The 72,089-nt window shown below is 40.6% G+C and overlaps 1 non-coding gene across 1 annotated transcript; it reads left to right on the forward strand.

The window, feature by feature from the left end:
- Positions 1-26,980: 26,980 nt before the first annotated feature.
- Positions 26,981-27,086, forward strand: LOC141411206 (U6 spliceosomal RNA). The gene has a single exon (XR_012436030.1). It is a non-coding gene; the product is annotated as a U6 spliceosomal RNA (small nuclear RNA).
- The last annotated feature ends 45,003 nt before the right edge of the window (positions 27,087-72,089 follow it).

The following is a 72,089-nucleotide window of genomic DNA, read 5'->3' on the forward strand; positions in this document are numbered from 1 at the left end:
TTCCTCTAATACCAGCACTTCAGCATTCCTTTGGGAGCCTTTCTCAAGCAGTGGGGCTGTAGAGCCCTTAGTGTGCTGGGCAGGTGCAAACTCAAGGCCTGCACCTTGAGTTTGCTCACAAGGTGAGTGATTGTTACCAAAAGAGAGAAAGCCACTGCTTCAGTGGGTGATGGGGCCCCAGCTGGTGAGTCACGATCTAGAACTCTTGTGGCCACTTCTGCCATCATTATACACCCTCTCCCAAAGAAACCAGCATATTCACACCAAGGCAAATATGTCCCACCAAATTCTTCCCTTCCTTTAATCTACAAAGGTGCAAATTCCCTACTCCATGGTATACAGAACTCCTCCTTCGTGGAACTGCTGTGAGGCTTCAAAGTCTGATAGCACTGGGTCTGGCAAGACAGAGCATCCCAAGCCTTAGTTTTAGCATCTGTCTCATGGGGTATGAGCCCATCCTCATTGCACTGCACACAGTAGGAGCAACACACAAATGAGTCTCACTTTCTCTCTGTTCCTTCATTTCTCCCCCATAGTGCTGTGACAAATTGACCAAGATACTGAGGGTCCAAGAAGGGAACAAACTGACGGTCCCCAAACAAGGTCACCCTGGCTGAAAGTCCTTACAAAGGATTTGTATTTGGCTCAGTTCCCTTCCTGAGAATCTGCACCAGCCTCTACTCCCTACAGCCCTAAAATCTATGCACAAAAGGTGATCACAAAGTGAAGTGTTTCTCCTTCCAGCAATAGTGACATTTTAGCCTGGAACAGTCTCTTACTGTAGGTCAATGGTTCCGAATTATAGGCATTAAATTCTACTCATTGGGCCAAAGTTTGCAAGTATTGAGGGGTTGGTCCACCACCTCAGCACCCACCTATCCTCTCGGTGGGCAAAGCCAGCTCTGGTGGGTGAACCCCTGCCACAATCTGCTTAACAGTCACCTTTTTCCTCCATGAAATAAAAATGTGTGTTTTGGGCTACAGTGTCTGACTCATCTGGCTTCTTTTCAGAAGCAAAATCCCTTCCTGCCATCAAGGTTCTGATATTCCTTTCTTGGCTTTTGGTGCATAGTGTGGTAATGACCTTGGTTCTGTCCTTAGCCTAGGACACCCACACAAAAGTCAAGAGCAGTGCTGGACTTCTTGGTGGTAGAGAGAATAACAGTTCCAATCTGTCCTCAGGGACAGCACACTGGAGGTGCAAGTGGAGGTGCCCAATGTCTGCAATCCACAGGGATTAGCAATCCTAGTGATGTCACCAGGATTTAGCAGCTGGGGCAGGTCTCCTTGCTGGCATATTCTGGGAGGCACATTTGACTGGGGCTCTGGTTGCATCTTCACACAGTATACTAAACTCCCCAAGACTGTGTGAGTTAGGAACTGTCCTTTTGGTGAATTTATTGCCATCTATGTCTATGTCAGCTAAAGTACATGGCTGTTGCTTGCAAGTAAGAATCCTAAGTGATCCTACTGGTCCACAAAAGATTTCCAAATCTGCATCCTACTTCCAACTTCTCTTATCTCCTGGAGCTCACTTCTTGCTCCAAATAAACCCAAGATAATGAATTGCTTTGCTGACTGTCAACTCATCTTTGGTTTCACATCATCACCCATGGTACCTCAGGTGTCCTGGTCCTCCAGTAGTAATTAGTGCTCTATGAGTCCAATCTTTGACTCCTTTTTCTTTCACATCCTGTATACATTCTGTCCTCAACAAACCCAGTTAACACACACCTACTGTGTATGCTATGAAGCGCTAGGCACTGGGAGCTCTGGGATAAGCCCCGCAGACACACAGGACCTTCCAGAGGCCTGGCTCCCATAGGGCAGTCCTCCCTCCTAACAGTTCCCCAAGACACCATGGATTCTTCCTCTCCAAAAGTATGTCCATCTTTTCCCCGAACTATTTGCACAAACTCCTTGCCTTGGCCTTGGGCTGTTTTCTTCACAGCCCGTCTGATCCATTTCCTTTGATGTATTTTGAATCATATCACATCCCCTGTCAGACACCAAAGGGGCTCATTATAGTGTTGCAAATCCAATTAGGGCCTTAGTAATACAGCCTCCTCATCCCTGGCAAGTGCCTCTCTCGTCCTCTGTTGTCTCCTAGGACTTTTGAGTCCCTTAGCCCAGGCCACCTGTATTCTCAATTCCCACCTCAGGTGCCCCTGAAACGTAACTGGAAGTCCCCCACCTGAAATATTTCTACCACCCTCATAGTCAGATGGCAGAATAGTTCTGTGAGGTCTTCCCACACCAGTGTCACTGGGCTCTGCAGTCTAGGGACTCTGACATGCCCTGGGCATGGGTATTGCTCTCTACTGTTTCAGTTGATTATGTGCTGTACACAGTTGGAAAATTTTGGTAGATAAGTGATAGATACACAGACAGATAGGTAGATAGATAGATACACAGATAGACAGATGATAGACTGAGTATATGTATAGACATATAAAATTTGTGCCACCTGCACAATTTTTGTGTTTATTTACTTATTTTTGATGTTGCGGATTAAACACACAAATACTAGGCAAACCCCCCACCACTGATCTACAGATACATCCCCCAGTTTGTGTTTTTGTGTGTTTTCCCCCTGACCTAATCCTCTGGATTATAAGAGATTGTGTCTCTTATCTTTAACGCTCCTTTGATGTAGTTAGGATAATAAGAATAATGGTATTGATGTTTTGATTTTGCTATTTTGTTTACAAAGTGCTGTCACAAACATTACAGCAACATTTTGAAGTGGGAAAAGAAGTGTGGACATCAGCATTCAGGCTCTAGATTAAGCAAACCAATTAAAGTCCCGAGTCTACAATTTATCACAACAAGTGGCTCAGTTTATAAATCTGTAAAAAGGAGACATCAGCAGTTCTCAGCCCATAGGATCATTCTAAGAATTAAATTGAGTTCTGGTACTAAAAGTACCCAACACTGTGCCTCGCACATAAAATGAGCTTCATTAATACTGTTGGGGTTGGGGATGTAGCTCAGTGGTAGAGCACTTGCCTAGCACATGCCACCCTCCAAAACACTGTTGTTACTCTTGATGGTAATCATATTCATCTTACAAATGAAGAACGTGAGCCTTGGAGGAGTGAAGTAATTTACTCGAGCACTCAAGAGTCCCAAGAGGTAGAAAAGGATGTAGGCAGGCTCTCAGATGCCAGAATCACAGGGCATATGGAACACGCCATGTGCCCGGGTCCCTGACAATGGAAGCATCCCTTTCACTTCCTGGGGGGTTCAATGCGTGTCATCGAAGTTTTTGCAGGACTCCAAAACCTCAAAAGGTGTCTGGTAAAGGACTACCTCAAGTGCCCTATGCAGACTTTGGGAGGAATGTGTGAGTTTTTCCCTTGTCACTGCTGACTTTAAGCAGTGAAAGCTCCCTTGTGGGAGGTCAGAGACACCGAGTGGACTGCCTGCCAGCCACTGCAGAGACCAGGAAGGAAGCCACTAAGGTTGGTAGAAAATCTTCCCCCTTGGGCACTAAAGTAGAGCCTAATCTTTATTCCATTTTTCCTTGTGGGTGAGGAGAAAGAATACCAAGTCTACCGAGCAAGGTTTTTCAGGGAACCTATTCAGTCAGTCAGTGTCATGTTTCTGTTGTTACAATATGGAGTAAAGACTGAAGCACCCTACTTACAAAGAAAGTCACGTTTTGAGGGGAAAAAAGAGAACTGTCCGCAAAGATATTCAAATTAAGAGACCAAGGCAGCAGAATTATAGAAGGACACAGGCTGCCACATCACCAACCTTGTGACCCTGGACCACCACCCAGCCTCAGGGGCTCAGGTCCCTTGTCTTCAAGGTAGAACTAATGATTCCCCACCACTGCATCATTGTAGGGATTAAATGAGCTAATGCACTGAAAATGCCTAGCATGGCATCCAGCATAGACTAGCACTCAAGAGAGACTCCAAAATGTCTAGGTTTTGCTCAGGGCTGGTCCTGGCTCAGTCCACCCTGCAGTTTCCATGGAGTTCAGCAAGGCTGGTTAGGAGCCATGTCAATTTGAAGGTAAACAAGTGTCTGCACTGCAGCTGGCAGCTCCACATGACCTTGGCATCCTAGTCTGGGCGCCTTAGCAGCTTCTGAACACCAAACCCTGAAGAATACCTCTTACTGTGTTGTTACTTTCCCTTTAAGTTTCGACATACAATTTCATTCTATAAAATACTCAAATCAAGTACTCACTCAAAGAATCTTTATATATGTGTACAACTGTGTTATCCGTTATTATTTTTTATGGTACTGGGGTTTGAACTCAGGCCTCATGCTTGCTAGGCAGGCGCTCTTACTATCTGAGCCACTCCACCAGCCCTACCCATGTTATCACTGCCCAGATTAAGTTACAGAACATTTCTATTCCCCTAGAAGGTTTCTCTTCTGCCCAGTGTGGACAGTACTCTGTCATCCCCTGGGTGATAATATTCTGGTCTCCAACCTCTCAGATTTCGCTTCCTTACTCTCTATTTTTGTTGGTTTACTTATTTATTTATTGCAGTGCCCTTGTGCTTTACCACTTAGCACTCAGCCCTAAAATTGAAAAGGAAAAGGCATTTCAAACTTTTAAATCACCTGCTACTATCACCAAGAACCATTTCATTTTAGCCTAAGGCTCTTCTGAGGTTAGAGGATGAAGTGGAAAGGAAAACAGTCCAAGTGGTGAGGGTTGGGGGTGAAGAGGTGGGGCCTGGAGCAGGGGACCTGCAATGTGAGGAAGTGTCCTATGGCCAGAGGGAGCACAAGTCATTAACAAAGGAGGCCTTTCCAGAGGCATCCAGGTCCCGAGGAGTCCTGAATATGCAATCTCTCCATTCACTTACTGCACAGACATCTTAAATATCATTGAAACAGATTTGTGGAGTGGACAGTGCTGTAGTCTGATCTGGAAGATCCCCCAAAGGCTCATGGATTAAAGGTTTGGTCCTCAGCTTGGTATTATTGAGACGTGGTGAAACCTTTGGGAGGCAAGGCCTAGGGGGAGGTTTTAGGTCATTGGAAGCACTGCCTCAAAGTTAATTGTGGGACCACAGTCTCTTCCTCCTTCATTCTCACCCCAGCCATGAGGCTAACAGTTTCATTATGTACTTTTGCCATGAAGTACTGCTTCACTACAGGCCCAAAGTGTCAGCGCCAATCAATCAAGACCAAAACCTCCAAAACTGTGAGTCAAATAAACTTTTCCTCTATTTAAATTGATTTCTCAGGTATTTTGTTACAGTAATGGAAAACTAACACACCTTTCATGTCCTAAGAGCAGTGTACAATCCTTGAGTTTCCAAATAAATTTTTCCTTAGTTTATAAAGTTTTGGGGGATTATACTACTTATTCATGATTCTTCTACTGACACTTTTGAATTATCTGAACAGAAGAGAAGAACAAGCCAGTTGCAGGAAGAGGACATGGCCAGACACTATGCTGAGCTAGGCTGGGACAACAGAGGGTTAAGGTCACTTTAGTCAGCTCAAGGAACCATTCAGAGTCCATCAGGAAGTGGGGCTTTCCTTAAGTCTGGTCCTTCTGGGGTGTCAAAGACTTCTAATCTGGTGGCTAAGTACAACTAAATTCAGTTTATGAGTGGGCACCAGTTGCTCACGCCTGTAATCCTAGCTACTCAGGAGGCTAAGAACAGGATGATTGTGGTTCAAAGCCAGCCCAGGCAAATAGTTCATGAGGCCCTATCTCAAAAATACCCAACACAAAACAGGACTGGCAGAATGGTTCAAGTGGTAGAGCACCTGCCTGGCAAGCGTGAGGCCCTGAGTTCAAAGCCCAGTACTGCCAAAAAAAAAATGCAATTAGCTCTAATACATGTAAAAATATAAGGAATGTGGATTGACTGATGCTCTTTAGTGCTTTAACTTCCTTAACTTCAGTTCTCAACGATGTCAGGAGTAGGGCAGCATGCCACAAATTTGGGCATTTTGGGCTAATATATTTAATGAAAGAAATTTTAAGCATGCTTGAAATATACATATTAGTTTATAAATTACTTGCATGGACTACTCTGCTGATATATTCTGTATACTAAAAGCAACAACAAAAAAGAAAATTGAAAATTGAGGTAAAACACAAAATGAAATTCTTAATGTGATTATAATTATGTTTTCTACCAATGTAAAAGTAGTCTGGTTTCACCAAAAAGAATTAACATGTTTTAGCAAGAGGAATGATTCAGCAAATCTTTGTTGACCCCATTATGACAAAAACAACTTGACAAGCTGGTTCTAGCTGGTTGGAAGCAAAGGCAGAATTGTTCAAATTTAGTTTTAAGACTGTCAGCAGTGAAAAGTCTCCCTCGAAAGGCACTCGGAGATGAAAGAAAATATGCATCACTGGCTACAATTACTAAAGTCATAATAGTTTATTTCTCAGTCTTATTTGCAAACTATGCAAAGTTTGTTGACATTTGGCTAGGGTTTTTTTGTCACCCTTGATGTCTATCAGTTGTTCTTTGCATGTAATTTTGCATTTTTGGTATTTTTAACAAATGGTTTTCAAACCCACTGAAATTCTTTGGAAAATCTTTAAACAGGTTAGAAAATTATGTTTTCAACTTTTTTTAAAAGAGAACTGACATATGTCACATTTGTATTGTTTTTACCAACAGATGAAAAATTCAAACCATTCCTAAAATGTTCTTTCTATAGACAAGTTGCTTCAGAAAGACTTTCTTACATGTCAAAATGTCACCTTTACCTTGAGCGGACAGACAAAGTGTGTTTATTTGTTCAAAAATATCTGCTTGGTAACATTTGTCATCATAGTAAAGGTCTGAAAATACAAAACACTCCTTTCCTGTAGAAGAAAAATGTGGAACTTCCCTTTAACAGATCTATCCAGACCTTTTTCATAAGGCAAACTCTGATTAATTCAAGATATTCCGAGGATCACTCCCCATCTCAATAGAAAGTCTGGATTATTCTGCTCTCTGAGATGGCAGAGTCCTCAAATCCACATAACTAGGCAGTGTGATGTCTGAAGAGAATGGAAGAGAGAGGCCCCATTGCCAATGCTCTGCTGAGGGGCAGAGGGACTGCCCTCTTCTGCAGGGTGTCTCCCCAACTGTGTGTGACAAGGACCATCTGACATTTAGATTGAGGGTACAAGTGATACCCAGTGATAATACACAAGATACATTTTTTTGTTTTGTTCTGATGAAAAATAAATGTGGTGAATCTTGAAACGTCCCAATGGCTTGTACTCCACTTTAGAAACATGTATTGGTGAGTAGACCTTACCTCCTAAGTGTTCCACAACTTCTTACCATAGACTGGCCACCAATTCTTTAACATATGGGCCACTGGAGAATGTTTTAGATCCAAATGATACATTGAAAGCTATAAAATATTGCTGAAAGAAATTAAAGAGGAACTGAGTAAATGAAGAGGCATTTCACGTCCATGGATTGAAAGACTTAACATTGTCATGATGAAGATGTTCCTGAAATTGATGTATAGATTCAATATGATTCATCTCAAAATCCCTATTGGCTATTTTGCTGAAATAGATAAGAAAATTCATATGGAAACACAAATAGCCAAAATCATCTTGAGAAAGATAAAAGATAGACAACTTATACTTTCTAGAATAAAATTAGAGTCTACAAATAAAGTCCAACATTTATTCTAAAAAAGAAAAAGAAACATGTTGGCGTTAACTTGACCTTGAACCCACATCTTTCATCATCACTAATATGGGACGTTAGACAATACATAATCCTGCTGTGCATGTTTCCTTTCCCTCAATCTCAAGAAAACATCAGTACTGGTGCAGCAGAACTTTCATGAGGATTGCGTGAGATACGGAGTGAAATCACTTAGCATTGTGCCCGGTATGATAAAGGTAGTCTAATAACCTTCCCACTTCAGGTTCCATTAATCAGCTTACTTTATCCAAAATTCACCAAAAAGAGTCTATCTAGGATACTCATCATCCCCCCCAACTCCATTTCCACTCCCTATTTCGGCTGGAATGTGGCAAGCATATATCATCTCATGTGTTGGATCCAACCCACTGAGAGTATCTGCTTAGAGCATTGGGTTGAAATGAACTGGGATGCTGAGTCTATGTTCCAGAAGGGGAAAATGCTATGATTGATTATCAATGTCTGCCATGAGCACGGAAGGAGAAGCAGTAGCAAGGCTCCCAGATATTACTGATCCTTATCTATTTTCTAAGCTCTCTGTTAGAGCCAGGAGAGTACCTCAGTCACCCTCATATGACCCATCCTTAGCATAGTTTCTGTGACGAATCAGGGAGTCAAACAAGGTCTGCTGAAAAACTGAACCCATAAACAAATGACTGTCATTTGGTACTGCCATTACTTACATTGGCTTGAAGGAAATTATTGCTTTCTAGAAAGAGTTTGATCAGAGAGAGCTGTCCAGAAGGTTTTGAAGCTAGAATAGTAATTGGAACCAAGTATCACAGGTTGAAGAAAGGGATGCTGAAGTACTCTAAGGTTATAAAGAAAGGTGAGCCTGGGAGGAAATAAGTGAGGAGGACATAGAGAGAGGAAAATGGAGGTAATGTTAATGAGAAAACTTGTTGCTGACATTACAGATGTGTGCCATTATAGCCAGCTTTAATTAAAAAATCTTACAATTTGTCACTCATATGAAAGCTGCCTCACTACAATGTACCACCCCTATCAGTTTTTCAGATGGTTGTGAGAACTGAGTTAATAGACATAATTCATTTAAAACAGTACTTGGCTTACCATTGGCTTAAATTCAAGTCATTCATAGATTTTTTTATTCTGTTATTACTTTATTAAATGTTTACACACAAAAATAATGAGAAAACTTGTGACACACGAACTGAAGTCTGGCAGCCTATAAGTCACATTATAACCTAGGAGACTGTGCCTGAATCTTTGAGTCAAGAAAGGAGTATTTTAATGCTGTTAAGCCAGTATTTTTTTTAGAAAAAATTATTGGGTAAATCCAAATAGGAAAAATATTTCAACACCTGTAAAACACTTAAGCACTATATGGTCAAAGCTGGGCCCGGTGGCAGTACCTATAGACTCAGATGCCCAGGAGACTGAGGTAGGAGGATGGCTGAGATCAGTACTTCAGAGACAGCCTGGGCAACAAAGTGAGACTCCATCTCTTTAAAACAAAAATTATATGGGTAACTGTTTAGTATTCAGTTTTCCTACTTATGAAGGTGTGTTTGTAAGCTTAATGGAAGCAGTGGATTGTAAGGAGAAGTTGCCTTGTCTGGTTTGGCTAAAAAGACAAATGTGGAGCTTAGGGTTTGTGTAAATATGGGTAAACTGAGATCTTGACCAGATGAAGTAGTCAAGCCTTCTAACTTTACAGATTAGAAAACTTGTCCCTTTAATTTTTGGACATAATCTCCATTTTTCTAGACTACTGCACTACCACACCACCAATGTGCCATGTAGAATATCTCATCTTTTTTTATTTAACTGAATTAACATTCATTGAGTCTGGGAGAGTAAAAAATGGTGCCATTTGAACTCACCAAGCATCTACAGGGTATTACAAAACTTGAACTGAGAATGACTGCAAGCTGTGTTTTCACATACAAAATGGATATGTATTTATACATGTACGTTATAATTAATGCATAATTACAATTTGATGTCCACCATTAACTGTTGAGTAACACTCATCATTCAGTGTAAACAGGCAAGAGAAACACCCACTCAAGTTGTTAAACAGGCCTTTGATTTCCACACTCTAACTTCTCTGCCTGGCTCAGTAAATTAAGTTGTTTAGTGTTCTCTAGAGGAGGGAGATTTTCTTGTCATTTGTTTTATAATGAACATTAGTCAACCCTTGACTGATGTTGAATATAAAGTTACACATTAATCAATGTATTAAATATTGTCTGCACAAAACAAGTTTCTTTAGGCATTTAAGAGGCCCAATAAATAGCACTCCTCATCCACAACCAAGTTCTAAGCCAAATAGTAAGTCAGACAAAAGAAAAAGCTAGGAAACAAAATCACCTCTTTTTCATTAATGAGTTAATAGTAGAGAATATGACTTATCTATGAGACAGCTTGGTTTCTTGACATTGAACTCCAGAATTAGGCAAGCCAGCCTACCCAGGCACAGACAGCACCACGAATGTGGTCTCCTAAAAGTCCATAGCATGGAGGAGCAAGGAAAGTGCACAGCTGCAGAAGAGGAGATGTCTTATCTACTCAGGCTGTGAGAAAGTATCATAGACAGAGAGCTAATAAACCACAGAAACGTATTTCTCGTAGCTCCGGAAGCTGGGAAGTCCAAAATGAAAATGAGTTCTCTGCTTGGTAAGGGCCCATTTTCTGGCTCATTGGGGGCACCTTCTCACTGTGTCCTCACATGGTAGCAGAAGGGAGAGGACCTTCTTTACCCTTCAATAAGGCCACTAATCCCTTTCAGGAGGGTTTTCCCTACAAGACCTAATCACCTCTCTAAGACCTGACTGAGTTCCGTCATCTCCAGGGTGAAGGTATCATCATACAAAATGCAGGGGGGCAGGGATAGACACACACGTCCTGCTCATAGCTGCAAGTTGAGCCCCAAGTCCCAGCATCACCTTTAAGAGCAAGGCAGTCCTCACCGTTCTTCCCCTCGTAGCCCTGATGGGCGTGAAATTGTAACAAGGGGACAGTGCCTGGGTCTAGATTTAGGGAAGGGACAGAAGAAGGTCAGCAAAATGCTGAATGAGATCAAAGCATGCAGAAAATATGATGGCATTCCTTTGAACACAGGCTCCACAAGGGCAAGATTTTTTTCTATTTGCTCCCTGCTATAGTTCCAGTGTTTCAGCAATCATTTGATGTAGGGCCACAGTTGGAACATTTCATAGGCATAAAAAAAGGGCCACGCCAAGAGCGCAAGCCCAGCAAGCATGAGGCCCTGAGTTCAATTCCCAGTACCACCGCCTATCCAAACCCAAAACATGCCAGGTGTAACACATTCAAATCCAAACAGGTTAGTTCCTGAGTTTATACTGTGAACCCTTATGTTGCATTTTACTGCTGAATTAAACCTCCTCCCCTTCTCTCTTCCTCTCTCTCAGCCAAATTTTCTTCGTTGCTGTATGTTCTAGTTTCTACATCTATAAAATGGTCATAATAGCACTTAGCTGATGTACTGAAGCTAAAGAAGATAATGAGTGTAGCATTTAACACAATGTCTGGCACAGAGTCAACGGTTAATAAATGATAGCAATTGCCTCGTCTTTGATATGATATTGCACATGTGTCAGGATCCACATAGACTATTGACTGATCTGATCAGCAAGGATGATGGGCTTTCAGGTCCATTTTCTGGACTTGGGTTTGATGGGCTCTGGGATAAGCTTCTTCCTAAATACCAGGTTTGGACTTTCTTCTCATGATTAATACTGGTGATTGGTGTGCCTGACTTTCCATTTCACATGGGAAGCATCTACTCTCAGAAGGATCACAAAGGTCTAGTGCATTCTGGGATGAAGAAGAAGATACTATAAAACCCCAGGGCCAGGCAGAGGTGAGAATATGTCTGTCCAGTGTATGAGGGAGTGCAACAACCAGCACTGTTCTTCCCTGGGCAAGTTTTGAACCAAATCACATATTCAATAAAAGAACAGGGACAGGAGCAGACTCAGGCGGTAGAGCACCTGCATAGCAAGTGTGAGACTCCGAGTTCAAATCCCAGTACTGCCAGAGAGAGAGAAGAACAAGGCAACGTGGAGCAAAAATATCTCCTTATCTGCTGAGACTGCAGATATTAGGATGAGGCTATAAGCTGGCTTCTTGATACTGAGTTCTAGAATGAGGTAAACCCATCCACCCAGCCACAGTCACGGCTGGAGTGCTGAGTCCCCAGTGGTGAGCTTATGTAAGCTACAAGATGCTGCTCACGCAGGCACAGATCTCTGCCTCAACTGCTAAGAGTCACAACTGTCATGATTAAAAATCTTCACCTGAAAAATTAAAGTGAGGTGACGAAGCATCGAGAATACAATGTATATGGCCTGCCATTATTTTCTAGGCCAAAGAATATTGTCTATATCTCTGACGTAAAGGACCATAAACCCCTTGAACCTTGATTTCCATTAACCCTGGAAGAAGTGGAAGAAAAGTGCATGCTATTACAGAGAAGAAAACTGAGACCCCTTCCCTAGTGCACGAGTGTACCCAAGCACTTCCCTCAGATCTCCATGACAAGCAGAAGTGCCAGGAGATATAATGGATGCCTTTGGGCACATGCAGTCTGAGAACTCACTCCTCATCAGTGGTCCTTCAGGTGGGTTTCTGTTTGTTTTGTAGCAGGTATTTAAGGTAGCTTCTTCCATCCCTCCCTCCCTCCCTGCTTGCTTTTCTGGTCAAAGATGTGTGAGCGAGACTAGATGGCTTGGTGCCAGAAAGGCGCCAAGGTGAATTAACAGTGATTCCCTTAAGGGAAAATGTAAAACTGCTAATAGCTTGTTTGCAAAGGTAGGTGGGGTGCAAAGTGTGAGCTAGTGCCTACTGCAAGCTTCGGCTTGCTTTTCTGGGAGGAGGGTGTTCTCAGCGTTCCAAGATGCATTGTACACCTGCTGAGGCACCAGGGCCGTGGGCGGAGTTCACCTGGTCTCACTCTCAATTTCAACTCCTCTAGAGAGGCCCCAAGGCTGTGTCTCACCTCCTTTATGGGGTGGTTGGGACTTGTTAGCTACTGAGTGTTTTCCTTTGCTATGAGGAACACATGGCCTGATAGGGAAGAACCTATCTGGAATAGACACACCAACTGGTGGGTGGTGGGATCTGGAGGGCAAAGCATTAGGACCCCTGGTCAGCCCATGAGAAGAACTGCATTCCAGCCATAGTTGTTTCATGTACTCAATTCATGTCAGAGCTCTTGGGCCCATCCAAGATGATCTAATTTATCCATTCATTTATTTATTGTCTGTCTTTCCCACAAGAATATGAGGTCCCAAGAGGACAGGGGCCTCATCTGTCACAGTCACCTCTGTAACATTTATGTCAGAAGCAGTGCCTGCCTCATAGTAATTAGAAAGTGAAATGGACGCTGTCTGCTTGACAAAAGAGAACACAGAATTCCAAGCCACACAGTGACTTGCCTATATTGCACAGGTAGAGGTTCAACTTGGACTTGAACCAGCAGCATTCTCCCTCCTCACTAACTTTAGGTCTTTCACGAAAAGTCACTGTCAGGGTGAAGCCTACCCTGGCCAATTGTGGAAAACTCCACACCCTCCACCAGCCATCATCCCTCATTCTCCTCCTCACATTACTGTTCTCTCCCTCTACTCTTGAGTCCTCCTCATGACTAATACACTCTGCATATTTCATCCATGGCCCCTCTCTACATGAGGGCAGGATTTTTGTCTGTTACACTCACTGTTGTAACCCCAACACCAAGCACAATGACCAACCTAATAATAGCACTAGTAACAATATTTGCTCTTGAAAAAGAATGAGCAGGACTGTGGCCCTCAGGCTTTAGGGAAATAGTTTCCACAGATTGGATTCAACTCCTGTGAGTGGCAAAAAGAGAAGAACCATAACACTGAACTTGTGCTTTCAGTACCTTAGCCATTTTGCTGCCTCAATTTCAGTCCTTCCATCTGAATAATGGGACAGGAGGAAATGATGTCCTTTCTGTAGACCCTCCAGCATGCATGTGATCATTTAGGTAGATAAATATTATTTCTCCCTAGTTCTTAATCTATCCCTGTGAGTATCCACAATAGGGTCCTTGGATCTGAGAAGCCAAGGAAAACAGGAAGCCCCAGACAAGTGCCAAGAATGTAGAAGTGAAGAGAAATGGGAAGCAGACTGGGGACCTGTGAGAAAGCACCTTGTCTCCTTCATGCCTCACCTGGCCTGGACATCAGTGTGATGTGCATTTGATTCCAGGTGAAAGGCAATTTGCTAGCCATGTGGAAGGAGAGGTGAGGACACAATGGGCCCCTCCCACTCACTCCCCCTCTCTTCCTGGGAGCTCTGCAGACAGGGTGGAGGGCAGGAGGTGGGAGACTTGTAAGAGGGAGGGAGAGAGCTCTGGACACTTACTCCAGTTAACAACAGGTTGCCCCTGCTCAGAGGCCCATGCTGTTATATGAGCAGGTGATGCCAGCCCAAGTGGGTCATGAGCATCAAGGGCTTTGTGAGCAGTTTTCTAGCCCATACTTCTAGCCACCAGCTCTGATTTGCAGCCTCCTGTAGATTCCTCTGTAAGTAGAGCTGAGTCACAGGAAAGGGCAGCTGCCTGTGGCTGCAGTTTCTGGATTATTGGTTAAAAACATGACCTTGGTGTCAGATCTGGCTTCTTGTCCCATGTCTGTTCCCCGTAATGGTTAGGACAAGTCACTTAATGCCTGTAAGCTCAGTTTTCCCACCTATAAGATGGGCATACTAACAATAGCCACTTCATGGGATTACTGGGGATTTTAAATGAAATATCCCATGTGAAGTCTCTGAGACATAAGTGTTTAATAAATACTAGCTGTGCTCATTGTACTTGGTTGTTGGGGGTGGGACAGAACAGAGATCTGAACTTGCTAGGCAGGCAATCTACCACATAAGCCATACCCCCAACCTTTTCTTGCTTCAGGTTATTTGTCAGGTAGGATCTCTTGCTTTTTTGTACTTGTGATCCTCCTACCTATGGCCTCCCTTGTAGCTAGGATCCCAGCTACATACCAAAATGCCTGGCTCATTTGTTGAGATGGGATCTTGCTAACTTTTTGCCTGAGATGACCTCCAAATCCTCCCGATCTCTGCCTCCCAAGTAGCTGGGGTTATAGATGTAAGCCACTGCACCCAGCCTGTTGTTGTTGCCGGGAACAGTGAACACAATGGACAAAAATTCCTGTCCTCAGGCAGCCTACATTCTACAGAATGAGTAGGATAGATGTATATAGTGTATATGAGCCACAGTGAGTGCTCAGGAAGGAAATAGAGCCAGGAAGGATGAGTGAGATGTTGGCAAGAGAAGGTCTCATTGAGAAGGGACTTCTGGTGAAAGACCTACAAAAGGTAGTTTCTGACCCAAGCTCAACCTCCACCTGTGTGACATAGGCCAGTCACCATGCTGCATTGTGACTCTGTGTCCTCTTCTTCAAGTGAGCCCCTATAACAGCATCCATTTCTTCAAATTTCTTCCAGCAAATACTTATTTTCTAAATACTAGGAGCCAGGCACTGCTCTTGACATAGATGTTGCAAGGTGAAATGTGACAGATGAGGTTCCTGTGGAACTTCTTATTCTTGTAGAAAAGACAATAAATAAATGAATAGGTCAACATGGTCGTCTTTGATAGATCCAACAGTTCTGAATTGAACACATAATGACAACAGGTGGAAAGTATGGAGTTTTGTTTTGTTTTCTTGTGGGGTGTGTGTGTGTGTGTGTGTGTGTGCACATGCTGGGGATGGCAGGAGCTATGCTACTGAACAAAACCCCTGCCCCAGAAGGTAATTTTCAGAATGGATGGTCACATCTTACTGTCACCTGCCTGTGACATTGCCCCATGTTGATCAGGACCCTGAAGGAGTTGCAGCAAGCTGGGGCTCGGGCAATCTTGAACTAAAAGCCACCAGTGCTGGGGAGGTGTGGGAACCATGACAAGGAACAGAACATTCCCAGGGGCTTGAGGGTGCCCCCTGGTCCTCTCAAATCCCAACGACATTTACAGTCTGTAAATCAGAAAAGGTGGAAGTCATTATTCTGAAAAATCATACCTCAACTACCATTGTCATTTCCTTCTTTGAGCCTTACTTCCTTAGGTTCTCTCCAGGCGTGTTTCTTTTCATGTTTTCTCTTCTCCCTGCCATGAGAGCACTGTACTTTGATTAGTCTTTTGGAGGTTGCATATTCCTTCCCTGCTGAATCTCATCCCTTTGATTTTTCTGCCCAACGTCCTAACCTTGTTACGTTAGCTTGGTTTGCATTCTCCTCTTTCCAGTCACAGTGGCTCCCACTGCAGGCCTGGCTGCTGCTTCATTAGCAAGCTGTTTACACCACTTTCAGGTCATTAATAAAGATAGTAAATGAGAGAAGATCCCGCACCAGCCCTGCACCCTTGCAGACACCTCCCTAGTGGGTAATTGCTATCTATTGTGTCGCTCTGTTTATCATCTTTTAGCCAATTGTGACTGTTAGTTTCTCAACTGAATTTAACAGATTCTTCAAGGGATTTCTCAGGAAGAAGATATCTAATCAGATTGAACGCCAAAGTTTAGGAAAACTTTCTTAGGAGGTACCCAAGGTTAGCATTGAGGAAATTTACATTTCAGGGCAAGTTAAAAATCTCCGAGGCTGGGTACCCGCCTCGTGGCTCACACCTGTAATCCTAGCTACTTGGGAGGCTGAGATCAGGAAGATTGTAGTTCAAGGCCAGCCCAGGTAAATAGGTCACAGAACCCTATCTCCAAAATAACCAGAGCAAAGTGGTCTGGAGGTGTGGCTCAAGCTGTATAGCACCTACTTGGCAAGTGTGAAGTAAAGTTCAAACCCCAGTCCCACAAAAAAAAAAAAACATCTCTTCAGTGATGGCTTGGATGCTCAGAGCTTACTGCTCAGTGGCCTCTGACCTCCTGCGGACTCTGACCATCCCCTCTGAGCAAGGGGAGCTTGCTGGTTTTATTCTGAAGTTCTCTTGACCATGATTTTAATGCCTCTTAAAGTGTTTTTATGAACAAAAAATTTTAAAAACCCTATGAACAAGCTTTCTTATTTCTTTCCCTTTAATGTATTTGTTCATTTTAGCAATGCCCTCTATTTAATGCCACCAAACACACAATGTTTCCTGAGTGCTCACGCAACGTGTCAGGCATGCTTGGATGCAGGAGGACAAAGATAAAGAGATGCTTCTGCTTTAGGAAGAATGTAGAAGCTCCTAGCAGAGAAGTCCTCTCACAGAAAACAAGTGCACACTCTGGGTAAAATTGAGAAGCAAAAATACCGAGTAGTTGAGAAACTGGAGTGCTATCATCTGAATTTTGTGTCTTTCCAAAATTTATATGTGGAAACTGAATCTCCACTATGATGATGTTAGGAGTGGGGTTTTGGGGGAGTGCTTAGATCATGAGGTAGAACCCTCATGAATAGGCTTAGTGTTCTTATGCAAAAGGTCCAAGAGGGCTGCCTTCTCTCCTTCACCATGTGAGGATAAAGCAAAGAGGGCCATGTGTAAACCAGGAGACAGCTCTCACCAGACACTGAATCTGTGTCTGCCTGGACCTTCTTAGACTTCCAGACTCTAGAATTGTAAGGGATTTATTTCTATTGTTTATAAGTTATCCAGTTATAGCAGTTGAACAGACTAAGGCAACGAGTGAAGGAGAGCAGGAAGATTCTATAGCACTAGGCAAGTGTCCTATTTTTATGGTTTTTAGACTTGAACGTCATGAGGAATGGAGAAACTAAAATCCTATAAAATATTCACTGGTGAGTGAGAGCAAAGAATCAAAAGAGAGAACAAAATTCTGTGTGAACCTCTGACCCTTTAACAATGTATATGTGGGGGCATATTGCAGGCAGTCTAACTAAGGGTGAATAAAATGGACTGAGATGTGAATTACTGCCCCAACCACAGTTTGCTAATCCAGCTAAGTAAATCACCTGTTAAGTCAAATAACATAAATATTCTTTGGAGGAAGATAGCATAGTTCAGAGTCACTAAATTGTAACATTTGCGACGTCCAGAATATGATTCAACGCAATTGGGCAACATATGAGGAAACAGGAAAACTGACCCACTTTCAGAAGAAAAGGAGACCATCCCCAAAGGGACCAAAGACAAGTGTGTAATAAATCATTAGAGTACAATACAAATGATGCCTAAAGTACGCTTGCAGCTATGTACTCAGCACAAAGGGCATCCAGGCCAGAAAAATCTGCACCTCTGCCTAGGACAGGAAAGCTCCTCAGAGGAGTTGATTAAGCTGGAGTCTTAGGACTTGGAAAATGAATAAAAAGTTTATTAATGAGAGAGAGAGAGCTGTGCTCTAGGGAGGGAGGTAGGGAGGGAGGGAATTTTAAAGAGAAGGAATAGCAGTGATTGTCTTCACAAATCACAAAAAGAGACTTGACGGTCTCTTATCATATGGTAATTGGTTTATTAAAAATACTGGTGAAGGTGAAAATTGTAGAAAATTATCTATATATGCTTTAAACATTTGATTTGAATTTAAAATATAAATGGGCATTCTTTCACCAACCTTTTGATTTAAGGACCAGAACTGTTCTTGGAGCATGACCTTCTGATTAGCGTTCCATGCTGAATTTCTTACATAAATGAATCCACATTGCATTGGACACTATCTCCAGATCTGAATTTTTAAGTACAGTGAGATACTAAAAACACGAAGCCACTTGAAACAGAAAGTATACTTTTGTAATATCTTCCCTCCCAGTCTTCACAGTTGCCTTGTTCACACCTAATCCAACAGCATTTGGAGGTGATTCATCTTACAGAGTCTCCAGATCACTCAATCTCGTTTTCACAGAAGTGTCGTTTTCTCTCTGCTTTGGTATATCCTTATATAATATTTATATATAAATTAAATGCATAATGACAATGAGTGACAGAAGCCAAGAGAAGACTCTTGGTAAAAATGGTAACCTTGACTTGTGGAAACAGAAGTGAATGGACCCATGAGAGAGCCACCAACCATCTCAAGTGTTTGGTGTGCATTAGTCAGCAGTTTATACAGAGAATGAAAAGTCTTGGTCAGTAGGAGTTTAGAGCAAATATACATCATACAAATAACTTTGTATGATGGCTAGATAGCTCGTAATATTGCTCAATGTTATCTAACCCAAAACAATTATCCTAGTATCATGAATTAATTTCCAGCTAGGAAATAAAGTGTCAGTAGAGATGACATAGTAGTCAGATCTAACAGAAGAGCACAAACACATTGATCCTTATCTAATTCGGTTCAGAATGGGTCATGCGTGTCTTCATCAACTTCCTTCTTCAGAGACACTTCCAACAATTGTAGCTCTGCACTAGGTCCTGAATTTCTTGTTTTTAAGAATAACATTGGGTTGTTATAACTACAAGATGAGTTCAGGAAGCTCAGTAGATATCAGACAGCCCGAGTTAAGCATTTTCTAAAAACCAATTTGGAAAAGTCACTTAAATTTAGTTGAAATGTTTCATTAAAAAGTTGGGCTGGCAGTCGCATGTCAGTAGCTGTCTATAGCTACCTAGATTTAGAAAGGTGGTTAAAAAACAACCTTGATTCATGTTTTCTTGAGTGCAGTGACCTAATCTAAAAATCAGAATATCTACTGACTAGCACAGGCATGCATGATAAAAAATTATTTTTCAGACTAATAGTCCAAATAAAAGATGATCCATGAAGTAAGACAAAATTTATATAAAAATAAATTCCAAAAGATGATTAAGCTATAAGAATGACTTATTTATATGCAGATTTGTGACTAACTATGCTGAACTGGTTTGGATAATTAAGTGGACAGTGAGTGAGAACTAAGAATGAGTAGACTCTGAAAGGATAAAGCTTTTAAGGTACCCAACTAGAGTCGGTCTTTTCTTTTGATCTATATTGTACTCTGCTGATCTTTGCTATGGTGGCAATTTGTGTTGCAGATCTAAGTAATGATTGATGATCACTTTCAGTTTTCTAACTTCTGACTTCTGTCATCAACCAATATTTATTGAATGAACACTTACCATGAGCTATTGCTAGATGGAATAGTGATCACATTTATGAAGATAATTATTTAACACATAATTCCTTTGTAACCATTAACTCATTTAAACAAAATCAACAGTTTTGCAATTGAGCGTCTCAGACTTGTAGAGTAGATAACACCGTTTGATCTCATGTGGGAGCTGATTCTTACCTACACATAAATGAGACTTCCGGTTGTAGAATTGCTTTGCTATGATCCATTCCTCGGCTGCGTGTCACACAGAGTACATGACAAACACCTCTATTCAGGCTCTTTATTTGAAAGCAAGGAGGGGCCAAGTCATTTGCATCTTCTTACAACTATGAAAATATTTTAAAATATAGGCCAGTGTTTTTACAGCCTTACATCACCCAATATATAGCTCATTGTTTTGCATTAAAATCCTCAATTTGTTAGTGACTATATCTTACATATCAACACCCAAGACACATGACCATTCCTGCCCTCTTGAAAGATTCCACTCTTTCTGTTCTTTCATTCACATCTCAGGGGGTTTTGCTTAATGGCATGATTGAGGTATGCTTTATATAACATAAAACTTACCTAGTTCAAGTGTCCAATTCAGTGGTTTTCGGTGACAGTACCATGTGGTATAACCATCATTATAAATTTGTTTTAGGATATTTTCAGCCTCCCAATAAGACCCTACAGGCCCATTTACAGGAACTCCGTTCTCACTCTTGGTCCCACGTCTCTCGGTTTTCTTCCTACTTCTCTGGCTACTCCCTCACTCCTTCAAAGGCTCATTCTCCTCTACCGAGCCTTAACTATTTAAACTTCTCAAGGTACTACTTGGATGCTCTCCTCTTTTCACTCCATGTTCTTCCCTTGCAGGGGCTCCTTGTGAACACGCTTTGGTTAACACCTAGAAACACAGGGCTCTCCTTGTGACTCCAGATATGTAGACACACAAAAAGTCTCTTAGCCAGGTGTGGTGGTGCACACCTGTAATCCCAGCACTCAGGAGGCAGAGGCAGCAGAATTGTGAGTTTGAGGCCAGTCTGGGGCTATATAGAGAGACCTGTCTGAAAAAAAGAAAGAAAGAAAAAGAACTGATATTTCTGATCAATTCATACTTTCTCATGGAAAGCTCCTCTCCTACCCTCATACCTACAGAGTAGGCCAAGTTGTCAGATGATATGTTATCTTACCATTCTTTACTTTCCCTTTATAAAGCTTACTGCAGTCTATAATTATACATTTATTGATGACTATTTATTTGATCATTAGCTGTCTTTTCTATCAGACCTAAACTCCATGAAGACAATACTCATGTCTTTGTTCACCTAAGAGCTAACCTACCATATAGGAACTACTTAATAAATACTATAGAACTAATAAATGAATGAATAACATGCACCACACCAATAAAACCCAGGAGAATATGACTAAGACCTGGAGACTGCTTACCTGGTATACTTTTCCCCATTAGTCCCCTGCAATAGTTTCATCTCACATATAATGTGAGAGAGAAGAGCTCAATTTAAATGGAGAAGCTATTTCTTGACTCAGGCATATCATGGAATCAAGCTCTTATTACTTTTCTGAGAATGTCTTCAACTCTGCCATATCTTCATTTCTGAAATGATATAACCTCTCTCATTCCTTGGAAATGAAATTAAGAGCGAGGCTGCACATGAAGGGTGCACTGCTAGACATTCTCCACCTGGCTTTCCAGGGTGGTAGCACTTGCTGATGTCTTTGGTGGAAATACTCTGACCATAGTTAGTTTCAAGTTATCACCAAAGTACCCCAAAACAGACCTGGGAAGAGATACGCACAGCTTGTTCTTAATAGTCACACCAGTTGGTTCCACCAGCACCCCTAGATCTGGACATTTACCTCCAAATTTTTCTTTTCTCTTCTTAACTACAAATGTGGGTCACTCTTGTCTCTGTCCAACTTTATGCAACTTCATGGTCATTTTTCTATTTTTAAATGCTTTCCAGAAGAGATTGTTATTTGGAATACAGAGATACAGGAAGTTTCATTTCATTCCCAAGGTTAAATTACATTTTTGTCATGAACTCTTATCTGTCACAAGAAATCAGGCAACGGGCTTCAACTGTATTTGTAGCTTCACAAAGATTTGCATCAGACAGTAAATCCCACCAAAAAAGAAACCCAGGCTCCAGGATTTTGGCCATAAGTAAATGTTATTCACAACTCTTTACCAACAGTTTCACATGCCTTTGCAGATACTTCATGAGCAGTTTTCAAGGCAGTGTTTAAGTAAAGGATTAGGAAAGGGCAGGAGTCTAGAGGGACAGAGCTTACCAAAGCACGTCTCTCCAAGCATTAAATTGTCAACAAAATTAAACCTCCACCCTAGAGCCCAGCTTCCCGGCCAACGTAAGACACCCACGTGTGCTGGCAAAGACAAAGTCAACAACAAAAGCACACATGTCCCATCTCCTGCAGAATGACATGCCCACCAGCCCCTTGGGTGTGGCAACCCAAGCCTGCTGGAAATCCCCACAGTAAACAACCCACCCCAGTCCCTCTCTTGTTCTTTGGCTGATGGCAGGGCACAGAATGTTGCTTCTGAAAGCAATGATAGTAAAGCCAGCAAGGGCCCCAACTGTTTATTAAATGTCTAATGATTAACCGAAACCCCAGCCCCAGCCTTGGGGCTGCCACTCAGGGAAGTCTGTTTAGTAAACAGTCAACCACCAAAATCTTGAACAGGTTGAACAGATGGCTCCAGGGTTCAGGCCAACTGTGTTTCCCTCAATTTCACACAGCTTTGGGTAATGAAAGCCATAAAATTCAAGAAAAGCATAAACATAAACACCATCACTACAGCCCTGCCAATCTCTCCTGAGAAAAGAAGTTAAATGAGAGAAAAGAGAAGGATTAGAGGAGAGGCTGAATTCATTAGAAATCAGCTGTATGTAACTGAAGATTAAGGAAAAGGAATAGACTTTTGTGCACAATGTACCTGAAGGAACCAACTCAGTGAAAGTGAGTCACAAAGCTCAGCCAGAGGCTCACAAATCCACTGGTTCCAAGATTTTAAGAAAATCCTTGCAATGAAGTCATAGATGGAACATTTGGCTTATGCACCACAGAGCTTCCCCACACAGATTTCAAATGTTGCAAGCAGGAAAAATCATTATGGGTTGAGTTGTAAATATCACAGTTCAATATGATTGTGAATAGCAGCTGCTTAACACAGAGCAGGAGAGCTTTTCAATCCTTGTCCTGCTTTGATTACCTGTTGCCCTCTGTATTTTCCATTACAAAATACCAGTAATAATCCACCTGAAAGAAGGAAAGGTTTGTTTGGGTTAATAGTTTCAGAGATCTCAACCCATTGTCTATTGGTCCCATTGGTTTTTGAACCTGTGGCAAGGCAGAACATCATGGTGAGAGCACATTGTGCAGGCTGGAAAGTAAAAGAGACAGGAAGGGAACAGGTTTCCAATATCCCCTTCAAAACCACATTCCCATGACCTCACTTCCTTCTACTGGCCTCATCTCCTAAAGGTGCCCCCACCTTTCAGTACTGCACATGAGTTGATCAAGCCTTTCCACACATGCTTTTGATAAACACTTTTCCAGACCATAGTACCCACTCTTTGCATATGTAAAATGGGTAAGTAAGGCCTGACTTTATATATTTCTTAGTGGTATTGCTAACATAAATGAAAGATGTCTTCTAGGCTAGAGGACACTATGAATTCATGGCTTTTAGCCCCTCGTCTACTCCAAAGAGATGCTAAATCAAGCTTTGAAGGAGAAAAATAACAGACACAATCCTTACTCTAAATGAGATACACTTCTACATAAGCCAGAAAAAGCATAAAACAGGAAATATGAAAGATACATATGGGAAACAAATATGAAACTAATATAAATCTCCATGCCGGAAAAGAGGAAAGGCAATCCACTAACGTGAGTAGCAAGGTAAATGCTGTCCTCAACATCACCAAAGAACAGGGGGCTTAGCTTCCAATAAATGGAGGGAGTCTTGTTTAAGAGTCAGCCCAATGGGCTTAATTGAGATATTCACACAGCCTGTGGGGGGGTAATTTCAGAGGGGGGATAAAACAAAATAGACAAACTCATTTTGTGCAAGATGAACCCACAAAATTCTAAAACAGAATAAAAATTAAATCTAAGGCAGTTAACTAAGAACACAAAACTCAGGAGATCCATTCACTCTTGAGACTAGCTATTAACTTATTATAATTATGTGTTATAATAATAATTATGTAACGATTAACTAATATTCCCAGGCACCTATTATTCAAATGGACAAACCTGAAAGTGATTTTGTATGTATGTTTAAGGACTGCTAAGGAACAAAAGACTGACTATAAAGTATGAGTGATCTTGAGACAAGCAGGAAGAAGTGAGAAGAGAAGAAGAAAGAGAAGGAGAGACGAGGGAGGAGGAGGAATAGAAAGAAGACATGGATTTTAAAAAGTCAGAAATCTCGAGAATAACTTCTGATTTTGAATTCTCAAAAGTAAAGAGCTTGGAATACATCACTGCCACTACAACAAGAAAAAGCTGAGCAAACTGAAAGTCAACTCTTCCAAAAGCTATCAGAGAACTGGACAGACAGGTGAATTCCCGGATCTGACTATGTGGAGCAGAATGCTAGATGTGTAACCTGTTGGGAACTCTGAAATGGTAATTTTTTAGCTTTGTGCACTCCACCACTTGAGCTAAACCCCTGGCCCTTTTGTTTTTGAGACAGGGTCTTGCTGCTCCCTCTGCTTGGGTTAGCCTCAAACTTGTGACCCTCCCAAGTAACTGTGAGTATTGGTGAGTATTGTCATACCTAGCACTTACGTGGTGGTGTTGATGAATTGCTATAGACAGTCTGGATAATCAAGCAAACTGGTGGGAAACTTAGGGCACCCAGCCTCTGCTTTCATGGGTTTTACTCCCAGAACCAGCACCAGGTTCTCAAGGTCATAGTCCAAGAAAGACGCCCTTGTGGCTCTAGTAGGGGGAGGGGAAGAGTAACCCTTCTGAAATACTTTTAGACCTTTTTCACAGCAAAGTCATACTTTTCAGAGCTGTGGGAGAGGGTATTTCTCCATTCCCGCCTTTTTTAGCTCTTGAATTTCACCTAAGAGGGGGCAGAAGCCGAGGAACACTTTTGGAGTCCCTAGCCCGGGGACACAGGCCTACTGTGAAATTTATAAGATTATGGAATACTTTCCTACCATACCAAACAATATAAAAATAACTTGGATCACTGCTGAAGGAGCAGCAAGATGCACATTCATTCTGAGAAGTGCTTAGGAAAACTCAAAGTCAAGAGGGAAGATAAAAATAAAAATACTGGAATTATTTGAAACGTCTAGCATCTGTAGTTACAAGAAACATTCTACATAGCCCAATTCTTAGCCATATTAATATAAAGGTCACACTGAAGGCCTATTTACCTTAGTTTCCATTACCAGATACAATGTTTATCTTTCAACAAAAATCTGCAAGGTGTACCTAAGGGCAAGTAAAAGCACAGCCTGAAGAAACAAAAGAATCACCAGATTCAGACGCAGATATGACACAGAGATTAGAATTATTGAATAGATAGTTTAAAACAGCCGTGACTAACATGTTAAAAGCTCTAATGAAAAAAGTAGAAAACATGTGAGAACATATGGGTGATATAAGTACAGAGCTGAAAATTCAGAATCAAAAGGAAGTGCCAGAAATCAAAAGCATGTGACAGAAATGAAGAATGCCTTCGGTGGGCTCATTGACACATTTGACAAGGCCAAAGAATCAGTGATCTTGAAGATAAGTTCATAGACACTTCTCAAACTGAAACAGAAAGAGAAAAAAAGAAGGACGATGGAGTGGGGGAAGAGAACATTTCACAAAATTTCAAAAGGCACAACAGGAGCAAGATTGGAATGCCAAAAGGTGACAAAAAAGAGAATGGAGCAGAGGCAATACTTGATGCAATAATGGGTAAGAACTTTATAAAATTAATGACACCAAACCACAGGGCACACCAAATAGGAAAACTGTCAAAAATGAAACAATTAGTCATAGAATATTCAAACTACAAAAAAAAAGACAAAACAATTGAAAAAAGAACAGAAAAAAAGCACATTACTTAGAAATTAACAAGATAGGAATTGCAGAAGCTGGTATGAATTGAATTGTGTCGCTCAAACTCGATAGATTGAACCCTTAATATGACTGAATTTACAGATAGGCCCTATAAGGAGGCGATTAGGTGAGACCTCTAATCCTATAAGACTGGTGTCTTTACAGAAATCGTAAGATATGCCAGGTATTCACACATAGGAAAAGGCCCTGTGAAGACATGGTGAGGAGGCAGCCATCTGCAAGCTAAGGAAAGAAGCCACAAAGAAATCAGCCCTGCTGACTCTTGATCTTGGACATTCCAGCCTCCACAACTTGAGAAAATACATTTCTTTTGTTCATGGCTGTCAGTCTATGATAGTTTTTTATGGCGGCCCTAGCAGACTAATATAAAAGCTACACAAGCAAAAAGAGAGTAGAATGAAAAAACAGCCAGGCACCTACAGGGAGGTTTCAGGCAACCATGGATTCCGTATATGACAGTGGTGTACCACATCGTCTAGGTGTCTAGCCAGCTATACTCTCTATGTTGTGTTAGGACTCTCTACGATGTTCACATAATAAAATTGCCTAGCAACATATTTCTCAGACTAAAACCCATTGTTAACTGATCATAACTGTATTTAAAATGTTGAAAGAAAGAAACAACCACCAACCAGGAATTCTATATCCAGTGGTTTAGCCATCAAAAGTGAGGTGAAATAAAGACTTTCTCAGGCAAACACAAGCTGAAAGAATATATTGCTAGCAGACCTGCCCTGAAAGAAATGTTAAAAGGATTTCTTCAAGAAGGATGGAAATAGTATATAGACCAGAAACATATCTCTGAAAGAAAGGATGGGTCTCAGAGAAGGAATAAATAAATATAAAATATTTTATTTCGCTTATACAGTTTTTAATGAGTCTAAAAGACAACTGGTTAAAGTAATAACTATAACATTGTCGGGTGAGTGTAGCACATGAGTAAGTGAAACGAAAGGCAGCCATCTCAGAGGAGATGGAGGGAGGGATTGAGAAAACCCTGCGGCACACCTGAGGTTGTGTTGCTCATTGGTAGAGTGCATGCTTAACCTGTGCCAAGCCCTGGGTTCAATCATTAGCACCCAAAAAATTATATATATACTTTATTTATTATATATATAAGAAATTTATTATACATTTAAATATGCTATAGATCTATTAAAATACAGAGTTTTTCAGAAATAGTGCTTGCTTCAGCAGCACATGTACTAGAAATGTACCCTCCAGAGACCATCAGTTTGGCCCCAGCACAATGATGACACACAAATTCACAAAGTCCTCCATCTTTTTCCTCCCTGCTAGCCAGCTCACACTCCACAAACGGCAGCTCGGTTTGAGGAGAAGCCTGCAAGAGGACGGGGCCACTGATGGACCGGTTTTGGAGAAGCTGCACAAGCTGAACCTGCAGCTCCCACTTGGCTCTCCTGGAAGTCAGTAGACATCAACCCTGCCAAGGTGCTCGGCTTTGAAAGCTTCCGCCTGGGCGCCCTGGACTTAAGGAACCCGAAGATGCAGCCAGCTGTGCAGTTTTATCCCTTTTTAAAAGGGGTTTCTAAAACACACAAACTACCATGACAAAAAATACAAACAAAAAGCCATTCCACCACCCAGCACAAAGTAGGAGCGGGAGCCCTCTATCAAGACTGTTTGTCCCAAAGGTATCTGGGGCCCAGAGATGGAGCAGCTTGCCATTTAAATGACACCAATGACAACCAGACCTGACCCGACCACAGCAAATGTTTCTGTTGAACGTACTTGACGTTTTAAGAAAAACAGTCTGCACATATAGGTTCCGGCACCCTGGGATGGCAGAAGTGCCCGCCCATCCTCTCTGGGGGACTCTGCAGCAGTGAGGGTAATCATTGTGAATGTGCCTGTTCTGAGGGAGGGCAGGAGAGGGGGCACAAGATTTTCCTGGTTTCTGCTTTGGCGCTAAGCTTCATGGGTGGGGAATCTACCTCTGTGAGATTCTCCCCTTGTGCTATTAAAGGGACATAGTTCCTTCCTTGTCCTATAAAGGAAACCCTGGCTAGGAACCCAGCCGGATTATGGGAGTCAGGAGTTCCTGGAAAGCTTGGCTTCGCCTTCTGATTCCTCTAATCCAGGCTGTTCCTGCTGGAAAAATAAAGACAAAACCCAAATAATGCCTGGACGAATCTAGGGGTCCCTAGCTAGGGTTTCTGCTGTAAGGTGAGGAGACGTCCACACCTTACTAGAGATGATTTTTATTGTTCTTACTGTTTTTCCATTTTTTTTAAATGAAGCCTGCAGGCAAGTACCAAGGCAATGGAACTCCAAGCCTCTGTCTTAGATATGTCCCAGTGCCTGACTGACATCTGACCCCAGGACTGATGAGTGAGAAAATGGCACAGAGAGGGAGCAGTGGACAGCCAGCGGGAACCTGAACACGCTTCACGGTTTCCAGGTGACCCTGGCTCTTTAGAAGTCAATTGTCAGTCATGGTAGAAGGTTCCAGAACTGCCTATCTCTTCCACTTTCACAGCTGTATTGAAACTCCTTAGCCCATCTTGGCTCCCTCATCAGAGCTCTGAGCTCAGATGGGGCAGGAGGCTGTCCAGCCCTCTCAGCCAGACCCACCTAGCAAGCCACCTCTCTGTAGAGTCCTTCCCAGCAGACTCAAGCCTCTTTTGTGTCCATTTCAACCAGTAGGAGGGGCTGGATTTTGGGAAGTCTTTAATATGTGAACACCCCACATGTCCCCCTAGAAACCATCACCCACAGAGAAAAGTTCCCATTGGCAAAGAAGCCCTCAAGTGTAGGTTAGGTTGCTCAGACTCCGCAACTGGAAAAGTAAAGGAGCAAAGATGTGGTTGGATTCAAGCCAGATGTCACGGCAAAGGTGACAAGGTGGTCATGTGGCTCCCACCCTTTTCCTTAGACCCACCCAGCAAAGCCCCAATCTTTAGAGCTTTCCCTAGCACCAGTCTTGTCCAGGGGTCACATAAAACAGGCCACTCTGCAGGGAAGCTATGGGGTATCTCCCTGTGCTCCTAGGTCTGGTACTTAAGAGAGCCCAGCTGCACAGCAGCACACATGCACCCTGGAACACTGGCGTGTTCACCCTTTCTAGTAGGTGTGGGGAGGAAGGAGGAGGATCTACAAGCCACTGGGCTCAGCTTTGTACTTTCTTATGTCATTTCTTATGTGGTAGGCCCTTCATCTCTTTAGGCCCCCCAAAACAGCCCTTGATGTGACTCTACCTCTGTTGCTGTCACAGACCTGTACCTTCCCAGAGGCTGCAGTGAATATCTCTCTGACCTTTTACTTTTCTGTTGTGACATTGACCTTCCCTTGGGCAGGGCAGAACTTAGGGACATACTGGTGACCCCAGGACTGGACAGCCATCCAGTTTGGCTCAACACCTCCCTATCTCCTGATCCCAGGTCATGTGGAAGTCACAGAGCCCATAAAAGTCAGTCTTTGGCTGGTATTTTTTCATGAGTGTCACAGTTCAGGAAGCTCTCACAGAGCTTCCTACATTGTACATGGTCTTGTACAATTTCTGGGCACCCAGAGATAGGGGCAGTCACGGTTCCTGCCTTGAGGAGTTGGTGATCTGCTGGGGGCTTGATATCTATCAGAAACCCAAGGACCACTTGTCCCAATGGTGGAGCTGAGGTCTTGGGACCCCTTCCCCTTCCTCTCCAATGACTGGCAGTGTTCCTGGGCAGTTCTCAGTCACCACTTCTATTCTGCCTGTCATTTAGGAAAATCCCTTACGATGGTCTCCATCTCCTTTTTTTATTTAAGTGCCTGAATTGAGGTTGTCTGCTTTGGAAACACATGAAGGATGAGAAACACTGTGAGTTCAGCCCTCACAGCCAACGTAAGGGGGATGGAGAAGGCTGGCTGCTTTAGGAGCTACACAGGTTCCCTGATGACTGAGAGCTAAGTCCAAGCTTTGGCCCTTCCAGGTGCCCCAGTTTCTAGCCTCACTTCCGAGGCCCTTCACCACTGGAGATGTAGCCTCCCAAGTTTCTGACTGACTTGAAGCTTGAGTCCTAGCTATGTTGGGTTCACTGTGGAAAGTGCTTAGCAAAGTTGACTTCTCCATTTCACCAAATCAAAATACCCTCTGCCATCTGATGGCGTTTCTTCCTGTCCTGGAGAGATTGGCAAGCCCTGCCAGCTGGTGGTGTTCTGTAGTGATTGGGGGTGGACAGAGAAGCCAATGTGAAGTTATGGGGAGTCCACACCATGCTGCAATGTTGGCCAGGATGTCATCCATGTGAACACCCTGGCATCATCTGTGGCCATGAGGCACACATTTGCTTTTTTTGAATATGATGTACAATCTGTATACTAAAAGTTTTTGTACTTTCTATCAATTGCTTTTTCCTTCCAGAAATGCTATTAATTTAAATTAAAGTGCTTTGTGTTAACAAATGTGTTATATTGGGTTTTGTTGTGGTTTTTGTTTTAGCACTAGTAAGAGTACACTTTCTGTGCTGGGTCAGACCTAGGGGTCTGGAATTTATGAATGCAGGTTTACCAAGCAAGAGAAGTTGGGGTGGGAGAGAAGAAATGAAGGAGGGAGGGAGAGAGAGAGACAGAAGGAGGAAGGAAGGAAAGATGGAAGGAAGGAAGGAAAAAAGAAAGGAAGGAAGGAAAGAAGAAGGAAAGGGGGGAGGGAGAAAGAGAGAGAGAAAAATGCAATGAAAAACTCAGAGAATGGAATAAATTGTAAGTTGTTGTTCAAAGAGAATATTAGGGATTTATAAGATAAAACTAAAGAACAGTATGCAATACTGAGATTTTAAGAAGATTATACACACTGTTGAGGTCCATGAAGTCTTTGTTGTGCCGCCAAAGTATTTACAGATTCAGAAGAAAACAGGAAATGTGAAGGCACCATGTGTAAAGTGATGATGGCTGGGAACTTGCACGATTGGGAAGGCTATGGGACCCAAGGAGCAACCAGGACATGTCAGGATAAGTGAAAGTAAATTCATGTACTGAAGAAAAGCTGCAAAAATCTCAAGAACCAACCTTCAAAGTCACCTGACAGATTACCCTTCTCATTTGCAGCAGTAGATTTCAGAAAGCAAGGGAATAACAGCTTCAAAATGCTAGGGATTTTAGGGAACCTATCAACTTCCTAAAATTATACGAGAAATTTGGGAGCTCTGGGCAGATTCCTGGGAGATGGTCCAGAGTTTTTTAATAAGTTCTCTTTAAGCCCCACTTAACACTAACTTTTTTCAAGGAATTTAGGTTAAATCTTTAAAATTCTACTTAAATGTTTAGACCCTTTTGAAGATAAAGAGCAAATTTGTCCAATCAAGCCTTGCAATACATAAGCTACCCATAATAAAATGATGCAGCCTGTGCTTATTGTGGGGATATTTATCCTGAAGTCTTCTGGTTCATCCCACTCACCCAGTACATAAACTCCTCTATTATGAATTATCATTTTTATATCTTGTTCTCCAAGTAAATTACCTTCCCCTTTAAGCCAGGGCTTTGTCTCTTAGACATTGTCTGATGTCAAGCACACCTCTTTGCCCACAGTAGGCATCCTACTGATTGCTGGATGTCTGTTTATTTCCTAGTTTCTGCCTATCTAGGTTGGCCCTGCTCAGGAGAGTCCCTTTAATGATAAAAGGTTATTATTATTCTTTTAATGTTTAACTTCCTTGTTTACCATTTACTAATCTCTCTGAAATTAGATTGCATAGATATGTATCCTCCTCTTCAGAGGTGATAATGAGCTTGAATTTTGTGTATGTTAATTACCCAATTTTGGATAAAAACCCACAGCACAGATTGATAGAAGACACATTTCTTAATTCCCTCTTTTGGTCTTACCCACTTAACCACATATTTTTGCGGAGATGTGAAGGGCAAGAGTTACTACTCCTGTATTTTAGATAGCATGCCCAGTCTATACCCAAGCACACTTCCTGAGCTCTCTTCTGCCAACTGTGGCCCAGGCTGAGGAATGAGGGCAAGAGGCTTCCATTAACAGGATACAACCTCAGGCTTTCAAGGACTCAGCCAGCACCCTGCTGTCCGGCACTTAGAGTACACATAATAGCTCCTTCTACTGGCAAACATGGAAACTCTGACAATATTTGCTAAAGTGCATTGAGCTGTTTTTATTACCATTGCTTTTAAACAGCATCTAGTGTATCATAAATGAGACACAAAGACCTTTCAATTGTTATTATTATCAATTAATATTATCACCTCCTTTTTACAGATAAGAAAACTAATGTTCAAGTAACCTCTCCACCATCCCCCAATTAGTGAACAGTACAGATTCCAAATGCAGGCAGTCTGGCTCCAGAGCCTAGTACTCAATGACTAACTCTCAGTACACCCAGCACAGGCACCAAAATCAATTATGACTTTCAGTGTGATGCCATGGTTAAAAGAACACACTTGGGAGGCAGGTGAAACTGTGCTTTAATTCAAGTCCACAAACACAAAGTCAGGAACATTGTTCAAAACTGGTTTAACTAAGCGTTTAGACCCTCTGAGCCATCTCTCTCATCTGCAAAGTAACTATCTTAGTGTTACCAGAAAAAATACCTTGGTTCTTGCATAAAGCAAAAGATGAATTCAAGCAAGACACAAACATACAGTACAAGTACTATAGTAAATGTATTAATAGTGCAAAAGTAGTATTACTATGAAAAGAATTTAGTATAACAGGATAAAAATAGGAAGAAATGGGAAAAAAAGGAGACACATCTCCTGTCTCCCATGCAGGAAGTGGGAGAAGAAACTCAAAATGGTGGTTCCAACTCTTAGTGTGATACTTTCAGAGAGCTGGGGGAATACACTACACATGGTCAAAGATAATGGATTTGGGTGGCTGAGATGGCTGCTAAAACAAGGAAGGGTTATTCTTGTACACACAAAACACAGGGATTATTGGTGTGCTTTAGAACTTCCCTTTGCTAGACATGATATTCTCCACCCATTCAAGTTGCCTAGGAGCTTGTTAACATCTCAAAGAAAGAAAGGCAGACACAGCTGGCCTTGGAATGTAGATAGCCTAGAATGTAGATAGCCCTGTTCTCTAGCTTAAACTTGTAAAATGAGGGGAGAAGGCGTGGCCAGATACTCTGGCTTTTTAACTTTTTTTCTCTAGTTTCAATGTCCGAGTCCGCCCCTTTCAATATTTATTAAAATATTATAATTTCTCTGTCTCCTCACCTATCTAACCTGCCTCACCCATCACTCATAACTAAGTGCTGCCTAACATTTCCTCACTCAAGGTGTAGAGACCCTGAAATGTTTTAGGAAATGGGAAGTCATAGCCAGTCATTAGCTATTTTCTGATGATATGAGGCATAGGCCTAAGTCAGGAGTCTCTTTTGTCTTTGTTTTCTGTTAATGGAGACAGCTGGAATCCCAGGCCATGGATGATCCTGAAGGCCCCTATAGAAGGGAACATGTTCTTTGGAGAGCATAACCAGTGATAGCTGTGTTCAAGGAGGAAGAGCCATGCTTAGAGTCTGATGGAGTTAGCTCTTGAGTTGTAGAATTTGTAGTTTTATAGCTTGGAGACAAGAGGGAACAAAGTTGGTTAAAACATTAATATAAGGTTTAATAAGGGATATCAGGATTTTTTTCCTCCACTTTAGTTAAACCTGATTGAGATAAAATAACCAATTTTTAAAGTGACAACAGTTTTTACTTATTAGCTTTATAATAATAATTTAAGACCCATCCTGTAGATGTCTATACACACACACACATTTTTAATTAGGCATGCCAACAATGAAGCTCACATAAAAATTTTTTAAAAATGAAAATTGGCCATAGTAATTAATCAGTTGTTTCCTAGAATTCCAGAGTCAAAAGAAGTTTTTGCCCAATGCTTGATAGGCTAATGCACACATTTGTACAATTATATTAATTTAGAGTACTTTTAAACCTTTAGACAGAATAATTATAATTCTCACTAGGGGTAATAAGATGCCATAGGACATGTGTCTGCCATCATGGTAAAGGTGGCTGCTATGGAGTTGGGTCACTGGAAGAAGTGTGGTAGCCCCGTCATGGCAGCAGCAGTTTTTGTGACCATATGGTTTTTCCAAAGGGTGTTTACATGAAACATGAAGTCATGTTACACACAACATATACATACAAAACAAACATCAAAACAGAAGAAACAAGCAGGAAATTTTATTTTTTTCCTTTTGGGTCCCCAGAAGTCAAAAGGGGTTGGAACCAACTTAAGAGGTTCTCCCAAACTACAGGCTAGCCTGAGGAGGACATGAGATGGATGGAAGACTTGTGAATGAGCTGCACTTTAGCCAGTATCACAAAAAAGGAAACCAATGTCTAAGGAGGGTGAAAGATTTTCCCTCTGGGGAACAAGTTTTCTGTTTGCCAGTATGTATTTAGGCCAGGCTTGGGTGCAGAAAAATGTTAGGCATTTTTTCGTTGGGGTCTGAGGGAGTGGCTCAAGGAGTAGGCCCTAAGTCAAAACTCTGGTACTGCAAAAAAAAAAAAAAAAAGAAAGAAAAAGAGTGATTCATAAGCATGATTACCTGATGCCCATGTCCTTCCAATGGGACAAAAACTCCCCTTGCCGCTCTACCACCTGTTATTGCTATAGCTCCAGGAAAAATGCAGATACTCCTTATTAAACCTGATATTAATGTTTTAACCAACTTTGTTCCCTCTTGTCTCCAAGCTATAAAACTACAAATTCTACAACTCAAGAGCTAACTCCATCAGACTCTAAGCATGGCTCTTCCTCCTTGAACACAGCTATCACTGGTTATGCTCTCCAAAGAACATGTTCCCTTCTATAGGGGCCTTCAGGATCATCCATGGCCTGGGATTCCAGCTGTCTCCATTAACAGAAAACAAAGACAAAAGAGACTCCTGACTTAGGCCTATGCCTCATATCATCAGAAAATAGCTAATGACTGGCTATGACTTCCCATTTCCTAAAACATTTCAGGGTCTCTACACCTTGAGTGAGGAAATGTTAGGCAGCACTTAGTTATGAGTGATGGGTGAGGCAGGTTAGATAGGTGAGGAGACAGAGAAATTATAATATTTTAATAAATATTGAAAGGGGCGGACTCGGACATTGAAACTAGAGAAAAAAAGTTAAAAAGCCAGAGTATCTGGTCACGCCCTCTCCCCTCATTTTACAAGTTTAAGCTAGAGAACAGGGCTATCTACATTCTAGGCTATCTACATTCCAAGGCCAGCTGTGTCTGTCTTTCTTTCTTTGTGATGTTAACAAGTTCTTAGGCTCCTTAGATGGGTGAAGAATATCATGTCTAGCAAAGGGAAGTTCTAAAGCATACTTATTGTCCCTTGTTTTGGGTAGGCCATGATGACTCCTCCATGTTTTAGCAGTCATATCAGCCACCCAGATCCATGAACTTTGATCATGTGTATTTCTCCAGCTCTCCAAAAGTGTAAGACTAAGAGTTGGGGCCACCATTATATTTTTGCTCTTGCTTGAATTCATCTGTTGCTGGATGCAAGAATCAAGGTATTTTTTCTGGTAACATTAGTATCTCTTTTGCAGGATTGCTATGCAGATTAAATATAAATTATTTTTCATTCACCTGACACAAAGCACATACTCAATGCACAACATATACAAATAGAGAGATGTGGGGATGTAAATGCGGTAGCTGAGACGATCTGGGTTATCCGACTCCTATCTAATCATATTTGCCATTAAAACAATATGACTAATAGAGACCATTGCTGAATCAAAAGGCCTGAGTATGAAGGAGAAAGGGAGCAGGCAAAGCTTGGATTCTAGAATCTAAGTCTGACACACAGAGCTATCTGCTCAATGCCCTCACGGGATGCATAGGAGTTGACTGAACTCTTTGACTTTGAGATATGGCCCTAAGAATGTGCGGGTCTAATTCCCAAATGACTCAAAATGTTTCATGAATGAGCCCAAGTCCAGAGGGACAAAAACGACCCACAAAGTGACTTCTTGCTCTAAAGCAAGGGGAGGGAGAGGGAAAGCTTAAACTCTATTATATAGTCTAACAAACTGGGAGGGAGGGAGATCTGTCAACAGTAATGGCTGCTGTCTAGTTCATTAGGAAGACAAAGCTCAACTCCAGACCAAGAATATTTGGAAAATTAAATGAGCCATTGCACATTAGATCTCTTTAATGACTCAAGACAAAATTAAGAAGACTCAGGCATCAGAGGTAATATTGCCTAGTAACACACATATTGATTATTACAGAATGCATAGTAATTGAAGGAAAAGAAGGTATCTCAGATAAGACCCTAGAATGACAAAGATATTTTAGAAAGCAGGGATTAAAAATTTGCAAGAAGTGTCAGAGTACAAAAAAATACACAAGTTCACTGAAGAGGTCTTTGTGCATCACTTTAGGAGAAGAAAACATGCACAGAAGTTTGGAAGCTTTTAAATTGCCATTTCGGATTCTTCTTCTGAGCCTAGAAAGGTCCATGCATGCATTCACTAGGTTTCAATTGTTGAAGGATCATAGCAAAACAGTGTGGAGTAATTAATAAGGCAGAAACTCATCATTTTGTCTCCAAAGGTCAGTTGCATGATGCACGGAATACAATTAGGAGGTCAAACTGTCCTGTCAACTTTTGCATCATTAGCCGTTTATACGGGTCAGTACCTTTCAAGCATACGGGCCCAAGAGTGAAATTTCAAAGCAGCTGGCAGAATTACTCAACCTTTTCGCTTTGTCTTTAATCATCTAAGGCTAACACATTTTTAAACTCCTTAAACATATTTTAAAAAGTAATAACATCTTTAAAGCAACAGTCATGAATAGATTAAGGTTCATTCTCTAGTCAGTAATAAGTGAGAGAAACACATAATTGCTAAATTGAAATCTTTAGTTGCATTCTAGCCACACTGAAGTGCAAACAATAAAATAAAGCATAAATTTCTGACCTCTGACCACCCAAATCATGCAGACCTATGGGAAAAAAACTGTCATGTTCACAAGAAAGCAATTTGTGAGATGAGATAAGAAGATGGAAGACTTTGTTAGGATAATAGAAGTTTAGAAAGAGTTTAAATTACATTAATAACTAGATAGTAATTGTTTTAGCAGAATTTTTTTTAAGTAATAAAATCTCTAAAGTGCATTTGTAGGTATATGTGTGTGTCAGGATATCAACTCAAGAAAATTTAGGAGGCTTAGCTAGAAAGAGAAAACTAGCTTAAGTATATAGGTTTTTGGAGGGAAAAGAGAGAAAAAGAAAGAAGTCAGAAACCTCTGTACTTGTGTGGTCCAAAGCTAAGGATCAACCACTGCCTCATATAAGTCAGGTAGTCCGTTACCAACATGTACACATATATGTTTTTATATTTGTAAGTTTGTGTACATACATATACTAATTTTTGAGCATCAACTATGTGTTGCATACTGTTAAATATTTTAAGTATGTGCCTGCATTTAATTCAAGAAACAACCCAAGGAGAGTTGTAAAATACGCCCTTTTCATTGAGCAGGATAGTAAGATTTACAGATTAACTAACTTGCTCAAGGTGATTCAGCCAGTGAGTACTAACCTTTTGCTTTGAATACCACATCACGCTCTTATCCAAGCACCAAATGCCTTTGAAAAGACTTGCTGGGAACTAGGTTCACCATGCCATGATCTTGCTCTTTTTTTTCCTCGCCTGCCCCCCTCTTTCCTTTTCTAGTGCTGGGGACTGAACCCAGGGCCTCCCACATGCTAGCAAACCTCAGTACACTAGCAAAGTGTACTGAGATACACTGCCCCTACCATGATTATTGATTACTTTGCATCCTAGTTGATTGTGGGTATCCTTGTCATCTCCAAATTGTCCACAGGACACCTCTTCAGATTCTTCACTTTTCCCCCATCTGATTGGTCTTTTGCCAAAACTACAAAGAAAACCAACTGCAGGTTAAAACAAAACCAGTCTTTGGTTATGCCATTGAAACATGGGCCTTTCAATTCAATAGGTGCCTCCACAAATTTTATGTCAACAATTTCAAGCGCCCATGACACTCTTCCTGACATCTTTGTTCCTATTGGTTCTTGGTTGTGCTCATTGTCTTGCAGGAGTTGATTTCCATTGGCTCTGCTTTGCCCATTATCAGGGGCCCATGTGAGGCTGGGGTATTCATGAGACCCTTTGAGTATATCCAGTTCTGACTCATAAAACACAATGAGGAATTTAGAACTCTGATTTCTGCCATGGGCATAACATTAGCCACCTAATTCCAAGTTGTTGGTTTTTTTTTCCCTAATTACTTCTTTATTAAACTACTCATGTCACAGCAGGAGAGGATTCTGATGCTATTGTATCTCAATGGAAAGAAATTTAATGAGATGGTGTGTTGAGTGTCTTTGCTCTGCCCCATCCCCCTACACTGGTGGCCCACATCCATAGGCTGCCTGCCTTGCTGTCTGGGTAGTATAGTCAGTGGGCAGGAGAAGAACTGAAGCTAGAGGATCTCTTCCCCTGAGGGCTTTCTCTATGTGGGGTCACTGCCTCGTAGAGAGACATAGACACCCACATGACTCTCATGTTGCTTTCTCTATTCAGCTGTCTCTCCAGTTCCCATAACTTTTCTCTTTAAGTCTGTAAGTGGTAGCTCCTTGCTAGGGCCAGTCCTGGCTTTGCCTCTATCTTTTATATTGGTCCCCTTACTAGGCCTTCCTAAATACTCATTTTGCATGTACCATCAGTCCCTGCTTCTTGCACTGTGATGCATGTACATGGGCATTGACAAGACTGAAACCTTTCCTTTCAGGCACTGCAAAACAATGGATTGCCTACTTAATCAAGTGACAATGTGAAAGATTGAGTCACACCCATGCACTGTGTTGTCTGTGCTTTCATTAGAGCCACCTTTGCCTCATTTGGGAAGGAAATATTCAAATGAGTGGATCAGGTTACCATGCAGATGAAAGGATGCTTAAGTGACTTCAGAGCCAGGTTACTCTGGGAATGGTCCACTAAGCTACCCTTGGTATAATGCTGTTAAGAAACAAAATAAAGGGACTAGGAGTATAACTCAATTGTAGAGAACATGTTCAAGAATGGGTTTGATCTCTAGCATTAAGACATAAAAAACAAACAAAAATGTAACCTTGACACTGGAGGGATAAATGCCGTCCTCTGAAGTTTCCTGGAGGAAGCAAGAGATTCTTGTGGACATCATCCAAATTCTCTGGGTTTTTCCAATTGTTTTCTTGAGCTCTTATATACATACTCTCTAAAGATGGAAGCACTTCCTGGTAGTTATTAATCTGTCTGAGGAAGAAATTAAACCATTTCAAAACCATCCATTTGCACAGAAGGCCAACCAAACCATTTATTTGCTTTCAAGAAGCAAAGCCAGGCTGCTTTGGGCAGAACTCAGCTCAGAGTGGGGTTGACATTGCTCACTGTTACAGATCACCCAAGCCTTTCATCTTTCCCTCAGACCAAAAGGATAAATCCTAGAAAAAAGTAAAGCAATAGTTCTGGTTTTGTTTTATTTCTTACATGAAGATGGAGAAGGAGAAGATAAAATGCTTAAAGCAGGAAAAATTGACCTCAATATATGTCATCTCAAGTTCCTAACAATTTTGCATTTGACTTTTGGCAAGCCACTTAGCATATCTGTGGCCTTTGCTTTCTCTTCTGAAAACTGAGGTGACTGAACTTTCTGACCATGTGCCACCACACATGACATTATAAGAATTGAACACTGAACATTGTATACCCCGAAAGGCCACAGAGCATGGCAACTGGGAGGTTGAGCTCAGGAGCCAGGTTGTCCAGGCTTTACTCTCAGCCCTACCCCCAGAGGCAGTTGACCCTTGGCAAATCCTCCAATGACTTTCTCCATCAGTTTCCTAATCCAAACATTGGGAAAATATCAGCACTTTCCTCCGAGAGTTGTTGTGAAGATTAAATGAGTTGATAAACGTGTAAAACATTTTGAACAATGCCTGACACATGTAAAATTCTAAGTGGTAACTACACTTACTAATGATGGGAGTTAATGATGGGAGTAGACACCCTTCTTGTTACTTCTGCCAGGTATTTTTGTTTTTATCCAGGGGATAAGAACTGTGGAAATTCAGCCTTGTACTACAGAGTTAGCATAATTAAAGCACGATATGGAGTTGCTTGGGGGCCTATTAAATGATAGCTTGGTTACAGGACAGTTTTGCAAGAGCAAGACTGTACTCCATTGTTTTTCCCTCATTATCTGAAATGAACAGTTTGCAATATGTGATAATACCAGCAGCATCTGCTTCTGAACATTTCTACTCACGAGAACCAAAAAACTCCTGTGAAGAAAAGACTTTTTCTTTCCTCTACTCATAGTCTCTCTAAAACAGCTTCTACTGGGAGATTAATTATAGAAGCCACAGTGTTTCCTGAAAATAGTAAAACATTTTAAAAGAGTATAAAGACACTGCTTGATAAATGGCTTGACTCTTTATTGCCTAACAATCCAAAAAGAAAAATGCATGTTTGAAACAGAACAGGATGTAATGGAAATCTAAGTAGATGGACTGTAAAATGGATTTTATTAACTATTTACAGTGACTTTGTAAATTGTTTTCATCTATGCTTGAGAAAGTTCCCTGTCAGGATTTCTGGGCCTTTCCTGGTGCTTATCTTTCTGATTTGCAGTATACAGGTGACTGGCTGCAAATCTGAGTGGTTGTCAGCTAGATCCCCAGATAAGCCTCTCCAGGTACAGCTAACCTTGCCTCAGAGCTGGACTGTGTCCTTCAGAGAGAACATTCTCCACTAAAGAAAGGGAAGAACCCAGAAATGAAAAGTGCCTCTGCACATTTTGGTGAATGTCTCATGTCACCATTGTTCTTGGAAGCTTGTCTTTGTTGCAAAGACAGAGCTAGAGTATACAGTTCAGCAGCAATGGAGTCCTTTAAAATGTACAAAGCTGAGCATGGTGGTTCACACCTGTAATCCCAGCATTCAGGAGGCTGAGGTGGGAGGATTATGAGTTCCCTGTCAGTGTGAGCGACGTAGTGACATCCTGTCACAAACAAACAAATAAAAAAGGACATACTATGTAGGGGGTCTACAACTTGCTCATCTAACTATAACTTCTCTTTTGTCCCATCTTTTAAAAGAGTTTCAAAGAGTTTCCCAGAGAAAATACACCAGATATATGGAAAGACTTTCCATTTACTTTTATGAAAGTTGATTTGATCTTGTCTCAAAATCTACAATCATTTTTTCATTCCTTATGGTATTTACCAAGTAGTTTGTAAATTACCCCTAGTTTCTCTGCTCTTGGCCTACCTTTTGATCCATTCATTGAATGTGAGATGAACCCTGGATTTGTATTGGGGACCAGGGATAAATTACCCAATAAGCAGACTGGTTACCTACAGAATGAGGACACCTCCCAAAATGTTTTTGAAAATCAGAATTTGGAAATTAATATTCCAAAAGAAGTTCTGAGACTTTCATCACAGTGGGGAAAATATCAGAACATTGTTCTGCTTTTTTACTCTTAATTATGGCTTGGTACTGTTTTATTTTTAATTATATATGAAGATTCAGATCCATAATCTTCTTAGAGCTGAGGTCCTTAAAAAAAAGTCTTAATCCAACCCTGATATGAGTTCCATGCTCTTGAGAGGAGGCCCTGTATGCATGGCTTATTCTGTGGCCTCTGTCTGAGCCTGGTGTCTTCCTATCCTCCATATCCAGCAGTCTTGGGCAGACAACAGGCACACCATAAAGGCTCTTGTGATGAGAGCCCCTATTTCTGTTATTAACAGTTCCAGAGATTTGCTGTTGAAGCAGCTCGGTGTAACCATGGAGCCAAAGGGTATTCAACATAGTATCACTCTTGCTCTCTACCACTGGGAGAGAGAGATCAATGTGTTGGAAACAAACAGGACATGCTGGGCCCTGTGCTGGGTGTCTCACAAATGTCACTTGTCCTTTGTCACCTATAAAGAACCTGAAGGTTAGAAGTTAAACAACTTGACAAGAGTCATTCAGCAGTAAAAGAGTTGAACCTCAGACCAAGGTCAGTCTGACCCTTGAACTAGTGCTCTGTTCATTACCCTTGTTGCCAGACCACTTGAAGTTTAATATCCAAATGTGAAGATAGATATGCATTGAAAATACCTCATCGAATCACTATCAAGTCTATGTCTAGCATTTAAAAAAAAAAAAAGAAGGACCTAGCTGCAAGATTGTGGGTGGGAATGGGGTAAGGGATATTCCCTCAGTTGTAGGTCTCCAGGTAACAATTCTTTGGTCTAAATAAGTGTCAGAAAAGTCCTGGTCCTCAGGACCCCAGGCTGAAAAGAGCTGAGTTTGGGATGGAGCCCAGTATGAAATGAAACTAAGAGAGCTGTTAGGCCTTTGGATTTGCCCTGCATTTGCTGAGCTGTGAATGTGGTATGTGTGCACACGTGTGGTGTGTGTGTACCTTGAGGAAGGGTGCCATGATGCTGGCAAAGGAAAGAGGAAGGACAGGAAAACATTCCTCATCCTCTTTTCTTCTACCTCAAACACTAGTTCAGTGCAAGACTATTTTCAGGAACTCCTGGAATTTCCACAATTTTAATCAAACTGCAGCAACAGGCAAAGGAGCTGGAAAGCAAACTTTATAAAAGGTCATAGGCAGAGAAGGAAGCTGAGAGGGGGTATTGGCTCACCCTTCTGCCTAATGGACATCTACATTTCCAAGTGACGTGAAATAGCCAACTCCTCTAATTGATGAAAGAAAAGAGTCTGACCTGAAGTGGGGACAGGTGGCACCAAAGAGGAGCTTTCTTATATAGAGAGCAAAGGTGTGGTATTCTGTGCCTAATTCTGAGTCCTAATTTCCTGTTGGATCCAAGTGGGCTAGGGGCAGTGTGCAGGCCGATGGACAGAGTTCTTTCAACCAGAAATTACTCTAACTGTATAGTTCCCCATGCCATCTTATTCTTCTCTAGTGTAGCTTTCCACTGGTTCCACTTATGATAGAAAATAGAAAGCTATTCCCCCGTTGCAGAAGGCCAAGCCCAGGCTGTGTAAAATAATGAAAAGGAAAGCTCACAGGCCCTCAGGTTAGACAATGAAAGGAGAAATTCACAGACCTGAGGTCATGAAATGAAATGGACAACATATGCCTTAGTACATGGGATTTTGAAGACAGAGGAGAGAGAGAGGAGATGGGTTATTACAGATAATACTCCCATGTCTGGTTTACCTGTCTAACTTGCTCTTTGTTTCCTCTGATATTTGGATACAAACCAAACTGTAAACCAAAACATCAAAGTCAGTCGTATGAATTGAGTGTTAGGTGGGATAAGTTGTGAAAGGTGATAGTTTATGAGCATGCAAAAAGAAATGAAAGAACTCGGGCATAAAGGAATAATGAATTTTGTCAGCTAAAATATATAGAGAGGAAAGGAGATGAGATATGAGCACTAGAGAGCCCATGTGGCAGAGGGCTAATTATCCTGACTAGATGTCATAACTACCACAACTTGAACTAATGTTCACCCAGGAGTGAGCTACAGAGATATTTTTAAATATGTCATTTCTTAATCCAGTGTGCCTACATCTGATAGTCAAACCCTTAAGGACCAGCTGCTGGAGCAAACTATGAAACACTCTGCTCAGCTCTGAGCTTTAGACATTGGGAGGTTATTAGCAATAATAAGCCCTTTAGCACCATCCACTGAGCTCCTGGAGCTCACTGTTAGACATTGAAGGATCGAAGTACCTTCAAGTAAGTCACCCAATACTGTATTTTGCACTGCTAACTTTACCTAAATAGATTGAATGGTTTGGGAAAGTGGTCTGGGCAAGAATGCTGGGGATGTGGATGGAGAAAAATCAAGAGCAAAACTCAGGTGGGGTTCCATTCCAGAACATTGTAATTGACCTTGTTATTGGTCATTCAGATAAATTCATAGAATTCCACTATTCTGGGCACTTTACATGAATTAGCTCATTAATTTCTACAATGGCCCTATGAGATAGGTCCTGTAATCATTAGTCTTATTTTACAGATTAGGAAATTGAGGCTCAGAAAGGCTGAGGATTTTACCCAAAGTCACACAGGAGGTAAGCAGGAGAGGTCCACTTTGTGCCCAGCCTTTGTTCCCTGCAGAGTTCATGCTCTCATCCACTTTGCCATATGGCATCTTGGAGCTTGTCAACAATTACCTTGTATAGACAATGTGCTAGACACTCTATTAGGCACTTCTGGTCACTGAGCCACATCTGTGAATGGCTCCTGATTACACAGGGTTTACAGTCCAGAAGCAAATGTGGACATTGACTGGACAATTTAAAATTCTTAAATAATCTCAAGCATACAAAGAACTCCGAAGAAGAAAAGATTAGATTTTTTTCCTCCACAAATGCAGGAACTAAAATTATACAGTCTCCCTCCCAACTCTATCATTCTCTTCATTTCAGAAATTTGTAATCTCAACCCAAATGAAAGCCAATAATGCAAATCATTAAATCTACAAAAATTCTGTTCAGTCCAGAAATCTTGGGCCCCATGTCCTCTATTTTCCACAACCGTCCTTCTTCCTTTTAGGCCTTCTTTGAGGGTCATACTGGATGTGCTCTAATCTTTAACACCGATCAACATTTTTCCATAAGCCATCTTGTTAGTGTTCCCGATAATCTTGAAAGGTGATGCTGGTCCTTTCATTTTGCAAGTGATAATAAAAATTTCTGAGCTCTCTGTTATGTGCCAGGCCCTGAGCTAAGCACTTCACACACTTTACTCAATCAGTCTTCATAGGAATTCTGTGAAGCAAATATCATGATACATATTGAAGAGGTCAAGGCCAAGAGAAGTGATTTATCTAAACTCTGACAGCTGGGAGTTGGGGAAGCAGGGATGGTCTGCTCTGTAGTCTGAGCTCATGGCCACTTGTACAAACATCTGACTCCTACAAACCATGCAGCTAGTGAAAGGCAGTGTTAGAGCTTGAACTTGAGCTCTTTGTTCTCTTCTCCATATTCCAGAAACTTCTATATACCTCAGTCTGCCTTTGGGACTTGGACACATGGAAAGCTATTTTGGAAGTAGCTCAAGTATAGATAAATCCAGGAATATGTTCCGCCTTGTTTTAAAATGACATATGGCTATTATCAAGTTGTTTTTTTGTAGGAACAAAGGTTCGAATTTATGAGGCAGACTCACTGGCAATAGCATTTCCCATATATGACTGGAGTTGACTGTGGTTTTGCTTTATTCAACTTTTAACATGCTTCTTATTGTGAAAGTAAAATTCAGAAATACAGAAACGTGGGCTGCACACACACCACACTTAACTTCTAATGTGGTCAGCTACAAGAGACCCACCTCTGAAGCAGCACAATTGTCAAGCATGGACATGGACCAAGAATGCTGAATTCGAAATCTTGAAGGTCCTTACACTCATCGCTGGACTTTTCTCACTCTTGTAAAATTCTTATAAATAAAGAACCTTTGGTGTCTTTAGGTAAAATAAAATTGATAAGTAAATAATACTATTGACACCAAACTCAATTTAATCTACAAGTGCTATGTAATCTTATTCAAGGGATATGACTGCCCACATTTTAAAATTCAACTATAATTGAGGAACTCTGGCTCATTTTGAACAATTTTCTAAAGACTCGAATTTAACTTATCAGAAGGAAATTTGTGTAGTACAAAAATTTATCAAATTTTAGAAACAAAATTGCAGACAAAGAAGCAAACTAAAACATAAAGGTTTGAGCACAAATAGAAGAAAATTTTAAATTGGATTAAAAGATACGGGCTCATTCCAGACCAGGTTTTTGAACAGCAGTTTACTTCCCTGTCACTAGATGGGGCTCACGAGTTGAGGCTACTTCCTTCCTAGATTTGCATTTTGTGTTGGACAACAGAGAATCCAACTGCCTTTGGGTTCAGTGCTTTAAAGATAAGTTATTGGAAGTTATTCAATGGGAATCCTAATAAGATTGACTTTTTTTGGTTGACCACAATAGTCTTATTGAGCAAAGCTCGCTTTATCCGAATTTAACATGCAATAGGTCACTATTAGAAAAGACAGCATTATTGTGTTTGTATTTGGGATTAACGGATAAAATAAATAGTTCTTTTATTCTCACAGGGGGTGATGAGCCAGCTTTATTCTAAATGACTGAAGACTTCTGTTCTGTTCAACAAACACAGCCCTCCAATTAGGAGCTGCAAATAAGATTATATGCCCTGAATAAGTCTGAAAAGGCCCTTTTATAATTAGAAAGTTTGTGTGTGGGAAGTGGAAGCAGTGTTAAGTGCTCACTGCGGCTTCGTTAAGAAAGCAACAGGAAGATTTTCCAAACCCTCATCTGAGTGCTCTGAAATGGGAAAATAAAAATTGTAGAAAACAGCAAGCGGCTTCCATTTCTTCTTCTTCCTTTTTTTTTTCTGGAAGTCTTCATATTTCAGTGGTAGAAGCAAGTCAATGTTATTTTTATTTTATCAGGCACATTTTGGAAACAGTACCATAGCATAGTGGACAGATAGTTAAAATGCAAGTGTAAAACATTTAAAGGCTGTCATTAGAAAAGTCTTGTTAATGTAACACACACTGCATATTTCTACCGAACACATTTACGATTCAGTTCTACTGGCACTATGACACAGTACTTTGTTAAGTAGTACTGTGAGTTTAACGTGTTTAGCTTCCTGGCCTGTGGACACTAGAGTGATTGTCTTCATCTACTCTTTCCAGATCAACCAGAGCTTAGTTTGTGAATGGCCATTTCCTGGATGAATAACCCCAGTCCCTCTACCACCACCACACACACAATTCACTCAAGGACCAGCCTCACAGCATGAAGATGCATCCATGCCGAGCACAGCTTCCTATCAACAGAGAAGGAGGCCAGGCTGGAACCAGGGAAGAGCTGAGAGTCTCTAGCTATGAGGAAAAATCTGTTTCAGACATGCATCCAATCTCCACCTCAGCCACATCCATGACTGTTTCTGGTGCTTACCGGAGACTGGGTACACACCAGGGGACAGAAAAAGACTCCTGCTATCACACAGCTGGCATTCTAGCTATTTCTTAACATTGTGACCTGCTATATCTTTCTTTAGCACACTTTTTTTTTCAATACTGAGATTTGAATTCATGTCTTTGCCCTTGCTAGTCAGGAACTCCACCAGTGGCTGGAGCTACTCTCTCCAGCCTTTTTAAACACAATTTTATTTGTGAAATAATGCTTGGAAGTAATATAGCTGGAGAGCCTTGCAAAGGCACACACATAGGAGACACAAATATTCCATGAAAAAATGAAAGTATCTCTCAAATCAGGGACTAATACCCTATCACCTGGTTTCCTAAACTTTTAAACCCATTCAACAAAGTTGAATTGTAGCAACCATTTCCCAATATTTTAACACACACACAGGCTCTCTTACTTGAAAATTATTCAGAAATAAGATTCTAAAACAATATTGAGTGTGTTATTTCAAACTTTGCTCTCCCCTTTGATACTATCCCATACAGAAATCTCAGCACACCCCTCCCACTAGGGGTCAGCTTCCAAACTGACAATAAATATGGCTAGGTGCTGGCCTGTTTGACCAAGAAACCCGTCCTGTGCAGATGGAGCCTCTGGCTTTTTGTTATAGAAAAGTATAACTCAAGGCAGTGACTCTCAGTCCCAGTTGCACACTAGAGTCACCTGTGGTGACTCATAAAAACACCTGCTGCCTAAAACTTCTTGGGTGAAGACACTAAAACCACAGACAAAAAGTGCAAAGACAGATAAGTAGAGCTCCATGAAACTAAAAAGCTTCTGCCTAGCCAAGGAAGCAATCAATACCATGAAAAGACAAGTAAGGAATGGAAGGAAATATTTGAAATCATGTATCTGATAAAGGATTAATATCCCAAATCTATAAGGAACCCATATAATTTTGTGGCAAAAAAGAAAAACACAAAAAACTCAATTAGAAGAAGAAAGCACTTGAATAGACATCTCTCCAAAGGAGACATACAAATGACCAACAGGTGTGTGAAAAGGTGCCAAGGTCACTAATCACTAGGGAAATCAGATTAAAGCCACCAGAAAGAGCTACGACCTCCCCCTCCTCCTGAGGATGGACATAATAAAAACAAAACAGGAAATAACAAAGCGCTGGTGAGGATGAGGAGAAATCAGAACCCTTGTACACTGTTGATGAGAACAAAAAATGGAGCAGCTACTGTGGGAAGCAATGTACAGATTCCTCAAAAATTAAAAGTAAACTACAGTGTGCTCCAGCAATCCCACTTCTGGGTACTTGTCCAAGAGCTGCAATCAGAATTTGATGTTCTCTTCCATGGTCACCCACATGCCCACTGATGAATAAGTGGATAAAGACAATGTGATGTATTTATAAAATGAATACATCATTCAGCCTTTAAAAAGAAGGAAATCAGCTGGGCACTAGTGGCTCACACTTATAATCCTAGCTACTCTGGAGGCTGAGATTAGGAGGGTCATGGTTCAAGGCCAATTTGGACAAAAAGTTCTTGAGAGTCCATCCCAACTAAATAGCTGGGTATTGTGGTGTATATCTGTATGCTATGAAGAGAAGCATAAAATAAGAAGAATGCTGACCAGGCTAGCCTGAGTAAAAAGCCAAACCCTATTTCCAAAATAACCTGGCAAAAAGGGCTGAAGGCATGACTCAAGGAGTAGAGCACTTGCCTTGCAAGTGTGATTCAAACCCCAATGCTGCCAGAAAAAAAAAAGAGGTGGAAATACTGCCACATGCCACACTTGGACATAATGCTAAGAAAGAATAAGCCAGTTACAGGACAAATACTTCACGATTCCCATATCTGAGCTATGTAAGGTACTCAAATACATAGAAGCAGAAAACAATGTCGGTTGTCAGAGGCAAGTGGAAGGGGGAACAGGGAGTTGCTGTCCACTGGGTGTGGAGTTCTAGTCAGGTAAGACGAAAAACTTGCAGCACTGTACACAGCAGACAGGCATAGCAGAGTCAACGTGTGTAAGGTTAATTCTGTACTGCTCCCTTAGCACCTGGCTATGAGTGAGGGCAGACTTCATTACATGTTATCTTTATAACAATAGACAAACAAAAACGGCTAATGCCTGGCTCCACTCTACCCAGTGAAATCTGAGTCTCAGGGCTAGGGCTGGACGTCCCTTTGTTGTTGACAATGTGGTTTTTCCCTTTTTTTTTGCTGTGCACATTAGTTATAGGCTACAGGAAAATCTCTAGAAACCACATTATCCTTTTTAAAATTTTCCATTTCCCATCTATGTTTTCTCTCTAATAACAGCTGTAATATTTGACAATTCCTATTGTGGAAAATGGTCACATCTTTCATCTTTCAAGTTACCTGACCTACAAACTTGGGTGTCATCTGACACTCACTCCTGTTTCATTTCCAGTCAATAAATACTGTCAACTCTGCACCTTAAAGATCTATCCATCCACCCCCTCCTCTTGCTCTCCAATACCACATCTTGAGGATGGGTTTTGGTCTTCTCTAAAATTGAGATTTAGTTATGTTGCTGTTGTCTTTGAAAATTTGTTGGTTTTGATTTTGAGATAGAATCTCACTATGTACTCGTGTTGGCCTGTAACTCACTATGTAGCCCAGGCTATCTTTAAACATGAGCTCCTTCTGCTTCCACCTCTGGAGAATCCTGGGATTATAGTCATGAGCTGCTTCACCGGGGTCATCTTTGAAAACTTTTAACAAATAACCTTTCAGAATAAAGTTTAAATCAAAATCAATATGCCCCTTTTGCCTACTCTATCCACTAAAATAGAAGGGGGAGGGTCAAATAAAAAGAGGCAAGCTTTATATATTTCACAGCTTTATACTTAAAGTTTGAACACCAATCAAATTAGAGTTTGGGTTTTGATGGGGTCTTGCTACTCTAAAGTGGTTGATTTGAATGTGGCTGTGCATGGCATGCCCACTCCTGCCTGATCTCCTCCTTGCTGGCTGCTCCAGCTTCGTCTTCACACATGAGCAATGCTCAGTCATAGCCAGCTTGCTGTCAGCTCTTCAGAAAGTCCATTTCTCTCTGGCATTGAACATTTGTACGGTTGTTCAAACTCTCTACACCTTCCATCTGACTAATTTCTCTTCAGCCTCTATGATTAGATTATGTATTGTGTTAGTTTAGGGATAGGGACAGGGAAGGTCATGCAGTAGATGACACAATAAAGATGCCAGGTAGTATCCAGGGGTGTTCGAGTCTGTGCACCTTCAGTTCCAAAGCTGGTTTTGTGGATTCACGCTGACTTGGCTTCCTAGAGTTTGTAGGACCTGCTCATTCCCTTGCCTTTGCAGATCACCCAGAAAGAAACGCTGTAGAGAACATGGCATAAGGTCACAAAATTTTAATTGCAGCTTAGAATTACAAATGCAAGTAAGCCAAAGTTTGCAAAATTTGCAAAACTGAGACATCACTATGAATTTTGCAATGATGCCAGAAACGGTTGTGAGTAGATCCATGCAAACATGCAAAGTTCTGTAAATACAAGAAGCCAATTTTCTCACCTATCCCTGACCACTAAAACCAGAGCCAGGATGTCCTCTTTCCCTACTACCCACTAAAACAGCAAGGTGGAGGGTCAAATGAGAAGAGGTAAATTTTATATAGCGTATTTTATATATCTCTATAATTAACAGTTCTTTCTCAGCACCAATCAAATTGCTGATTGAGTTTAGAGAAGGCCTTGCTATTCTAAATGTGGCTGTCGATTTTGACATGATTACTGATTGGCTTTTGAGACTGTTATCTATTTGACAACTAGGGGATACAATCTTTGGATGGGAGTTGTCAGATTTGATTCCCAAGGAATTATGGACATTTGTTACAAGGTTCATAAAAATGAATGGGCATGAGGGTGCTGAACCACATGCTCTGTAATTATATCCATAGTTGCTTCTACATTTAAAACAAGTTCTAATATTACTTGCATACATCATTGAAAACCAATTATTTATACATGTTGTAATTTTGACTCATAAAAAATGAACATTTTATACTTTTCTGAGGAAGGAAAAATGAATAGAGTATAATAGGTTCTCTGAAATTATCAGTTACCAAAAATATTTCTTCTTCATCCAAGAAGGCTGTTCAATAGGAATATGTGCTTTATTTAGTTTGTTTACTTGCTGGTAGTTATTCTTGTTAAAATTCACAAGTCCAATTATTTGACTGTGACATAGGAATTATGTCCAAATAATTCAAGAAGCATTAGGCCATTGGTAATTAAAATTTCAGGGTGAAAAGAATTAAAAGATTATATGAGGTAATAAATAATATTATCTTCCAGTGAGTAACTATCCCCTTCACTCTTTGGAAAGGGAATGATGCAACTTTTCCAGTCCATATTTTAATTAGTTCTGCTTGCATGTGACTTAGAGGGAAGGGCTAGTTACAGTTGATGACCACCAAGTATGCATGCCAGACAGCATCACAGGAACTGAAAGCACAGAGGCAAATAAGAAATACTCCACTCTCAAGAGACCTACATTTTAGTGTGTTGCAATGTCTAGAAATTTAAAATATCTGCTATAGGAAGTTACCTGCTACCTGCTACACTGACAGTGAGGGAGACAAGGCACTCCGAACCCTTGCATGCAGTGTAGAAAGGACCGTGAATATTTCAGAAATGTCTACAAAAATGTCTGCAGGCTCATAAAGTCTTGGAACTTATGAGGGAAGATTAAATTCACTGATGTGAACACGCAGATGAATCCAAGTGAGCTCATTTCTCCTGCAGCCCCTTACAGTGGGGATAGCAGAGCAAAGAAGCTTGGATAAGTGACAAGCAGTGGTATGGAGTTAGGCTAGAAGCAGTCTTTGCTGTTTCTTTGCTTATGGCTTTAAGCAATGTCACAGCCTCAGTTTACACAGCTGCAAAATGGAAGTAACAATCATCCTCTTCCACATAGAACTATTAGAAGGGTTTGTGAGTTAACTCTTAAGAGATGGCCAAAAGGGCTTCGTTAATGCCAGCCATTACTGTCATGGTCTCGGTCACTTCTCTATCCGTGTCTTTAGAATTGAGCAGTGATGCATCTCCAACAATTCTTTTTGAGATGAGCTCTAGACATTTCCTGGGGCTGACTTGGCAAGGAGAGGACACAGGGGTACAATTGTCCTCACTGATTGCCATCAGGTTTGAAATGACCTCATTAGTGGCTTGTGTTTTTGCCGACTGCAGGTTCTGAGGAAATCTATGGAAAAATGCAGATTCCCCTGGAAGCATCTCCTCCAGTTCAAGAAGAACAGAGAGGGCAAGTGTGTGCACTGCCCTTGGGTGGGAAGTGTGGGGGAGAGGGTTTTGCAGCTGCCTTCATAAATATAGTGTTTGGAGGGGAAAAAAATCCTGGCTCCATGCCACCTTTCTCCCTGGTGCCCCCAAGAACGGTCACAGGTTCCTTCCCAAAGCTACATCTGTGAAAGGCAGAGCTGGCAGGAACAATTCTCAATGCACAAGAGCCTGGGAAGCCAGGCCAATAAAGACCTCAGGGGAGCAAGGAGCGGCAGCAAACCCCTCTGTGGACAGGAGCTTAGAGCCTGAGGTTAGCACGGGCCATAGGATGTCCTTTTCATTCTCTCAAGCTGTCAAGTGAGGAGGGTGCCATGCGCTGAATCAGCAGGGTGGGGCGTTTCCCTTCCCTTCCTCATGTTCACGTTGCTGTGATGGAAATTGCTCTCCAAAGAAGAGATGGCGTGGGGAAGGTGACGCTTGTCTGGCTAGACCCATGCTGCCTGGTAGAGACATCCTGAGAGGCACAAATGTGAACCAGACATTTTAAAACTTCCTGGTAACCACATCCAAGAAAAGAAAAAGAAAAAAAGAAGGAGGAAACAATTTCCATCAGATGTTTTATCCTAACCCAATATAGCCAGGATAGCATCATTTCACCAGTAATTAATTTTTTAATTAGTAATAAGATCTTTTAGGTTTTTTCATATGAAATCTTTGAAGTCCAGTGTGTATTTTATACCTATATGACATCACAGTTGGATGAGGCACATTTCGGGTACTCAGTAGCCACATGTGCTTAGCAGCTGACATTTTGGACAGAGCAAGACTAGATCCTCCACTAAGATAAGGCAGAAACTTCCAGATTGCCAGACTAATGAAATGCCCTCCATCTGAGTGCATTGGGAGAATCAGAATTTGAATGATCTTCTAAGTTTCAGGCTTTGCAGCTCTAGTATAAAGAACTTTCAATTGCTCTCTCTCCTGGAAGCTGGAGTTACTGTCCACTCTGATCCCAAACCTCTGGCTCTTAGCCTTCCCTAAGAAATATCTTTTTGGCTGACTTTTTTTCCATTTCTAAAGTTCCCAATTTGCTCAGTGTTAAGGCTTCTGCAGGCATCCATAGCTGCTTTTAACACTTTCCAGCTCTTCATGACAAAAGGCCATACTGGATGAGGGTTGAAGGCTGGGAAATCCCTGATGGACTCTAGACACAAAGCAAATGCAGAGACTGGGTGGCTGAAGGGTGGTGGCAGGAAGAAGGAGATCTTCACCAACCTCCTTCTGTGTTCCCCACCACACAGGACTTTACCACCCCTGACGAATTCTTCCCCATCACTCTCCTGGTCACACATGGTCTCTTCCAAGCCACCACCTTGGGGACCTTGGCTTTCTCAACATTTCACAGCAAGGTTTGTCATCCTCCTGAATCTCAGGTGATCATACAGATCTCAGTTCAAGGTCTCCATCTTAAGGAAAAAAAAAATTTTTTTTGACTCGGACAAGGCTTTGCTAGGTAGCTCAGACTGTCCTAGTTCTCACAATCCTCCAGCCTCCGTTTCCTGAGTTCTGGGGTTGTAGGTATGCACCACCACTCCCTGCAGGAAGACTTGCTGGTCCACAACCAGAACAGTGGTGAGACAAGTATGCATTCTCTTAGCTTCCAATACCCCTCACATTTTATAATCATTATCAACCTGGATGATTATATGACTAATATATGCTTCATGCAGGCAGAAGATGAATCCATATTGCCCATGCTTTGGGAATATGATATGGAACATTAGCTCCTCTGTCCCAATCCAGCAAACACTATCATGGATTTAATAACCACCCCAAGCTCAGAAAAACAGTCCTGGCTCTCACCTGAATACTCACTTAACTGTTCTGCTTCTCTTTGTTTCATTTCTGTCCTTGGCTCCTGTTTACAGCCTGTCAAGGTGTCTCATCCAATCTGCACAGCTCCCTCTGCCTGCTCCCCCTTGTCTGGCACCCACCCCTACACAGCTAAACTGCCTCACAGATCCTACCTAATATCTCAGAGGCTGCTACAATTTTTCCTCTGTCCATCGCTATATTCTCAAAGGGAAGCGGCATACCCTAAATTCTTATCTTTTATGAACAACTGCAAAATCCATTCAACGTGATTATGGGAAAATATTGGTGAATTAAAAAGACAGACCATAAAAAAGAAGCTTGAGATCAAGGCAACTGCAAGGTCACATATTTCAGTGAGTTTGGAGCTCATTGTCTCCTGTTTCCCTTTTCTTTATGACTTGTTTCAAGATCCTGCCAAATGCATTAAGAATTTCGAACACTTCATGCAGGCTCCCTAACTTCCAGAGATGATGGTAAACTAAAGGCCCTGCAGAGATCCTCTGCTCTGATGGATGGAACACGATTATAAAAGACTGGATCAGCCTAGTGCCAGTGAGTGCTCTTGTTGGAAAGGCTTCGTGCCTGAGATGGCAGCTTTGGATGGGGTCTCTGGCTTCAGTGAACATCACGAGTCATGAGAATACATCACTGGGTGGCTTAAGGGGTCTCTGATTGCATGGAGATCTGTGTCTATGAATGCCAAAACCACAGGGGGTGAAACACATCATTTTCTCAGCTAGGAAATATGTTAGGACAAATTGCACAAAATGAGGAGACTGGGCTTGGTGAGCAGGATCTGCTCTCAAAGAGAAGAGCTGTAAGTTTTCTTGGTGGTTTGCAGAAAGAACAACAAAACTAGAGTCAAATGTTCTGCACAAAACTGTCAATAACAGCCAGACATTTACCTGGGACGAAGACCATTATAGCCACAGCACAGATGAGAGACTAAGGCTAAGACTCGCTGAGAGACTAAGGCTAAGACTCGCTGAGAGACTGAGAATAGAAAAGTCAGAACTAGCATGCATGTTTCCCTACTCCATTCACTATTCAACACTCTAATTTTATTATTAAACTTAAAGCCATAACTTACTATCCCAGCATTTAATATCTGTAGGAGACTGCTTATACCAACACAAAGTGATGTGTTTTTATTGCATTTTACAAGTGACTAATTGCATTAGCAATTTTGCTGGAGGGTGCAGTAACTCTGTACTTCTGCAAAGTTTTTACAAGGTAGAGGAAATGACATAGAAAGGGAAAACATATTTATTTGTAACCAGAAGATCTTTTATTGTCTTGATACTTTGTCCAGCATGTTGACTAAAAAACGTGTGAAGGGGAGAAAGAATGTGCACCAAAAAAACACCCTCTTTCAAGCAGCAAGAAAGGGCAACATTAGAAGAAATACTTGCACAAGCTCAGACTCACACCCTTTCTTCTTTTCCTCCAGGTCTTAATAAAAGCTCAAAACAGCTTCTGTAAATAGTAGACCATTCAAGGGGAAAAAAAAAAATGCTCAGAGCATCTCCAACCCGATCAATCAAACCCTAGACCAAGAGCACAATTGAGCCATTTTCTTTTTATTACAACGATTCATAAAATGGAGGGGAAAAATCCATAGTCCTCCTAGCCCAGTATGACTACTTCCATTTTTTCCAGTTTCCTTTCAGTTTTTCTTAACACTCATATGTCTTTCTAATGTCTCTAATGTATAGTCATTTTCTTTGACTTGAACCACATATTCCAGAAGAAAAGAAGTTTATGTTTAAATGTCATTGCATTCTTGCTTTTGTGATGGTCATACATTTACCTTGAGAGCTACTTCTGAACTCTACCTCTTGGGTAAAGCATTTTGCTTCACAACCTGTACTCATGTTAAAGAGAACTTATTAATATTGTCCTCCGATCCTACCTGGAGCTCAGTGTTTGGGCAAAATGCAAATTTCAGTGACAACACATATTTTATAATAATCACCTCTCACTTTCAAATCACTTTAATACATAAGGGCCATCATTTGTATTACCAAATTTAAATTTAAGGCCATTACTTCAGACCAAAGTGTCACCCAGGTGACAGTAATAGATTGTCATACATGATTGACAGTTTGTACTATTAGATCATGCTGTCTGGTGTCTCGATAATGCCAGGGTTCAAGGGATTAAATTCCACTGAAGAATTGGATACTTTAAACCAAGTGACTTAATTGATAGCATCTGATTTGCATAATCACTCAGCACCTGTCACCTCGTGTTCTTGAGAGAGAGATTAGGGGATTGATACTACATCCCCAGGTATAAGGTTTCAGAGCTGAATTGGATCTTTGATATCACAAGTAGATTCTTAAAAAATATTTGTTGATTGGATGTTTTTGATACCTCAGAATATTTCTATTCTAGTGGACTTTCCCATCACAGTACTGTCATAGAGAACAGGAAAGGAGATATTTGAATTTGTCCTTGAAAAAGAGGAAAAAGGATAAAAACTCCACTTAAAAAAATACAACCAAAATTCAATTCGGCTCTTGCTAGCAGCCTAAATTCTCCATTATCAATGTGCAGGTCACATCTGGAATTTTCTTGAAAAATCAAAAGAGAATTACTTTTCTAATGACCCCCAGCATAATCCTTCTCAGTAAATAGCAAAGGAGGCAGATGGATAACTCATGTATTCCAGACATGTTTGGAAGGTAACTAATTTTCCCAAATGAAAACTTTGGAAAAAAACACTATATGGGTTTAGTCCTCAAATGTAAAAAAGAAAGTATTGAAAACTTCTAATGGTTTGTGCTGGTCTTTACTTTTCTAAGAAACCTGCTTGCATTATCTCTTAGCTGCTGCTTTAATCTTCTGTGATTATCTTTGAGGTCTGTCATGTTCATTTGACCTTTCTAAATTTTTTAATCTTTTTTTTCATATGTCAAGTTCAAATTTCATAGCATTCTTTTCATCCATCTCTAGCCAGTCACTCAGGCATCATTAATTCATAGTAATTTAGAGATTGAAAATGTTATGTAAAATAAGACTCAGACCCTGGCTTCAGGAAACTTATAATTGATTGTTAAATGAAATATACATGCCAGAATGGATAGGTAGCAGTTAGCCATGAGCGATGGAGGCATGCAAAGGGAACATAAAATGAAAGATTCTACAAGGTCCCTGTAGAAAACTGGTAATTAAACTTTCCAACACACAAGTGACCAGCCTCTGTTAAAAACAAAATTGCTCACCAAGGTCATGGGATGTCACAAGATGTTTTTTTGAATGCCCCACCAACCTAAAGATTAATGAAAGGTTTTTATCCGGTCATGAGAGCTCTTTAACTTAACAAAACAAAGACCCAGGGCCATAACTATTATTGGGTCAGGTAGACTACTGAATAATCTTTTGTACATTGTAATTCTGTAAACTTCCCCTAGTTTACCTGTGAACTCAGCCCTGTAGGCCGGACCCAGTGATAGAATTTCTCATGGGAAATCTCAACAACTACTCAAACTCTGAAGGCTAGTGCTATTTGACTGAAAGTATATTCCTTTCCTAATAAACTTTGCTATCACTTTCACTACATTTCAAGTCTTGCCTGAATTCTTCTCTCACAGGATATAATAATCTACATATTTTTGGAGAGAAAGATTCTCCCAAGACAAGTAATTTGCTATGTATGAGTTGAGAGGTACATAATTTTAAGTAAATTTAGAAACTAGGTAAGGAAAAAAGAAGTAGGTTATGGAGGGTGAAAATTTAGAAAAACTAACTGATCTCACGATGCTATATATATACATATATATATATATATATATATATATATATATATATGTATATATATAGCATTTATTTACCATTGTGGAATGGTTGTTGAAATAAAAGCTATTATTATATTACTAAGCAATTAATTAATTAATATGATGAACTCCTGCTTCTCATTGGCTTGCGAGTAAATTCATTCCTCATATGTAGGCTTGTTAGCTCAACTGGAGAAGAGTGTCCAAGTCTACAGAATTTAGAGAGGATAAAGTTGGTGAGGATGAGTGGAGGTAAAATTTGTCATTTGGGATCTGTGTGTGAGATATTTTAACTTGGAAATGATATCTTTTACCATGGAGAGGTGCTTAACCAAACTTCCAGTGGTCCTGCTGAGGATGTAGCTCAGTGGCAGAACCCTCATCTAACATGCTTCAAGCCCTGGGTTCAGTCCCCAGCACCATGAAAGACAGTTATGATAACCAATACAAACACTAATGACGGCAAAATGAAAAACAAAAAAGGGGCTCACTTGTACTTCTCCTGAGCCTAATGGAGGAGACCCAAGGAAGTCAGGTTTATTATGAAAACTGAGAGCAGCCTGAAGACACAGAAGGACTCCTGAGGCTTTCCTTGAACTTCGGAAGTTTTTAGCCCTTTGTTTGTTTATTTGTTTTTGACCTGAAGACAGATATTTGGATAAAACACCTAAGGGTAAGCAGTGTAAGCAGTCTTCTGTTGGCTTCACACTATGAAGTAATGAGTGTTGGGATGGCTGGGGAAATGTGAGTGATTTCTTGAAACTGCACATGGCCCTGCAGGCTTTATGTTTTCCTTTAAATAATTTTTGAAGTTATTTTGCAAAGCTGGAATAGAGGACATTGGCTGCCCTTATGAATTTTGCTAACATGTAGTTCATAGGAGGCGATTTTCTTGAAGACTTCTGTGGAGGTGTAGTATAATCTCCATGTTGTATTTCACCACAAAGTTCCCTAATAAGTCTTCCCTGAGTGGGTCACATGATATCTTAGAAATGGTAAAGGAGGTCTAAGGGAACTATGGCAGACAGTTTTATACCATGTTTCACTCACCTTCGTACTCTCTCTCTACTCTCTTTCTTTATGTCTGTTGTTGCTGATGATGACATCATGCTGTGAAACAAAAATTATAGAAAACCCTTGTTTTGGACTAGGCCCCTGCATTACACTTTAATAGATTAGGCTAAAAGTCAAAATGGAGTCACTCACGCTAATGTTCCAAATCATCAAACAAACTAAGTTGTTTAAGCGTCCTTGCAAGGACTCAGGATTAGACAGATAAAAGTCAAATTTCCCAAACAGGACAGTTTCGGTTGGCATAATAATGAGGTGCCCTCTGCCTTCTGTGTAAGGGCACAAAAGAGAAACCTGAAGTAACCTGCTAGCCTGTTAGCCAATTAGTTACTTTTCTATTGTTCTGTCTTCCTGTCCCCACTTCTCAAGGAAAGTAACTTTGAAATAACTGATACTCTTCGTTTTTTGTTTGTTTTCCTCAATCCCTTTTCTGTCTATAAAACCAACCTTCTCTGCTCAGCCTATCAGAACAATTATCCAATTTTTAAGGAATAAAGTGTTGCCTCATTCTAGAATTGAAAACTAAGCCAATTAAGACCTTTGAACTAAATTGTTATGATTTTTCTTCCTTGACAATATTTAGGGACAAGTGTCATTCTTTGCCAGGTAATTCAGTATTCTCATAGTAATACTTGTTAGTGCTGTGAATTGACAGAAACATTTTTTTTTCATAACCTGAACCTTAAAAATCTCACCTGGGTTCAGATTGAATTGTATCACGCCACTAATCTTCTGGAATAAATAAATAAAGCACACACCTGTAATCCTAGCTATTTGAGAATTGAGAGATAAGAGGATCTTGGGTCCAAGGACACCAGGGCAAACTCATAAGACCCTATCTGAAAACAAACTGAAAGCAAATGGACTGGGGGTATGGCTCAAATTGTTAGAGCACTTACCTATCCAGTTTGAGGCCCTGGCTTAATGGTGTATAATCCTAATACACAGGAGGCCCAGGCAGGAGGATATCGGGTTTGAGCCCAGCCTGGGCTATATAGTATATATACAAACAAACAACAGCAAAAAAAAAAAAAAAAAAAAAAAAGGTGGGGGGATTAGACTGGGAGACTTACTATTCATTATTTACCTTTATATGCCATTTGAAAACTTTACCACAAACATGTGTCATGGATTTGGGGAGCCACAATTTGGTAAAAGAATTTACCAAGACAGACAGTAGGAGAAAGCAAAGGCTTATTAGGACACCACTAAAAAGGATGACAAAGGCTGGTGGCTATGCAAAAGAGCATAGCTGCTGAGACAGGGTTGAGAATAGGTTTTATACTTCACATCGGGTTAGGCTACTTTCGACTGGCTGTCTCCCTTTATTTGTGGACGGTACTGAATGGTTGTTACTTCCTTGGGTCATGGTTTGAATTTCGTGTGCCCAGGAACATCTCCAGCTTGACCCCTCTTTCTTCATTCTGCCTGGCTCTTGGTATTTTTTCCTGCCATCCCTCTACAGAGGCTTTTCCTCTGTTCCCCGCCCCCTCTTTTTTTTTTTAAATCCTATATGACAACTAAATAAATAAATGCCACCTGTGAAATGTTTTTCAGTAAAGTTGATTGAGGTGTCTCCATAAAGGGGGTTTGTTCAGATGCCCAGTGGTGTTCTCAGATTCAGCACAATTGGGGGAAAAGGAAGCTGAAATATTCAGGAGAGGCAGAAGTTAGTTTATTTATCATAAACTAACAAAGACCAAAAGAGTACCAAGATTTGATGGAATAATTGTCTCTGCAAAATGAAGCAGCATTTTATTGCCTCTCTGTCTGCTGTTAACAAGGTAAGCTGTGACAATTACAGTGGAGCAAGTGACCGAGGACAGGGTTTTCATCAGTTAAATCTCTCTGTGCAGCCTTCAGTAGACTGTAACTTTTTAGTATTTTCCATTCACACAAATCCCCAGGCTAAGACTGAGAATAACCACCCTGGGTGCCTTATCAGTCCTCTTCTGTGGAAGAGAAGTTGTCACAGGCGGAGTCAGCAAGATTCTGATCCAAGAGAACAGTGGATCCAAGTCTGCCTCAGGAGCATAAGTATAGCCACTCATGGAACAGGGAGAAGAGACTCGGGAAATAAGGTTGAAACAGTCCCAGTGAAATCAGTAAGTGGGAGAGCATGTTGCAAGACCTGGTCTAAGGCACTGGGAAAACAGGGACAACGAACATGAGGTTCCCAGCCTCATGACCTCCCCCAGTTCCTTTTCTAAGGACTCCATGCTAACAAACCAATATGACCTGCCTTACTCTTCGGAATTTTGGGCTTTTTTCTGGATACATTTTTCTCAAAAGTCTCATCCATGTCACTGAGACTTCTAAGGGTATAAGGCTATCTCAATAGTGGGAATAATGATAATTACTACTAAGTATGAAATGTCTTCCATGCACTTTGTACTTTGCATAGGCCTTCACTTAGTCCTTACAACCGTCCTTTGACACCCCATAGGTATTAATTACCCGCACATGCCCCCTCCCCTGTTACTTCCTAACAACATGACATTAAAGGAAGCTATCCACAGAGCAGCTGCTGCCAGACAGTGTGGCAGTTGGGTATGTGTGGGGGTGGTGGTTGTGTCAGAAACAGGATGACTTTTAGAAACAGACAGGTCCCTAATGCTGATGTGAAAGATGCCCACTGATTGGTAGTTACCACCAGCAAGGTCATTGTCATCAGCAGCAGCATTGCTGCCATCATCCTCAACAGACACGAGCTTTCTTCCCTAGGAACTCTTGCTCATTCTGGGATGCTGTATTTTCTCCCAGTGTCCTCAGCCTAGTAGAGACTCTTTAAATATGCCTAACATATCTGTTGGTGGATTAAATGATTGTGATTTGTCTTTCAGATATAGTAATACTGAGAAAAGGACAAATTAGCTAAGTAATGAATTGGCACTCTGTTCTAAAAGTCAGGTATGAGTTTTTGGACTATATGGTCATTTCTAGAGTCTTAACACTCAGTCCCTGGAGGAACCTGGCATACAGGGGCAAGACCACCACCTCTAGCCTAGACAGTTTAATCCCCAAAATGAGAACAGTCTTTCACAAGTAAGAAAATCCCAGGTAATAATCTCAGCTAATGCTTTGTCAGATGGAAAGAAACACCACCTTGTATGTTTTAATCTATTGACCTTGTGAACGGAAGACAGGGAATAAAATTGTGTTTACCTGAATTTTACTACAGTGGAGCTCAAGGAAATCAGCTAACATCGGAAGTTAACATAAATGTCTTAAAAACTTTATCTTCTGAAGCCAATTGTAGTAACACTGCGACTCAAACGAAAATGAAAAAAGTGCTTCCAAATCCTAAAAGAGATTTCTATCTTCCCATCATGTTAACAGCAATGGCATAAAATATGTTCTAAAGCAAACACAGAGCACTAAAAATTCCACTGTTTAAGCTGAAAGTCAAACATCTGTCTCATTGCCTTCTAGTTACACCTTGGTTCTGAGGGTCTCAACTCAAAACCACAGAAATTTAGAGCTTTTCCCTCTCCTGTGCATTTAAGAGTTACTTCTGAGATTTTTAATCATCTTTACTAGTTAATCACAGTTTCCCCTTCAACCTAAACAGATGTGGAAAGGAAGACCATCTATGGAGTGAAATCAGCTTCTTGATTCCAAACGATGTAGGGAAGAGAGCAGGAAATAGTGGGGAAAGCCCGACCCTGCTTCAGTGTACTTTCCAAAGACCTTGGCCTTGGTATGGTATTTAATCTTACTGAGCCTGTTTCCTGTTTATAAAGAATGATGCCAATAATATTTGATCTACAGGGTTGTTGTAAGGATTCAAAGAGATGGTTTATTAAGTTTTCATCTGGTATTAGAGCTCAGGAATGAAAACCGTTGTACCATTCTTGTTCTCCTTCAAATGGACAGTGGAATATTAATTATCTCTCACTGAGTACTCATCGTATGCCTTTTGTGTATACCTATATCTAATTCTTAAAATCAGGCTGAAAGAAGAGTATCATTACCCTCCATGTCACAGATGAGCCACACAGCTACCATGCAGTGGAGCTGAGGTTCAAATCCAGGTCTGTTTCCCTCTAAAGCCTGGTACACTGCTTTCTCACACTCAAGAAACAGACTAGACTAGTCGCAGGCAATTCTCAACATGGAATTTCTTCTTTCAGAAGGTTTTTTCCTAGTTGCCAGCCTCCTGAAATGTAAGTTTTGCAAAATTGTCATAATTGATCATGAGCCAGGGATCCTAGCTCCACAGTTCAGTAATGACACCCACAAGTCTTACACTTGTCTGGGTCATTCTAACATCCTGTCTTGAGTATCACATGACTGTTAAACTCTCTGACTCTAAGAAATGATTGCCTCTCTGTTCTGGCATGAAGTTTGATTCCTAAGTCAACAGTTATTCCTCTATATCCATGGGAGATGGGTTCTAGGATTCCCACTAACATCCCTTCCCTCATGAAGCCAAAACCCTCTGAGGCTCATGTATCTTATAAATAGTTAGTATGGAGAACAAATCACTCAACCTTTATGGGTCAAGTCACCTCCTCCCTTCCATGAAGGGCTTGGATTATGTTGGGCTCTGCTATATCCTTAGGACATAAAATGACTCAGTATTTGCAAATAACCTATCTATAGCCTCTGTATACTTTATATCATCTCCAGATCACTTCTAATACCTAAGATAATGTAAATACCATGTAAATTTTCATTATACTATATTGTTTAGGGGGAAATTACAAGAAAAAATCATCTGTATACATTTTTTTTGGTGGTACTTAGGTTTGAACTCAGGACCTTGCATTTGCTAGACAAGCACTTTACCAACTTGGAGACTTGCCTCCAGCCCAAGAAACAACTTTTGTTCAAATATTTTTGATCCATGGTCAGTTATGGATGTGGAGTCCACAAATACGGAGTAATTTTATCCTCTAAGGAGCTGTTTGCCTTCTCCTTCCTGTTTGTTTGGTGTCTGGTATGAGCTCTTGGCACCGTCAACATTACATGAGTGATGGAAGACACTAGAATTTCGTATCAACCGTGCTACCTACCCTGAGCTCCAGTAGGTAGACTGCTGTTTTGTCCTTTTACTATTGTCTGGGAAGAGCAGAGGTGTTTGCTAATTGACTCAACTGGGGCTATTCTGTGTAAGTTAGTCCAACTGCCATCTCCAGGCTCAGAATTTCTGAAATTGTCCTGGTATAAAAAATCAAAATGATGAACAGATGTCATAGCTTTATGAGTCAGGTTATCTTCTGCATAAAATGAAGAACCTGGATCGTGCTGTGTTCTCTACTTCTCTACTATATTATAATTACATTATTCTACATAATCATCCAACCCATTGGTCTCAAGATTAGAATACAAAACAGTGAATTATCTACATTTAGGAAATATTTATAGTGACTTTTTAAAATCCCTTATAGATTCTATTAGATTGAATAAATTATGGACTCTTAAGAGTAGAAAGAATCTAACCCTAAAAATGTGAATGATGCATGTACCATTCAGTAACTACATACACTAATGATAATATAATAATTTATCATTCTCTTATCATGAGTGCTCATTTTATTTCACAAAATAAATATGTGACACATAAAGATATTTAACAACTAGCATTTAAAAAAAACATGTATACCAAGAGGACAAAGTATTTTTAACAATTTTATAACCCTATAATTTATATGATTTTGAGTTTAATGATGAATATCCTGAATAAAACAAGTCTTATTTTAAATGCATCAGAAATGTTTTGTTTTTCTAACTAAAACAGATTATCTTAAACTTTCCTACTAATCATTTCTCAAGAAAAGAGTTATGTGAAACATTCATTAAAGTAGATTTTAGTCCCATTTTGTGAGGCAGAGGATTGAAGTAAGCATAGTTAATCTACTATTTTGATGGAATCCAAAGGATTTTGTTAAAAGCTGAAGTACTTTTAACCCAAGTATTTAAGCTCCGAGCCAAGCTTTTAGCACTAGAGGAAATAGAAATCAAATTTTATCCAAGCAAACCTAATATCCTTAGCTGGAGAGTACTGAGGTTCTTAGACATACACAGTAGATCAGACTCTCGTAAGCCTGTTGGTCCACACGTGTACAAACACATGCACCTTCTGTAAATTTTGTCAAACCAACTGGTCACTGGCATTTTTAAGTGCCATTGTTTCTACATTTATTTAATGAGTACTTTTAATTGTCAAATGACTCAAATGAAAGCATAAGAAGACATAAAAGACAGCCAAATCATCAAGGAATCAGAGAAACTTTAAGACGTGGAAGAAGTCTCATTGGGCTACTGAAATCAGAGGGCCAAAGTACTGAGCTCAATCGGGCACTGATGCTCACGCCTGTCATCCTAGCTACTCAGGAGACAGAGATCAGAGGACTGAGGTTCAAAGCCAGCCCAGGCAAGTACATCGTGAGGCCCCATCTCAAAAACACCCAACACAAAAAAGGGCTGGTGGAGTGGCTCAAGTGGTAGAGCACCAGCCTAGAAAGTGTGAGACTGTGAATTCAAACTCAGTACTGCCATAAATAAATAAATAAGGGAAAAGTATTGAACTCTTCCTTGGGGGTCACAGAGACAAATATATTGAACAGTTTCAGGCTAGGTCCTCCTTGATGATAAGAATTAAGTCATGGTTGTCTATATCTCTCCAGCACCCAGAATACTGACAAGCATATATCAAGTGCCTATAAAAATTTGCCTTCTTTTAGGGTCATGAGCCTGGACATTGAAATGTACCTGAGACAGATGTGAAGTTGGTGCTAACTAGCCCCATTGTTACTCTGACTTGGAGAATTATCAGATCTGTCTGATGCAAGTTTGCTAGGGCCAAAGGGAAGGTTTTTAAGGACTTTACCTTGCATTCTGTTCTCTCCCCACTGCACACCAAGCATTCATGTGAACAATGGATATTTTCTTAACTTGTTGATACAGACTCCGTAAAGGCAACCTCAATGCTTCCTCTTCCCCCATTTCCTAAGCATTCATCTATAGTGGACCTCATTCTTAGGGGCAGATTTTTGTTAAATAATTGGTAACCCCTGGAAACTGAATACCTAATAAGCAATGGCCCCAGAACTTGCTGTGATAACCAACAGGCCAAACTAATCAAGAGAACCATAGGTTTCCTGTTACAAAGAAAAACTCATCTTCAATGATCAAATGAAAATGCAAATTTAGGGAAAACAAATCAGGTTATTTGGAGGACGATATGTACTCAGAGGATATTAATGCCATTGTGGTTTCCTGAGGAAAAGGCCTCTATTTTGCTTGCAAGCAAAATGTCAATTCCAATTATTCAAACTGACATCCCACAGGAACTTTTATGAAAATTGAGGTAGATCCAGTAGAATGGGCAGGAAGCAGGATTTTCATTTTGGAAGATTGAGAGCTCAGCAGTCCGCAGATAGTTTTACTAGAGAAAATTCTTGAGTAGTTGAGTCCAAGTCTCTTGGTAACAGAACTTTGTTGAGTGACCGTCCTCTGACATCTCACCTTCTATTAAATTAATTAAATAATATCTCTGTAACTCAGTACAATGTGAAATATGAAGGCAGATGAAAAGTGGTTTTTGAGATTAACAAATGAGATATTCTCTGAAAAACTGTTGCATGTTTTATTATAACGCTTATTATTATGAATGTTATTTGTAAGATCTCTACTTGATATATCAATTTTCAGTTGCCACAGAAATACTCCACAACAAACAACTGCAAAACTGTATTGCCCAGTAAAACAAACCTTTACTTAACTCATGAGTAAGTAGGTTGGGCAATTTCAGCTGGGCTCAGCTGCGCCATTCTTCTGGTCTTCTCTGGGATCACTCAGAGCTGTGGTGGATGGCTGTCTGTTACCTAGTCTAGGATAATCTTGTGGGGAGACTGAGATAATTACTGTCTTCTCCATGTGGCTGTCATGTTCCTGCAAACTAATCTGGACTTGTTTCATGGCAATGGGAAGGACAAGAGAAAGCCCAATTTTTCAAGACTGCTTGCAACTCATTTGCTAATATCTTATTAACCATAGCAAGTCATATGACTGAGTGCAAGGACATCTATTGATCAGATGAAGAAGTCCTACAAGCTTCGTGGCAAAGGAGTTGGATAGATAGGAATGAAGAATTGGGGCAAGCAGAGCAATCACCCTGTCACATGGACATGCTATTTTTTAATAGATTTATAGAGCTAAAATAAATTTTGATTTTATCAAAGCCCTTTAAACTCAGTATTTCTCAAACTTTTTTGGCTTATTTTATAGTAAGGCATACACTGTACAGTGTGACTCATTTTATATTGTACAAATCTAAAGTTTCACAAAATGTTACTTTCTCTAACTATGAATATTTATTTCTATTATACTGTTTAATTTCTCAAAATTCTGGTTGTCTACTAACTTAATTTCAGGATTCACTGAGACAAAACCAACAGTTTGAAAGTACTGATTCATGGAGCTTCAGTGTTCCTTGATTCCTTTCTTATTTTAGGGACTAGCTCACAAATACCTGGAAGGATCAAAGAATCCATAGAACATCTGAAACAAGAATGCTACAATACAGCTATAAATAGTCCCTAGAACCCATAAGAGTGGGCACGAGTATCCTGGGACCCACTTTCTTCTGGTCCCTAGAGCCAAGGTGGCCACCAGCATTTTGAGGCTGAGAGGTGGCAGAAGCAAAGAGAGGAGTGTTAATGTTCACTTTGCTAAATGTTTTAATCTATCAACACTTTCACAAGAAAACTGAAGCTTAGGAAGATAAGTAACTCAAGGTCACACAATATTTGGCAGAACAGGGATTTAAAGGTCTCAGGTGCCACATGTTCAATAACAGCATCCGCCATCTTCCCTCCATGCCCTCTCATTTCTATTGCACAGCAGAGAGAAGTGTGAGTCAAAGTGCTCACACTAAGAATAATTCACACTAGTGTGAGACATCAACATATATTTTATAAGTATTCATCAAGAGTAAGACACTGAACTTTGTGATATATTAAGGAAGATATGTAAGGTATGTCCTTCATGAAACAAATTGATTGTTTAGAAAATATGTTGAGCGTGGCAGCTGGGAAAACTGCCATTTAGAAAGCCCCAGCTTTTGCTTTATAACCTTGTGCATGGAGGAGAGAGGACCCAGGTGGAAATTTGAGTTTACTATGGCAAGAGATTTTTGTTTTTGTTTTCTCTAGAAAACAACCATCACTTTGGGGCTCTTGGTTATGCAAATCTAAAGCATATTATCAACCATTGCTCCTGGTAAACCCCAAATGCATGAAGTAATCTGAGCTGAAATATTTAATGTTCTGTTTAGTCAGGGAAATTGGGGAGATGTTTTAAGGAGGGCTGTATAACTACATTATTTGTTCCTTGGAGATCAGTTATTCTTCTACACACAGCTTTAGTGTGCTCTGTGCCTCTTTAATATTACATGTTTCTTGGGGGATGTTCATGACTGTTGTCTAAGTTGTTATCCATACCACATCAGAAAAAGGAATGGACTATCAGGAAAAGGAATGGACTAGGCTCAATGTAGGATTGGTAAAGTTCTACTTGTTACACTGAAAAGCCCAGACTTTGAAAAATGTCAGTCAGTCTAGTATATTGTGGTGTCTTGGAGGTTGGGGGAGGGTAAAAAAAAAGTGGGGTTTTTATCTTTCAGGGCTTTTCCAGGGAGAAAAATGAACATTCTTCCCCAATGACATGGGTGACAGTCATTTCTGGCAAAAAAAAAATTGGAACTGGGAAGAAGAGCATGTAATTCCTCTCTAGGGCTCTGAATATTAGCCCGGTCTCCAAAGTCCACTAATGAGTAGAGGTTCCTGGGTGTTGACAAGTAAACTAGCCAGTGGCACATGGCAGTGAGGTGGAACAGCTGCAGAAAGGTCAGCCAGCCAGGGAAGTCCTGGGGCAGCAGCTGGCACTGGGAAGTATTTTTAAGTTCACATTTATATTATAATAGTCTCACTCTCACGTCTTCTTTTTTCAGATAATTGAGGACTAATCCAATATTTAGAATGAAGTAATAAATTTTTTAAAAAGTGTCTCTTGCCAAAGCCAAAAAAACAGTGACAGCAGTAGTCACCTGCAAAGGACACTTTTGCCAGCATAATGATAATGCATGAGGTCACCAGCAGTGGTAGTATGAGTAGGAGGCCAAAACAGAGTGCAGAGGATCCACCTAGGAATCAATTTGCTATGCTTTGAATGTTTGTGTCTTCCCAAAATTCACATGTGGAAACTTGATCACCAATGGGAGGTGATTAGATCAGGAGAGCAGAGCATTCATAAATGGAATCAGTGCTCTTATAAATGAGGAAACCTGCCTTATTCCCTCCACCATGTGAGGATGCATCAAGAAGGTGCCATTTATGAACCAGAGAGCAAGCCCCTCACCAGACACTGAATCTACTGGCACCTTGTCTTGAATTTCCAGCCTTCAGAATTGTGAGAAATAGATTTTTGTTGCTTATAAGCCACTCAGTTTATGGTATTTTATTAGACCAGCCAAATGGACTGAGACTCCATCAGATAGCCAATGGGAAGTTCCCAAGAACAGCTGGGAGATACTTTGAAAGGGGCTAATTTCTGGCAGTAAATTTGGTGAGACTTAAGGAAAAATAATTTGGACTCCCCTTTCTGCGAACATAGCAGTACAGTAGATATTCTGAATCCCAGCCTAGAACATCTTAAAATACTGGTCGAAATATTTACAGTATTTTAAATGCCAAGCTGAGCTGATAACAGTGAAAGAATTCCTCGTAAGATAAAAGTCCTAATGAGGCACGAATCCAAAACAGTAAGTGGACATGGAAGCTAGATCTTGTCTTCAGGAAATCTGTCAAGACAAGATTGTGGAGTTTTTTGTGATAAGCTTATGGAGGGCACAGGAGGCTCTATCTGGGATTTATCCAAAAGAGGAAGGCAAATTGAGACCCTTCACTGAGCCACTTATAAAAAGTAACAGCTTCAATGGAAAAGTAAAATAAATACCACAGAAAGACAGCAAAAACTCTAGCTTTTGTCAGCTTTAGGAAAATAAAGGTTTGTCTGAGAATTACTAACCACAAGGTATCCACCACATAAGCTTGGTATGACATTTATACTGTCGGTAGACTGAAAAACCCAACCTGAGGATTCAATTTAAATGGTTATGTATTAGGGATTACCCAAGGTGCCTGGAAGAAGCAATTATAAATCTCTGAGGAAATGACTTAAGTATCAAATAATTCCTACAGATAACTCTAACCTCACAATTTGAAAACCAGAAACATGAGGGAACAAACTACCATGAGCAAGAGCCAGAAGAAATAACAAATAACAGTATCAGACTTGCTAGGACTACATACATTGGAACAATTAAATATAAACTGTAAATTAAGTGTATTTATGCTTTTTAAAAAATAAAAAAGCTGTTAAAAGCATGATCAAGGAATTTTAAGTTTTTTTAAAGATTAGGAATATTTGATATGCAGGCATTACAGTGGGCATGTTAGAATATAAGAAAATGATAGTGTTGCTTGCTCAAAGTGGAATTCTTGACTATTGTAATACATAATGAACTAGTACAAATAAAACAATTTGATATCTGAGCTTTGCTTCAGAATGATATGTAGTAGAACAGGATGTAAGTAGAGATGCTGAGGAAACAAAATTAGTCATAAATTGTTCATTGTTGAAAGTTGATACCATTATCTACCTTCAATAATGGTACTCAGGGTTTACTATATTATTCTTTTTACTTTGACAGGTTAATTGGTTTTTATCTTTAAAAAAATTTTTTAATGAGCAATGAGGCATGAAGAAAAGCCAAAAGAAATTTGTAATAATAAAAAAAAGTGTTCTAAATAAAATTAAAGATTCAGGAGATATGTAACGCTTTTTATCAGATATAATTAACAATGGTATTAATGAACTGGAAGATAGATCTGAAGTAATTGCCAAGAATGCAGCAAAAAAAGACAAAAATAAGTGAACTGTATCAGAGTGTGGGATACCCAGAAGGTAGACAAGAAAACTAACATGCATCTAATAAGAGTAGTGGTAGGAGAGAACGGGTAACCTGGGTACAATATAATATTGAAGAATTGGAAAATTAACCAAGAACTTTCCAGAATTGATGAAAGACACAAATGCTCATTTTTATGAAGTCAAACAAGCCATAAGTAAAATCTCAAACTTGCATGTATCATAATGAAACAACAGATCAACAGAGAAAGAGCCTTCCTGTCTAGAGAGAAAGGATGTATGAAATGGAAACTAATGGTTAGATTGATCATTGATTTCTCAACAGCAGCTTTAAAAGCCAGAAAATAACTGAGAAATAGTTTTAAAGTGCCAAAGAAATAACTAGTGATATCTAAATGTACGCTGAATAAAATGACTTGCAAAAAGTAGAGTAAGGGTGGAGGGTGTAGCTAAGCAGTAGCCCTGGGTTTGATCCCTAGTACAAAAATTTTAAAAAAAGAAAAAGAAGGTCTGGGAGTGGCAGCTCATACCTATAATCCCAGCTATGCTGAGGCAGAAGTAGGAGAATCATGGTCCAGCCTCAAGGAAAAAAGCTAGACCGTATTTGAAAAATAATCTAAAGCAAAAAGGACTGAGAGTATGGCTCAGGTGGTGGAGTGCCTGCTGAGTAAGCTCAAAGTTTAAGCCATAGCACAGCCAAAAAAAAAAAAATAGTGAAATAAAATTTAAAAAAAATAAAAAGAATGGGAACGATCAGGCATGCATGTCTATATTATTAGTAGAAGTCTGAGGCAGAAGGATTGTAAATTTGAGACTAGCCTGTACTGCACACACAGCAAGACTCTGTCTCTGAAAGAGAGAGAAAAAGAGTAAAAGAACATTTTCATGTAGTTAGAGTGAAAGTTCATTATCAACAGTTTATCAGAGGGAGTTTTGAGGGGATACACTTTAGATAAGGATCATAGGTATGGCTTGACCTGCAAGAAGGGGTGGTAAGCAAAGAAGCCACGTGAGCAAATGTAAAGAATCACTCAGTGTGTCATACAGTCATGCTGGAGATGGAGCCCCTGTACTGTCCACTGCTCCTGCTACCTGCAGCTAAAACGCCCCACAATGGGCACTACACAGCAGACCCAACGGAGAAGGACCTGAAAGGCAACAGTGGTGACTTCCCTGGTTCTTTTGCCTCATGTGTCCCTACTGGCTCTGGAGAAACAGGGACTTTGGAATGCCCTCAGGTGCAGACAAAACCTAAGAACTTGAAGATAGAAAAACAGAAATTATTCCATCTGAATAACAAAGAAAAAGTATATTGAAGGAAAAAAAATAAAAGGATCAGAGTCTTAGGACATGTAGAATTGTAACAAATATCTAACATTTATGTGAGTGAAATCCCAGAAAACACA

This window comes from Castor canadensis, chromosome 9 (genome assembly GCF_047511655.1).
Source record: "Castor canadensis chromosome 9, mCasCan1.hap1v2, whole genome shotgun sequence".
NCBI lineage: Eukaryota > Metazoa > Chordata > Mammalia > Rodentia > Castoridae > Castor > Castor canadensis.